This window comes from Anopheles nili, chromosome 3 (genome assembly GCF_943737925.1).
Source record: "Anopheles nili chromosome 3, idAnoNiliSN_F5_01, whole genome shotgun sequence".
NCBI lineage: Eukaryota > Metazoa > Arthropoda > Insecta > Diptera > Culicidae > Anopheles > Anopheles nili.
In genome coordinates, this window is record NC_071292.1 from 72,590,854 (window position 1) to 72,651,801 (window position 60,948).

The 60,948-nt window shown below is 49.0% G+C and overlaps 4 protein-coding genes across 4 annotated transcripts; 2 read left to right on the forward strand and 2 right to left on the reverse strand.

The window, feature by feature from the left end:
• Positions 1-20,937: 20,937 nt before the first annotated feature.
• Positions 20,938-30,534, forward strand: LOC128725394 (semaphorin-1A). Its single transcript, XM_053819135.1, has 6 exons — positions 20,938-21,115; positions 26,090-26,833; positions 26,922-27,980; positions 28,871-29,039; positions 29,106-29,355; positions 30,505-30,534. The coding sequence occupies exons 1-6, from the start codon at positions 20,995-20,997 to the stop codon at positions 30,532-30,534; spliced, it is 2,373 nt and encodes a 790-aa protein (XP_053675110.1). The 5' UTR covers positions 20,938-20,994.
• A 3,962-nt stretch (positions 30,535-34,496) lies between these two features.
• Positions 34,497-43,829, reverse strand: LOC128727260 (uncharacterized). The gene is made up of 5 exons (XM_053821153.1): positions 41,032-43,829; positions 38,407-40,774; positions 38,003-38,214; positions 37,713-37,937; positions 34,497-37,642 (listed from the first exon to the last, which is right to left on the reverse strand). Exons 1-5 carry the CDS (start codon positions 43,827-43,829, stop codon positions 35,500-35,502), a joined length of 7,746 nt encoding a protein of 2,581 aa, XP_053677128.1. The 3' UTR covers positions 34,497-35,499.
• A 2,533-nt stretch (positions 43,830-46,362) lies between these two features.
• Positions 46,363-55,037, reverse strand: LOC128725026 (titin-like). Its single transcript, XM_053818744.1, has 4 exons — positions 54,953-55,037; positions 49,112-49,905; positions 47,227-48,869; positions 46,363-46,444 (listed from the first exon to the last, which is right to left on the reverse strand). The coding sequence occupies exons 1-4, from the start codon at positions 54,984-54,986 to the stop codon at positions 46,363-46,365; spliced, it is 2,553 nt and encodes an 850-aa protein (XP_053674719.1). The 5' UTR covers positions 54,987-55,037.
• A 1,998-nt stretch (positions 55,038-57,035) lies between these two features.
• LOC128725222 (TBC1 domain family member 13) lies at positions 57,036-58,808 on the forward strand. The gene is made up of 6 exons (XM_053818947.1): positions 57,036-57,055; positions 57,136-57,209; positions 57,281-57,406; positions 57,472-57,758; positions 57,978-58,501; positions 58,577-58,808. Exons 1-6 carry the CDS (start codon positions 57,036-57,038, stop codon positions 58,689-58,691), a joined length of 1,146 nt encoding a protein of 381 aa, XP_053674922.1. The 3' UTR covers positions 58,692-58,808.
• The last annotated feature ends 2,140 nt before the right edge of the window (positions 58,809-60,948 follow it).

Below are 60,948 nucleotides of genomic sequence, written 5' to 3' on the forward strand. Positions count from 1 at the left end.
TCAATGATGCTGTCAGGCGTTGTTTTTCGAGGTTCGTCGGCGGTGTTTATCGTTTCGCAGAATGGCAAAAAAGGGGCCGTGGTGTAAACGTTTGCCGCCTAGCTCTTCCTTCATCTTTTGGTGTGTCTTTCCTTCCTGTTCCTTCACGGATTCGAAGCTGCTCCCGCGCTCCATGGGCGTTGGGTTTCGTCGCAAAAGATGTGGCATTGAATCGCGCACCCTATGAAGCCCCGGTGCAAGTGGCACTGGCGTACCCTTGCCGGGAGAGGAGAGCATATGTGCGAATGAAACACATGTGTGTTTAGCCTTTAATTTATTTAACACCGGCGTCGGCAGAATGCGCCTCGATAAAAGAAGGGGCGGCCCGATGTTTGGCTCCTTCTCCGTGCGAATGGGGTTATGAGCGGCGAAATGGGTTATTTTTAAAACATGTGGAGTGAGCGATGAGTGAATAAACGAAATATGCCTACCATCCGTGGGGCTGGCGCGATGGGACATGTTCTAGCCCACTCTCTAAAGGGCGTTTTTCGAACGTCACCTCGCGTTTTGATTGAGTCCGATCGATTCGCCCTGAGCGCGACAGGGCGCACTCGAAGGTCCTTGCAATTATGCGAGCGCAAGTGAAATAAATTGGCCTTTTGCGTAAGGTAGCGGAGTTGATGGATTTTTCGCGTGAGAAACGGCCCCTGCTTCCGGCTGGGTTGGGGAGCAATTTATTTAATGTCAATTTTGATAACCGAAGGCTACGCACACGAGCACGTGACACGTCGGGCGGGAAAATAGATTGAAAGCATTCAAAGCGCTCCGATTTGCCCATTCACGACTCCTTTCGAGCGGGTTTTCATGATCGCGTGGTGTCCTTGATCACCAGCGTATGGTTAAGCGATATTGGATTCGGCAGAGCAGCGATTAAAAAAACGAATGCCACCAACAATTGGTCTCCCGTTGCGATCGGTAGTGATCTCCGCTGCGGAAAAGGAAATAAATGAGCCAAACATAAAACCCCTCGCCGGTTCCACCCGATCGACGCTGCTCCATTCAGAGTCGATGCGACCTCGCTGTAGGCAACCCCCTTGACACTGCAGGCGACGTCTCTCTGTCTGGCAGCAACCGAACCGGCTCGCGGGACCGGAAGTGGCAGATCAACGCTCACTCGCGCGCGTTGATCGATGCGTTCACCCGCGTTCGGTTTCTGTTCAGTGCGCAAAAACAAGACCACAAAACACAAACAGACGCTGGTCGCGATCGCGATCATCGCAATGTGCGCACGGGTGAGATGTGGAAGGTAGAAAAAAAAGAATCCCAACACATACCCACACCCAGTTTGTGTGGCCCCAGCATAGACATGTCACACAAATCTAATGGCACCATCGGGGTTGGGGTGGAGAAAAGCGAGAAAAATATGCCGGAAAGAAAAATTGTCCACCATTCATCTGTGAGGCCCCGGGGCCGGCCTTAATCACCGTAACCGTCGTTATGTGCGCATACAACATCGGTCTGAGCATGGCCGCGCGATCATCGCGAGTTTGGCGAGTTTGTGGCCGAGCAGACTGAGCGGGATGCTTTTTTTTTTGCTTTCATGAATCCATCCCCATCTCAGCCCCTCGACTGGTGAGGCAAACGGAGCGCGAATGATGTTGCTTGGGCCACTCCTCGATGTTGCGCTCGTGCGAGCACGAGGCGCGCGTGCCCTCCGTAATCAATCGCACTCAATGACTTCATTCCATCGGCCAGGATGGCCAGAGGGCTGTGGAGAGAGAGAAAACGAGATTTTTGTTGTTCCCGCTGGCTCATAAATATTTATCACCAAACATTAATCGGGGTCGACATCTCATCGTCGCTTGACGAGTTTGACATGTCGCGTTTCGGAGCCATCGATTGGGGTTGGGGGTTGATTGCAAGACGACGCAAATTGCAGGATCGGCAATCCTCCAGGCATGCGATCGAAGGTATGGATCGATCACATAAATGCATAAATCTGACATATGTCAAGCTAGGTTGGAAAAGTATTCCAACTCCGGGTGGCAAATGATTTTGTGTACATTTAATAACCTCCGACACGATATGAAGTTATTGGAGGCTTTCTTAGCTACATATTCGTTTATCAATTCGACGATAATAGCAACAACGCGTTCGATGAATAATCCTGTAGCTCCTGTACCTTTTGGGTTTAAGCTCCTAGGAAGTTACCGCCTTGGGGCAATTCATCTTAATTATCGGAAATAGATCGAGGAACCTGTTCGCGGAACATCGTGTGTTGAAAGACGCCGCTCTGGTTCCGTCATAACCTGTCCGGTGTGAGGTTTCACTACCATAGAAAGTGGAGCGAACACCGGGAACCACGCGCCAAAGCGGTCAATTCTAGGCTTTTAGTCCATGCACCAAAGCCAGGGCAGTATTCCGATCAACGCCGGCAGGAGGTGACGGTATGTTTTCCGTTTTCTTTGCTTTTTTCCGCAAGCCATACGCAGCCACCCAACGTAGCTAACCTGCTCGGCATAGCACTCCCATGGATTTTGAATGTAGAAATACCGGTTCCCCTGCCAGAGAGGGTTAGTCTTGGACTGGTTCCCGTGTGAGATTCGATGGCTTAGGATTTGATTACAAGCATACAAAACGACCTGGTTGGATGTTGTATTTTTTTTATTTGGTTCGATGCCGTGACCCAGCCGAAGATAAATCGTACGTTTAAAGTACAAAACTGATTGGAGTGAGGCCAAAGTGCCCCGTGGACTTCTCGGCATGCGTGCGTAGAGAAGCATCCGTCAAGGTAAAAACATTCCGAAGCCGTCCTTCAACGATGGAATCCATCGTAGGAAGCATTGGGGCTTTTTTGCTCCATCGAAACGAGTGATTGATGTTTAATCGTAAACAATCGTGCCTGCATTTTGTGTAAACAATTAGCTCTCGCAGGCAAGCACACGCGCGGTGTTGCACCTGAGCGGGTTATTAAGAATGCGCAGATTAATGCGTTTTACTAGGACGGCAAGGTGTAGGTATTCGCCATGAATCGGGAGGGTTGCCGTACTGGTTGTTGCCTGGTAAGAGGTTCCTTCAGTTGCAGCTAATGCTAATTACTATTTAAACATCACTTCCTGTCACCCAAGCGGTGGGTTTTAGGTGAGTCAATTAGATGCAAAGCGAATTGACCTACGTGATTCCGCCTTTCCTCGCGTGGTAGGGCGCAGGGCTCGACCTAAACCTGGTCCGCTGAGAGAAGGTCGGGACGTTTACCTGAGCTATTAAAGGGCCCCAGCGGTCGGGGTGTGATTTATAGTGAGGTTGCGATGGGACGAACCCCTTTCCATGATCAAGATGTGTAACCCTGGACGTAAGGTGGCTGTCGTGACCTTCAACGGTTAAACTAGTTTCAAAAAAGAGACCCCCACAAACGGCAGGAACAAAAAAAAGTCCACACTTCCAGCAGGATGCCTGCGACAAAATGGTAATGAACGGTTTTTGTGGGGTTTATTTTTCGTTCCTACTGCCCTTTAAACCGATTGTGGGGTTCCACATTCCGAATAGCTCGCCTTGCGAAGGTCAGCCCCTTTCGGGTGGAAGCCAAGGTGTTGTAACGCGCGCCCGCAGGTCATTAAAGATCCCGATGCGAGGGTCACGTTGGCACCTTAGCGAGCATTCCGTTCTTCAAGACTCGCCATTCGCCAGACGCACCGTCGCCTGATGCAGCAAAAAAGGATGCTGCGAGCCGTGTTGCAATCGTAATCGACCGCAGTGTGCGAGATCAGCCCCTGTTCGATGTGTCAAGTGGCTGTGTGGCGAAGACCGCCCTACCGGGGAGGTAATGATATACCCTTTTGCGGGGATGGTACACCGTCTCTGCGATCACACAATGCATCCCCAGGAGGGCAACCCGTCACCTGTGCGAAGGTTAATTGCTGATTGAAATCTGGTGCCGTCGAACGGATCGAAAGACTAAGCAGGCGACGTCGGCCAGCAAGCATACAAAACGAATAATCAACAAGCTTAAAAAACACAACTATCCGAGACACACATATTTCTTCACCCTCGTGCTCGTGCTCGTGTTCAATAAAATAGTAGACCTCGGCCTATTGTTGCCACTTTGATCGAGATTCAATTCGGTCGCACGGAAAACGTCAAAACTTTTTTGACAGAATCGAGGAGAGGGAGCCAGCTAGTTTGCAGCGTGGAATTCGCGTCGTCTTGCGAGTAACAGAAGCGAAAGCAATGCCATAGTTCGTGTTTGCGTTCTCGTGATTTCGGTGCGAGTAACGAAATCATATCGTGGAAAAATCCGTAGCAATGCGGAATGGTGCGGCCACATCAATCAATCAAGCCGTACACCTTCAGGCAATATGCGAGCGGAAGACGGACACCTTAAGGCAAACACCCTTGATTTCTCGTTGAACAATATTGGCCTCGTAATACACGAGGTCTCGAAGGCGCAGGTTGACCCGAAAGAGTATCGCAGCTCTTCCGATTTCGAGGGCACGCGTTAGACTTCACCCCGGGAACTTTCCGTGGGTTTGTATCCACTTTTTTACATACCCTAAGGCACCAATTAATCCATCATAAAGTCCGAGCGGCACACTATTGTGAGTAAGATTGCGTTTTTTGCTCACTTCCGCCACCAGAGCTATCAGGATATGGTAGAGGTTCTCGCGAGCGCTTGGATCAGGTTTTTGTGAGGCGTAATTTTTTTTTCGGGGCTTGACGTACTTCAACCACTTCTCAGACTGTTTTACGGTCCCGCGAACATCGCTTAATGGCGGGGACGCCTCTTGTTGCGAACCCGTCGCTGCGCTATATTCTCTCAGGTCGCGAGGTCCAAAACCGGCCAAACCGGACCTTTGGCGGTGTTTTGGAGAGCACCACAATAAATTATTCATACAAATCCCTCTTCACGGGCTAACCCTCTCCTGAGAACACCTGCACCTAACCCACCACCTAGGCATTAGATACCGATGGATTCGGTTTGCAAATGAGGGCTCCACTGAGGTGTTGTTGGTGCGTTCGCACGATCTCGCGGGTTTGCCTTTTATTGGACGACAGGTTGATCTTTTGTCTTTCGCATTCTTGACAGTTGTGCGCAGTAAGACTGGGTCCCAGGCCAGACACGGTGTCTCCACGTCGCACTGCGGATTGTGGATGCCTGGGATCCAAGTCCGCAAGGGTCTTGAGCGTGTCGCCACGATGGCTACCGTCGTCGAGCGACTCGATCCCGGCAGGGATTTGCAAATAGCTTTTTTTTTGTCTTTCCTCCCGTCAATCCAAGTAGTTCCTCGTGGCGGGACTTAAGTGGGCAGAATTGATCTCCACGATGCGTCACTCCATGCGATTCTGATCGCGTTGGAGTTCGGTAGGAAGTGGGAAACCTACAGATCGTATGTGCCTACGAGATGCTGTCAAGCCTCTGGTTGGACATGGTCCAGAGACGAAGTCCACGGGGTTGGTGTGGGTAGGTGCCAGAGCACGATCCTCACCCAGCTCGTAGGCATATAAAGTCCGCTCGCTAATTACTGATACGAATCCGGCGGTACAGGTTAGATCAATCTGGTCAAGTTACATCACGCCATCGAAGAGCGGCCCATGTAGGCCCATCGATCATGGTGTGCTGATTAGGCCGAAAGCCACTCGAGCTCTCGAGCCGGTGGTGACAAAGTGTCTCGTAGGGAGTCAACTCCGCACACCGGCAGTTCACGCTGATCGATAGGCGCGAGTGGAACGCGTGTGTTGTGCCGGTTCCGATGGCAATTGGTGAATAATTGCGACGCTTAGTGACCGATTGTTCGGCATCAGGTTGTTGATTAAAGGCACCCCGTGCAGGACCAACTCTGTCGCAGTACAACTCTCGCGACAGATCCATAGATCGCCTGAAGCGCAAGCACACACCAGGCTTGGCAGCGTGGAATGTGGCACGTCGCAATAGCCGTGGCCATAGAATGCACCCAGAAGGCGACGTGTGACGTGTGTCAGGTGCCTCGGTTTTGCCATCCTCCGACGACTCAACCGTCCTGCGTTGGGGCCTCCTGCAGCTCAGATAATTTATTGCGGAGCACTTGACGTGGCTCAGGAGTGTGTGGTTACCGTTTTTGAGATTTAATCGCGTCGTGTGGAGTTTAGTGCAGCGTGCCCGAGTTTGTGGGGTCCTTAGTGGCCTGGTGGCTGGCGAAACCTGTTGCCCTTGTTACGCTTCGGGCGGCCCCGGTATGGGTAGTTTGCTTCTCATTTCGAGGTGAGATATAATTTGTTGACAAGCGATCTAATGCAGAGAGTTTAGCATACACGCGAATTGTGGCTGTGTGCAGTCCAGCAGTTTGAAAAGCAAAACACGTCGTCCATTTAGCTGTTGTGCGGGAAATCTGAGCTGACAGTCTTCGAGAAATGATGAAAAATGTACGAACTGATCGAGGAAACCGAAACCGGGATTGGAAACACCCTGCAGGTGGTTCCGATCGGAGACAGGCCGCCATGATGGATGACGACCTGCAGGGTGGGAGAGAATAAAAAAGCGATCGTCCCTAAAAGCTTCTATAAATCGCAAACATCGCCAACAGGGAAGAGGCTGAATCTCAGACCCCGTAGAACTGTTGAGTTGAGCCGTTTGTTTCCCACCTCATCGAACCGTGTGCTCTATTGCGGCTGAGAGAGAATTAGTTTGCATATTTTATCGGCACCGTTATTTATTGTCATAATCGGTGGTGTACGAGCCTGGGCAACGAATGGGCAGAAGAGAGATTACAATATTTTGGACATCGTTAAGCTGCTAAGCGGACCAAGATTTATGCCGTGATGCTGGATGGAGATGCGTATTTCACGGCGTTTTGTGTTCATGTCCTCGATCGCCATTGATCAAGCTGACGTGTTCATAGTGGACACTCGCGAGTAGAACGCGTTCGTTTGCGCCTTGCCGATAGAGGGCGCTATAAGCGATTCGTGTGGGTAACAATTGCGATAGAATTATATAAAAATTACCCATGAAGATAAAACCGGGCGGCTTATTGCTGGCAGAGATCAAGGTAGTATACATAAACTAATCACATAGCGCCCGATCGTCCCCACCCCCATTAGATTCGATCAGTGGAGGAGAGCCCACAGGGTGGTTGTTTCCAGCTGTTGGGCTAGCGTTGGCAGCAAATACACACAACAGCGGCAGCTGCGCTGGTCATATGCGGCGAGCCGATCGGTTTACGATGAGATAAGTGAAACGATCGAAGGCGTGTAAAGGTGCAGATTTATATTCAATCGCCTTCGGTGCCTCAACCTACACGCCATCAGCCGACGTACGAGATCTGCCGCGCCTCGTAGTCTGGAGGTAGTTCTGTGCTGGGCAGCGAGTAGTACCGCTCGTAGGCACCTTCGTTCCCGAGAAAGGGGTGCTAATGCTGCAACTAATTCTAAGAGGTGCCGTTTTTTGCTGCTATCGATTCTAAAGACGTCCACCTCCACCGCATTTGCGAGCAAGCCGTGAGTTGGTGTATCGTGTGCGTTTTACATCGTGCAATTCATCTACGCCAGTGCAACCTGAGTGTGGGTCCGAGACTCGCTCGCGGCAACCGCAGATCGTGTGTAGATGGCGCTGGCATCGTATCGCGACACTACTAGCGTGTTTACTTACTGCTTCGTCAGTTCCCGCTTGACAGTTGACAATAGAAGTGATCTTGCGCGCGTGCGCGTTCTTCCACTGGAAAAGTCCGTTGTCGTGAAACCGTAGGGTTTGACCTCTGCCGGTATCTTCCGGTCCTCGGAGCGCTATCGGGAGTGTCCAATGGTAGATACCCTGTCCGTTGACCTTCTACCCGCGAGTTCATGCTGACGAGAGAGAGAGAGAGAGAGAGAGTAGAGTGCGTGTGTTTACGAATGTCAGGTTCGTTACTCGAGGTGATTGATAAGTGCTGTGTGTATGGATAAGGACCCAACCCGCGCCTTAGTGGCCCTGCCTCTTAGCGCTCCGTGTAAGTGTTTGTTCTCGTGCGTCAATAGAATAATTTGAACGATAAACGAAAGTCGCGCGCAACTACACGATCAGGGAGTCACGCACGATCAACGAACATGTGTGTCGGCGGCGGTGCGTTAATGTGCGCTTAATCCAATTGAGCTCAACAAACGCACTCCCCAGTGTTGCGCCCCAGTTGCGTGACCTAAGCGGAGAGATCTTGAGCAGGGCTCTTCAGAGGGTCTCCCTTCGTTTTGTTTTTGTGTTGGAAGCGACCGCATGCCGATGTGACAAATTCCAGTTTCGAAATGGAACCTCATTTTCTGCACAATGAGCGAATCGAAAGATCAACGCTGCGGCCGCGGAAATGGTGAAAATTAGAACAATTGTTCCGATGGCAGCGCTCGTGATCACCACTCCCTGGCAACCCGTCCCGGTTTCTTTGAAAGGCGACCACAAATTTAAGCACCAACCATCGACGCAGCCGCTGTTTCAACCACGCAAGCTGTAATTGAATTACGGTGACGATTTAGCTTCTTTTTTTTGGTCGACTCTCTTCATTTCCGATCCGCCAATCCCACCCCCTGGCGAGGCGTGAAAACCGTTCGATCGCGCCACAGCCGAAGCGACGCGTTTTTCCGCACATTTGACATGCTCCAGTTTGCGCAATTAATTTTGAGCTTCATTCTTGTGCACTCCCCCGTTACGAGTAGGAGGAAATCATTTTTCATCCCCAGTTTCGTTGCCCGGTGGTTTCTCACGAACGGGTGCTTAGGGGAGGCGTTTTCTTTCTTTCCGGTCCGCTGCCGCTGAGCACCCCAAAGTGGCCAATTTGTAGGATGGGACGAGACGCGATCGACGATAGACTGCCAGACGGGCACTATTTGCGGTTCGTGATTGACATTAAGGGGCGAATTATGGCGTGGTGGTTTCGTGGGGATATACGCTTTTAATGAGTCAATCAATAGTTAGCTCTGCATAGCTGCACAATCCCGCAAATCAATCTGGAGTCGGATTGTCGAGCTATTTTTAGGGTTGACATTTGGCTGGGGTGGGTTTGGTGGGTTCTTCTTCGTTCCCATGGTACGCGATCGTAAAATGAAATGAAAAAAAAATACGATCGCAGTGTGATCGTCCGTTCTAATCCCTCTTCTTTTACGGTGTAGATACGCGTAAGTGTATTTTAATATTTTCCCCCCACGGTTTGGACGGGCCCACGACGATGCCTAGAAGGACGGTATTTTACGGCTGTCTGGAAGCAATCTTAATCCCTGGCCTATTCTGACGCGATCTAGTGAAAACTTTCCTGCACGCAGAGCACAATTTGTTTACGATCATATTCATAATTTTACTGCGGGCGTAAAACTCGGAACGTTACCGGTTTATTTTGTGCCTTTTCCCCGTTCGTTCTCCAAGGTTTCATTTTAAGCCGATTCTCGATCCCGGAGGTGGTTAAAATCATATTTTCCATATACTTAACGGGTTCGCAGTGAGTTTTTATACGTGCGCAAGCAAGCGAAATGTCATTTTGCGCATTGGTGCGTATAAAATGTTAATGAGGCAAATTGATGTGTTCGCTGCCGTTGGCCGGTGGATTAATTTTATTATTGAAAGATAAATCACTTCTGTTGCTGTCCTTGTCATTTAAAATGTGTATTTGATCGTTTTTCGTATTTGCTGCATACGCTTCCTATTGCAGAGTTGTTCTGAAGGCGTAGTGGCATTAATCTGCGATTGAATTTTTATCCCAATTGCCCTGTAATTCAATCCACAAATCTCCTCGCTAAATCTCCGAGCGAGATCCGTGGATGATTGATCAGCTTGCACACGAATACGAGACATGCATGCGTCTAAATAATAAAATTGAAGACTAAACGAAATGCGTCCCCCGATGGATATTTCGGTTGCCCTTCCGGCGGTCGTGTCCGGAAATGATGCGTTGCTACATTTTCCCCGAGTCGAGCGAGCGAACAAACGATGATGATGATGATGATGATGATGCAGCAGCAGCAGGAATGGTGCCGGCTTTAAGTAGACGCACGCGACAAACGTATCAAATTACGCTGGTGCACACATTTATTTATTTACGATACGACACGCCATGCGTCGTCCGTGAATGCAGAGCCGGTTTCAGATAAACCATCCATCTTGTTCCCGTACGCAAACTGCGTGTCCTCGTGATGCACGCTCGGCCCGGTGTTGCCTTTTTTCGAGGTTATGTTTTGGTTGCATCTTCTCGCCGGGTGCTGGAAATTAAGAATAGAACGAGGGAGAGTGAGCGAGTAAGGGCCAACGACTGGCTGAGCGAACGCACGCACTCGGGACGGCGTTGAAGAGGATCATAATTTTTGCGCAATCGTTCCTCCGTCAGTCGCACTCGCGTCCTTATCGCCATCCTAACCTCCCTTTTTAGTGGCGTTCGTGCCTTCGGAGTACCGCGCGCGCACAAGGCGAAAATGCAACGTATTCGTATGCAACGCAGCAGCTGTGACATAAAATAGCTCTGGCTCTGGCTCCGTCTTCTTGGTGCCTTCGGGGCACTCAAATCATATTGGCATGTGCGCCACAGCCGCATGTTGAAATGCATGGCGCGTGCGCGGTCCGCAATGGTCCCTTGAGCTCACCAGGAAAATTGAATCAACCCAACCAACGCGCACCTTTCCTCGGGAACGATGGTGGTTTTGTCCGCCTCGGAAACCCACCTGCCGTCCATGAAAGCGTATTTCGGCCGCGTGTCTCCGTTTCGAGAGCACCATGGGGCGCGTCCAGGTGGGCACTTTGAGAAAGCAATTTGCCCTGGAAGAAGTCGATTTCAACGTCGAAGTCTGTCGCGACTTCTCCTTCAACAGATGACTTTGAACCCCGCTGATCATGCTCTCGTTCACTCGTTTGTTTAGGTTTCTGAGGCCCGATCGCGCGCAGTCATAACATAGGACCCGGAAAATCGTCCCAATTGGAGGAGAAGGCACAGCGAGCATTGTGAGAGGTAAGTTACAGAGACGATGTATGCCACCAACGGGAAAGTGGACGCAACTACTGGTCGAACGAGTGCTAGTGCTAGTGTTGTTTCTCAAACATATCCAAATCGAACTGACCCAATTTGCCTGCGCGCTCGGGTTCCGGTTTTTCCGGCCGGGAAAGAGATCTAATTTTTCTTCACGCCATCGTGCGGTCCCTCTTATTGCGGCCATGCCTTGGCTTGCCATGAGTAATATGATTTAATTTTCACGTTTGCTTTGTTTTAACGGACGAACATCGCGATTTTCCTCGCTACTCGCGTTCGCGTTCGTGCTACTGCCGACGCGAGTGCCAGATATTCTGTACAATTATCGGATTATTACGGTTAATCGTAATGGAAATAGATGATCTTGATGATGATGATGATGATGGAGGTGCGTTATTGCGAAACTAGACGTGCGCTCGTGTTTGACTTGAACAGAAGACGCTGGTGCGAGGTTGAGAGGCTATGTTTCGATTGCATCCTCCGACCCGGTCCGAGAACGGCTCGATGCACAATTGCGGCACGCTAAGTGAATTGAGCAGCAAAGGCGCTCGAGAGCCGATCCATTAAGGCTGCCCGCAGAATCACTGGGTCAGCGATGAGCAGGTGTAGCTTTAATTTTGCTTGTGGTTCATGAGATGCGGAAAATTGCTTCCTTTTTTCCTCTCGAAAGAAGAGGGCGCGGATTCGTTTGTTGTGTAACCGAAATATTTATTTACCGTTCGTCTTGCAAGCGCGTCGAACAACGTAATAATGTTTGCCTTCTGTAGTGTCTGGACAAATTGCTGAGTGTGGGTGAGGATAAAAATAGCATCAAAAAGGACTTCGGAACAACTCCTCTTTGAAGACGTTGAAACAAGAAGGAAGCGCAAGAACACCCAACATGGGCTTGCGATTTGTTCGCAATTGTTTGAGCGACAGCTTTCAACGGACGTGTTGTTTGATCGTTTGGCTTCCTCTGTTATGGCCACACTTGCACTCATGCTAAACCTCCGGCGGTAATTGCCGTGTTTGCATTGAACCGTTTTGGCCACCCCCAGCTCGGATAATGCATGGGTGGGGCCATTTGTTGCGCACAAAACAAAGGACAATCGTGGGCTTTTGCGGTGGTTTTTTTTTGTTTCCACTCTCCATTATTTTCTCGGTATGTTTTTTGTGTGCACTGTACATATATGTATACGTGTGTCACTCTTATAGCGAGAAATAATTGGTGTTAGAGGCGGTTACAAAAGGCACATGTCCGCGTTTTTGGATGAACTTTTGATATATCTCTGACGTGCAGGGATTTTTAAAAATTTCCTCTAACACCTACGTTCGTTTGTTTCGCTGCTGGTGAAGGATCTTTCATTAAAAACCGCGCCAATCGATCGTCCATGATGCTAGATGTGGTGCGCGGATAGCGAAAAAAATGTTTATGTATGTTTGTTTGAATAAAACACATTTAATTCACATTCCTTCCCGTCAAGGCCAGCTGTGGCGAGAGCTCCACTGGTTTACACAATAGAGCACCAGTTGGGTGGCTGGATCGCTCGATCGTTGGGATTGAGCTTGCATAACACCGGTATATGGTCACCGAAACTTGCCCTCCGACGAGCTAAACCCGGAGTGTGTGACCTCGAAAACCCACCGTAAACCCCAATAGAAGCCACTAATTTGCACCGCTCAATCAGCGCTCGATGGCCAAGGGGTGCTTGCTCAGCTCGCTGTATGCAAATCCACCCTTCCCATGCATGCAGATGACATTGTCTCCCCGCCATTGTTCGCGCTGACGGGAGATCGTTTTGGGGGTGACTTTGAAATCGCGTGCAAAATATAATGTGCGAAGCGTCACTAAAATCAACACCGCCGTTCGTGGTGGAGATAAATAGAAACAAAAAATCACACAAAAAGAGAGAGAGACAAAACAACGCATCCCCAAAGCCCACTCAGTTGGGGTGGGTTTTGCAGATCGCGATCACTGACAACGGTTGTTTGAGTGGCTTTTGTCGCATACGGATCGCTTCTTTTTATGTCTTCGCGGCTCGCGTGGTTTCCTATTTAAATCCCTCGCGAGTGCTGGTGCAAATTAGAGCAAAATCATTCCGCTAGTGTAACGGAACGTTACGTGCCGGATTTGCGTGTTGGTCTCCTGCACCACTCCGCAGGCTGGAATTCAAGGGCCAGCTTTATTTCGCCGTCTGACGATTTCTATGCGTCGCGTTGCCTTGCCTGGCTGTGTATTATTTAATTATGGAAACAAAGTACTCGCACCCACACCCACCTGGTATGCACGGCACGCATAACGCCCCACCGAGGGTGCGCGTTTGGGTGTTTTTCCTCCTCGTTTTATGTAAATAGGGTTAGATCATAGGTGGTGGTGCTCCATTCGACGGACACCTGCACTGACTGCGCGATGATGCCGGCGATGTTCCTTATGATGGTCGATGGCGAGTCGGTGGTTCTGTTGGAAGAAAGAGACAGCAAGTGAGCAACATTCATCGATCGATCATTGATCGCTTGGGGGTTGTCGGTGGAAAGAGCGCCCTCAACCCTCAAGAGAGCCATCTCAACCCCTTCCACGTGACACGAGGGTTTATTCGATGTAAATCACCTGTCGACATTTGCCGGCGTCACTCGCAGAGGGCATCATCATTTTAATGTGCGGTCTTTCGTTGATCTCTCGCTCACTTCTGGGGGAAAATGAAACGCAATGTTTCGTGTTCGCTCTCTTTCACCTCGCACCGTGAAGGGCACCACGGACAGATGTAAATAAATAATGCATCGGTACGGTGGTTTGTTTACCTTTTAGCGTGCGGTTTCCATTTGGATTCGCCGCCACCAGCACCTTCTTGGGTCACCGAGTTGTTCGCCTCCTTTCCATATCGATCTTCATTTTGTGGTTGCGTTTTTCGGGTGTTTTTTTTTCACCTTTCCACACCCTAATGCACGAGCTACATACCAATCAGCTTGTGCAAGCCGTCTTTTCGATTGAGCAGGCCACAGATAGGTAACCCGGTACTCGCGATCGAGCTCGTAATAATTCGGGATGAGTTCAATAGAAAACCCATCCATCACACATTGTGCGATGTTAATCACCCTCTTTTGGAGACGCACCGCCACGGCGATCGATAACGAAGAAAGGCACACACACGCTTCAGTACGGTGGAAAGGGTTGATTGTGGTGATCGAGCGAGAACAATGGCTTCCGAAACAACGCGCGGGAAAAACCCCAACCTCGGGTCTCGGGGAAGCGCATACGCCGTCTAATTTGCGTATAATTATGCTCGTGGGATTGAGGTGCTTGTGCGCGCGGACACGTCAAAATGCGTTTTATTGTCGTTTACACCGGGCTGTGCCGGTGTTTATTGGCCACCGTAAACAATGGGGTACAATGGGGAAGAGGGTGAGTGCACAACCCAATAAAACATCCCACCCATTCGCATCCCCGCTTCTGGCTGCCTTTTTCCCGCCACAATGGCTGCAGTGGCCGAGATTGTACGTGTCATGGGATGTTCGCGAGTTACACCCAGCTTTAGGGAGTAGCACCGGAAAATGAATGAAAATGCAACGTACCGTTCCATTGGTTAGTTTTTCCGCACGTAACCACGTCATCACGGGGCTAATTGTACGAATTACCGGCCGGGATTTATCTCCCGTGTGGATCGGAGATGCAAATGTTTATTTGAGCCGCTGCCAACGGTGTCATTCGTTGCGCCTTCACACGCGCCATTTTGACCGTGTTTGTGTGTGTGTGTGTGTGTGTGTGTGTGTGTGTGTGGCATGATCGATCGGAAGCTGGATACATTTCCCACCAACCCATGGGTGGTCCATGATGGTTGTTTCGATTTTGCTAAAGGTTACCAGACGGTGACCATTTGCCACCGGCGCAGCTCATGGGATGTACTATTTTTGGTCCTTCGAGCAGCCGTTTGTTTTTCTTCCAACTCGCTCGTTCGCTTGCTGGTGCGATGGGGATTTTCACCCCGTAGTGATGCATCATATTATCGACCAAACGGGAGCTCCAAACGGGTGTCTGGTTGGCCCTTCTGCCCCGGGGAAAACTCCATCGCCGTCCCCGAAAATGTGGTAGTTTTTGACACATGCTTTTTTGTTTTCCCAAATACGAATGGGGCTTCCGTTGTGGTTTGCCCGTCGTTTCCGTTTGGTGATTTCCCGCTCAACCTGATTCGTCGGCGGCCTCTTTTTCGTGCGGCTGACGTTTATTCGATGGTTCCGGTTTCGTTTTGAGCCTTCTGGTACCGTCGTTCCGCTGGCTGCGGTCAGAATTTGCGGGTCCCGTAGGCCGGAATTCGGGCCATTAGGGCAGTGCGATTGTGGATGGCAAATTCAATCATCGCGACCCCGGGGCGGCTCCGTTTCAAAGCTACCCGACCCATAACGTGTACGTGCCATCACCATCATCATCATCATCATAAATCAAGGGGTTTCGATGTGATGGGCTTCGCTCACGGTTAGAATGTAGAAGCTCATCATACCGCAAGCAGCTTAACCTGGGCCGAATAGACAGGCCCTTCTTTTGGGGATGGGATTTTTCGGCAGCACCCGAAGGAGGGTCCCAATTTAAATGGATTCTCGCGCGCCCCGTCTGCAAGGGATCGTTTTGATGGAACTGCGTTACAGGTGGCACACTAAAAGAGTATTAAAGGGTCGTAAAATATAATGAGTTGTTTAACGGCGACTCTTTTTTTTCGTTCACTTGATATGGGAACGAAATATTTCCCCTCTATTTTGGGAGCATTTTTTGCTGCTATTTCTGGTCGGATGAATGAGCACCGTTTTGGTGAGAAATTGGAAGATCTATCGCGATCGTTATGAAGAAACTTTACCCGTGGTACCAATTAAAAAAATGTGTACAAACGAGTTCTTCGTTCGGCTGTAAACTCGTTTTCGAATTAATTAACTTTAAAATGCGAAAGATTTTCGATTGCATGTTACCGTGACATTGAACCCTTTTTTCTTATTCGCGCGATGGGAAATGTATATATTTACATTTCTTTGTGGCATTTTCCCCAACTGCGAAGGAGGTTCATTGCACGAGCGAAAGGGTGAAAGGAATCCTCCACCATATCGTTACGCTGCACCAACGCTAACGATGTAATACTCATCATTGGCGTTGAACAAATTATCAAAACGAAGAAAAAAAAACAATCACGATTAAACGTTGATATGTTTTGGGCTTAGCTCTAAACGGATCTAACGGTGAAAGTTATGCTAAGCGCCGGGCGCCATCACGATGCTGTTTTATTTGCGCCTCCTTACGATACGCCGTTCCACCGTTTGGTGCGTCTGCCTTTGCGCGTGTTTATGAGCTTGCGTTTTGTAAAGAAACAATAATGTTATCCGTCGAACGATGCGTGTGCTATGGCGGTGTGAAGGGGTTTCTCTTTCCCGGTTCGGGTGGCTGCTGACTTTATTTTATTATTAGAGACGCCGCGGCTCGTTAATACTCCGTTGCGAATGCACTGCAACCGTCCCCGGGGGTTGTAAAAGTGTGTGGCCATTTTAAAAAAACCCCTGCTCTCGTCTCTACATTGCAAAGCAAACCCTTTTGGGAGTAATGTGGAAGCTTGTTTAATAGATTATTTCATTCACTCCGCCGGCGCGATCGCGTGGTTTAGTGAACCGTGCAGGAAATGATAGGAAAACGAGGCAAAATACAAAAAACGACTCATTAAACGTACCTCTTAACTTTGCACTCGCATTCATGCGCATCTCGCATCGGTTTCGGTAAAATGCCGAATTCCCGACACATACATGCGCGCTTTGTAAGGGCACCGTGGAAGTCGTTCGTGTTGCATCAGTGTGTTTTTAATGCGTTTTTTCACTCGCAAGCATCTCGTCCCGCCTTCGTTTCGGTTAATAATAAAAATGATGGTGATCATTCCCGTGGTGCGAGCGTAGTACCTGTTTAAAATTCAAACGGGAAGCAACGGGATCTCCATTGGATGACGTTTACGGCCTCGGGAAGGTTTCAGTTTGCTGTAATTGGCCGGAAGAAAGTCCGCTTTCCGTGGCAGTACAAATAGGTTTCAATTATTACGATCGCAGCATGGTAGTTGAAATAAAGTTACAAGCAAAATGGAGGGTTAAACTACTTTAATTTATTAACGAAGAAATATCTTTTTAGAATAGATTGGCATTTATTGTGCCTTATGCATTTGAACGTAAATTTGAAACATGTTGGTCAAGGCTAGAAACAGGCGAAGCCACTGATGGACAACCTCTAGTTTCTCATTTGAAGACGATTAATTTACCGACGACCACACGTGCCATCTTCACTTACAAGAAACCGGCAGCAAATGTTCTAGCGATAAATTAGCCCAATGAATCTGCATGATACGGTCGCGGCTGGCAGCAAACTTGATGGGAGCTTGCAAAAACGCCACAACGAACACTCCATGTGTTGCTGTCATAACATGCATGGAACATAAATTTAAATTACGCATTTATTCCGTACTCAACCAGGGGATTCTTTTTTTTTTTGTTCACGTGTACGGTTCTTACGGAACATGGCGCAGTAGGTTGTGCCCGTTGTGCCATCTATCTTTCGCTCAGTAGTTGGGTCAATTCGTTGTCAAGTGGCAGCTAAGGATGCCAACAAAAGGGGTTCGTCCCTTCCGGACCGAATGCATCGGCGGCGTATCGAATTAACATATAGCTTAATGTCGAAGGAGAAAAAACACAGAACACATGCATCAACCCCAGGGAGACCAGCACTAACCCACTTGGTCGGGTTGGGTTTAATCATGCCCGATGGAAAACAGGGGGAATACAATTTTCCCACATGCAAACACGATCCGACCCGATGAGTCCGTTTTTCCTAGCACACTTGCACCATGGTACGAATGCTAATATCAAATTTAACATTCTAATTAAAATGCACCCCGTGCTCGGTTCCGGACGAACGTCGGCTCTCGGCAGAATCGACCTGGTGTTAGCGTGTAAATGTTGACGTTTTTTTTGCTGTGTGTATTGTTCTGAATATATTTTGTGTTTTTTTTGAAGAACTTAACCTTTTCCCGATAAAGAAGGGACTCGCAGGTCCGGTAGCATGTCGCATGTCACGAGGAAGGTGTTAGAAAGGTTCCTGTACTAGAAACAATCGGTAGTTTCCCTGTCACTTGGACGGGAATTAGTATTAGTAGAACTGCAACGCCCGAACATTTAATTACTCATTTAGCTTGGAAAGCGTTCGCCGTGATGAACGCTTTGTTCGTCTGTCACCACGGCAGCCTATCTGTCTTCAATCTCAGCCAGCTCGAACTCCGGTAGACGCAACCCCATTACGTTCACCGTTCCTTTTGAACTCCCGGCTTCGGTTTCTTTCCATTTCCTCAAGTGGATATCGAATATCATCTTTCATCACACACATTGCCACACTGTCGGCACTCTGCCTGGTTCGCGCGTGAAGTGGAAGCACTTAAGAGTTTACAGTTTCTGAGGTTAGCTGATGTCGGGCGTTATGAGCGGGCGGTGACAAAACGTGCATGTTGTGGGATTTTCCTTTCTCGCCATGCTTTTCGACCACAACCGGGATAGAGCATGATTGTTTTTATAGCCTCCCAAAAGGAGCAGAGGTCTCTCTTATGTGCCTCGGGAGGTTTGTGGGAAGTTTGCGATGCTCCGACCGCACTGGAGTAGAGCGTGTGTGCTCGTTTCACGGTCATCATGGTGTGTCAGAGGTTTACTTTGCTTTTCAAGTGCAACCGATGTCACCGCCGAGGGGCGTGCATTGGTGTTTACTTCCACGTGGTCATACGGGACGGTAAAGGGTTGTCTGGGCAAAAGACATGGACGGAGAAACCTTAGGAAAGTTCTATTGATGTCCACCCGAAACCGGTCCCTAGTGGACGTTGTCATTCCTCCCAGTGCAAATGTCGGTAAAACGTTTGGTCCGGATTTGCCGCAAGCCACGCAGAGGAGGTTCGCACAAAGGTCAAATGAAGCGTGATTTGTTATCGATTAAATGGAATACCATAACCCAAGGGCAGTCAAGTGCGCATGCAATGGGTTTGCTCGATCCGTTTAGGACCGGGAAAAGGCTTTTTAGTGTTCCTTTATTTCTACTTTAGTCGTGTGCCTGTGCCTCTCAGCACACGTGCCACGGCAGCATCGACTAACGGCCACTTTCGGGTGTCCAACTCCGGGAAACACGCTGACCTACATCGTGTCTCGGTGGCCGTGGCACACTTTGCCTAGGGAGGCACTCTTACCGGCCGGAAGAAAGCCACACTCACATCAAACTGCATATTTTATGCTGATGAGTGGCCGGCGGGATCACTCCGGTGTCCGAATGTGGGCTTCTTGCCCTCGAAATCGATGCATTTCCACCATCGCTCTCAGCTACGATCGAACAGAGATCGGTAATTAGTGCCAACATCGACGGATGTGTGTGCGCATCATCCGAGGATTAAAGTCGTAAGTACCAATTTTAGTGGCTCTTTTCGTTCCGCTGTTCCCATCGAAAAGTCCCACTTTCTTCTTCGTTCCGCTCGATGTTGGTTCTCGTGTTCGGTGTTGGAACAGAGGGTGGCTAATGATATCGTGGATAGGTTTATTGCATGATTCTGCTGTGTGTTCAAGAGGGAGTTTTTTACGGCTTCTTCCGGGGAACAAATTTAGCTCAAATCCCGGACAGATGCCTTTCAATTAGTTCGTCCCGGTATAGGCGGTCGGATTTGGTGTTTCTTTAACCAATATTTAATGATTGGTCGTTTGAGGTCTCAGATGTGGATTCAAACTCTTCAGCTTGTGAGAAAAATGAATGTTGCCTTACATGCATGTGAACATTGTCACTGGGGTGACATTCCTTTCTTTCTTCTAACTTCATCTAGCTCCCTAGATGTATTCCAATTCCTCGACGCCAGGTCGTAGAGGTTTATGGCTGATTGTTGTTTACGATCACTGATCATCAGGCCCTTCGAGACCTATTTGCTACGACATTCCATTCCGACTAATCGGCTTACCCAGTAACCAGGCACGGATGGTTGATGGATGAAGAGAAGTTCTCTGGTACACCTCGTAACCGTTGGGAGCCTCACCGTCAAACCCCCATTACGATCGTTCGGCACAAAGCACTCCTCCAGGTGACGTGCGATGCTTATACTGAGGTGTATTTGTCATGAACTCGAACTCCGTACTACGCCGATTGGTATCGCAATCAAAGCACAAACAACACACGAACCACTGTTGTTTAAAAGCACCACTGTGGCACTCGGACACGACACGGCTCCCGGCCTTAGTGGTTGAAGGAAGCCGGTGAGTTATGGAGGCTACTAAATGCGCGAATTCTTGCCAACCGACGGTAGATCAGGACATGTCTTCGGGGTCGGGGCGGTTACATGTTATTGTAGTTTCGCCCGGCAGCGATTTACCAGTAGATTGACTTCCTCGAATCACACCCATGTCTGCTCGAAGGCGACCGAAATGTGAAGTCCGACTTAAGAGTGACACCTAACAAATGGCAAATAGAGCGCACCACAGCTCTTTTACAAACTAGGTGAACTAACCGGCCAATACCAAGTGGGCTGCTAAATAATACCTGACAAGTTAACGCCACCTAATCGTCGCTTTTTTTTTGCTTTTCTGCTAATTGTTCCCGTTTCAGGTTACAGTCTAGGGGCTTGAGGCAGCAACATGGAGGAAAGCCGTCGGTAATGCTTGCGCGTTTGCGCTGGCACATAAGCTAACGATTGTACGCGTTCGAAGCAGGACTGTCAGTATCTACGGATCGTCAAAACGGAAGCCGTGAGGATAAAAAGAAACACGACGCGCAAGCCCACAGGATCAACCCAAGAAATGAGTGTAAAATCGTGTTCGAAAAGAAGCACACACTAACCGGCAGCCCGTGGGTTAGGAAACGAATCGACCCAATTGTAGGGTGTGTCGAATCGAGAAAAATTGGCTCGAAAAGGCTACGTCAGGGTTGCTTGAGGTGTGCAGGTACCTGCCCCGGAACTAGGAGAAGCGGTACAAGTGCAACCGCTTAGATGCCCAGATGCCCACAACGATAAGAAGCAGCCAGTGCAGTAAACGGGCGACACAGCAGCAGCCGGGAGACAGGAGAAACAGCAGCAGGATGGCGCTAAAAAACGAACAGTTGATGCACCTGATGAGGAGCGTTTTACTGGTCGTGTTAGTCCTCGTACGAGTTGACAGTTGGGTACCAGATGCACAGAGCAAGTTGCGCATCCCATACGGTAAGTTCCTCCGTCAGAGAGAAGACCACAGATCTGTCAAATTATTGCCTCATCGCTGGCTCCAGTAACAGTATCCGCTGCTGTAAGGCTGCTAGAGGCCAACTGCATTCATAGAGCGTAGGGCACCGTCAGCGGAAATGTTCGGGAGCCCTTGCATAAAAATCGGCCCGCACCGGCCGAGACCAGCGTTTGTTTGGTTTCCAATAATTTTAATTAATTGGCGTCAAAAAGAATTACGGAACGCGTCCCTCGGCTTCACCACAGTAATAGTATCGAATGACGGCTCAGGTCAGCGAGCGCTAAAGGAAGGGCCGTATTTTACAGTGACGTTGCGTAGGACGGTGTAGGTTTGGTTTTACGCTTTCGGCATAGATGGACAGGCGAACAGGTCTCCCCCTCGTAACGACGATTTCTCACCGAGGCTCGCTTCGGTGTTCGGTTCCCTGAAGCAGATCGAATCCCCCCCTCTTTTAAGGAAGTGCTTATTAGAATGTTTTAATTTTATGAGAATTAGGTGGTGCGTTTTTACGGCCTTATTTTTCGCTTAAGGTCTGATCCAGCGCTTCGTGTGGGAGTCACCAGCGAACCGGAACCTCTTCTCGAACGTTTTTTTTTGGTTGAAGAATCGGTTTTTGTTTTGGCTCTCCTTTAATTTTTGTCATGATGTAAACGTCGATAGCTGGTAGAACAATTTGTGTGAGTGTGGGGGCTAATTTCATTTACGTGACAACTTCAAATCACACGTCACGGCATGCACGCGACCCCGTGAAGCCTTTCCCAGTGGCCGTGTGGAACATTTTTTTCCCCCATTTCAGCTGGAAGGGTGCTTCTCTCAGCGCGATACAATCATTGCTCGCGTGTTGCCACGCTTTGAGGGTCGCTAGCTGGATCCTCTGGTATATCGGTGATCTTGTACCATGACCGCGTCCACCACAATGGCAATGGCAATCGAATTTGGTGTCCACGCGAGCCCCCATTCCGGCGGTGTTGGACATCGTAATGCAATTTTCGGTTCACCGTTATTTGTCCATGTTAATGGCCGAGCGTGTCCCCGCCACCATTTTTTGTTGCCTCTTTCCCATCCCGTTGGGTGATCCATAATTTATGTTCCCATCCAATGTCACCGTCCTGGACGGAGGACTCGGGCGTACCAGGCGTCAGAAGGGACACTTTTTTCGCGTTTGCATCGATCGCTGTGTTGTTTATGGAGCACTAACGCCTCTCCCCAGGGAGCTCGCTATGGTGTGAAAGCGATACAACAACGCCAAAATGCAAGCAGAAAGATTTGTAAATATTTGGCTCCATGTCGGGGAGGTTGATTTTTTGGTTTTGGTTTGGATTCGACCGCAGGGTTCGAGTTCACCGTTTGCCTGGTGGCTCGACCTCAGGCTTGAGGGAAACCTTTTATCGATACTCTCATACCTCATTTCCAAACACGCACACACATACAGACACCCCCCTAATGGGAGTAGTCCCCCGAGGGCGTGGTGGCCATCGCGTTTGTTCGGTCAGTGCGTTTGAATTTTAATTAGCTTCGAACAGTTTCAGTCGACGGCGTTGGGGCAGTTGATCCATTATAGAAACGAAAAGACAACAATCTGTCAAAACATCAATACAAAGTAGGCGAACGATCGCGATCGGGAGGAAGGGTTAAGATGGCAGCCGCACGCACGTGTGTGTATGTTTTTATTCTTTTTTTTATCGTTCGGTCGCTTCTCAAACAGAAATCAATCCTTTCTTTAGCGGACAGATTCGGCACTCCTCACGCAGACAACAGTTGAGAAATCGGTTTCCCAAAAAATAAAACCGTCTCACATTTTGCGTGCGTGTGTTGCCTACATCCCATCAACAGGGTGTTTTTGTGGGTCCTGGATGCAATGGATGAATGGGGTGGGAAGAAAAAAAAATAAAAGAAACTACACAAACCACACAACGCACGCGTCCAATCTGCGGTGGTCGCGGTTGGTTCATTTGTTTTTACTTGCCTGACCGAAGTGGTGAGTTGCTGTAGAGTGTGTTTTGGGTTTGCGTCTCGCGTCTCAGGCACTTATGCTGTAACAGGGTGGTTTAAAATTTCTTCAATCCGTGCCGATTCACTGCTGCGTTCCTGCGCGCGGGAGGAAACAAAACATTACACCCCGAAGAGTGGCGCGATCGTGACACGCACCAAACTCCGTCGTAAAATCGCAGCAAAGAACCGTGGCGTTGTATGTACGCACTTGACTCAATCCTTCACCGGGTGCACGCCTCTTGCCGGATTGTGTGCGCGAAGGATTGTGCAATTCTGTGGCGCGAGCACTGTTCTGTGTGCCGGCTGCCAATGACACAATGGGGCGCGATGCTGGGCGATGGACTCTTGAATGTTAGCGCCATTGGCCCCCGTGAGATCAAACAACAGGTTGTGTTTCAGGTGGTTGAGAGGAGGTGTTGTGTATGTACAGCATATGCTAGAGTGTTCGCGTTAGTGTAGCTTTCACAACGCCTGCTGAATTGGTCTCAAAGATTTGGCTAGAGCAAAAGGAATCAGCTTCACTCCAGCTTGGAGTGTTGGTCTCTTTGTTTTGTTGCTTTTTTTTAGAGTTGTTAAACGTTCTTCGCCAACTTTGCGCCATCGAAGGTAGATCAGTGCGACTCGATCGTGGCTGGTGTTTGCCTATTTGTTTAAGCTTTAGAAAGCCCTGCAATGTTGACACTCTCGTTACCGTGTTGGGTCATTGGGACAGGTGCGAAAGGTAAACAGCTCGAAACAATCAAGATGGAAACACATTTCGCACGCCATCGTACCCTTCACAGGGTGATGCACTCTTTTGTGTGATATCTCGCAACCGGGAAATCAGCACTTACCTTCGATTTCCTGCCGTACGATAGATCCACCGGATGGCGGTGTTTACATCGTGCTGTTGAAGCAATCTATCGACTAGATATCGCGTCGTTTCTACGAAGAGTGGTGAGGTAAGATTTCATTTTTATCATCTCGTTGACGAGCTTGTGCCATGTGCAGCAAAATGTCCGGAAGAACCACGCAACAGGTGGATGGAAATGACAACAAAAAATGAGATCAAGTGTTGATGATCCCCCTTGTGCTGGGCAGAATCACTCCCACGGCAATGAGACATGAATACTGCCATCCATCATCGCACTCCGAGCATGGTGATGCAACTGGTTATGGTTCCATTCTCGTTGCGGAGTCGTTCTGATTCCGGTGAGAATGCAATAAACCTGACGCCTTGTCTCGTGATGGCCTCATTAGCAACTCCGTACGGCGAGCGATTTGAATGGATGAAGATAAAAAAATAAATATCGCATCTTGTTACGTTCCCCAAGCGCCAAGTCATGAATGCCGGAGATACGGGGCAATGATAATGGAGCAAAGAAAGGGTACGGCGGGATGTGGCTTCATTTTTTTTTGGACGTCTCTCGGGAACTCCGAGGATTCAAGCCACACCGGGAGGCATGATGCTGGGAAACGGCTATCCCATCTCTAGATCTCCGTTAACGGTGGAAGTCGAGGTGGTGGCAATGTGGGTCACATGGTCGAGGCATGAAGTCACGGAGATTGTTGGAGTTCTTCATGGAGTTCCACACGTCCGCAGAGGTAGCGCTAAATCCTAGACAAGCCCCTTCGTCGAGTGGTTCTCCAAACGTAGATACGATGGAATTCTCGTGCTCCTGCTACAGCTGCCTTTCTCTACTTTCACCCGTAGCAGCTTCAACGCTAGACCCAAACGTGGGACCCCGACGACGCCGTCTCGGTTGGGGCGTAAAATTTGACAAACCCATGAACTATGAGGCGCCCTATTCTTTCACTCGTGCGAACGAATCGATTCCCTCGTCCCAGAGATAGAGAGAGAAAGAGAACATAAAAGTAAACCAACATGTTGATGAGACATACAAGACACGGCAAAGACCCTGCAAACCGCGCGCCAGATTGTCGTCATGCCGACCGGTTTCCAAATAAATTCCGCCAACCAGCGTGTATCATATCTCATCTTCCGATGAATGTTCGCGCGGGATCTGTTGGGCGGCTTCTTCTCTTCCAGCAGCCAGTCTAGCCTCGTCGGGTTTGTTTGTTAAATGTCAGCGATGGTTACGATCACCAGACAAACCGGGACCCTATCTAGTCGTCGAGGTTGGTGCTATCTGCTGCCGGGCAAGCGGGCTAGAGATCGATTCGTTCGAGCGACAAACATGCCACCAGGTTCGCGCCATAGGTTGGCCGTGGTACCTCGATTTCTTCCTCAATCTCTTCGAATTTCGGTTTCGAACAGCGTCACCGTATTCCTTTTGGCACGCAACCTGAAAACCCGATGGCCATAAGAAGTGATTTTGAATACTAATAAGACCGCGAGCCAGTCATCGGCGGTCGAGCGATGGTGACTTCTTCTTTGAGTGTCGTGTTTTGTTTTCTGTGGGCTTGCGTTTTCGACTGACCATTAAAAACCTGATTCGATGAATATTAATATTTAGTATCTATGTTTGCTTTTTTTTTCGCTTGGAAGGGGTCAGTATTTGATTTCCCTACGTTCGCGACTCCGACAGGCAGACCACGAGGTCGGCAAACGGAGTGCTTGAAATAAAACATCATAAAACTCATCTTAATGTTCCCCGATTAATCGCCACAGAAACCGTAACTTATTCTACTTTAGTGGCTTAAATTAGTGACATTTGAACTATACCGGTGTCGGTTGCAAATTTGACACCGACGACCGCATTGTGTGGTGGTAATAATTTTTCGCGCCTCTCGCGTGGACCACCTTTCGCGAGAACCTCCGTTCTCTCGTCTCCGCGGTGGAATACGATCCCGGACCGGAAATGGCGTGCTGCGTTTTCGTTTTATCGTGCCCAAAAATGGCGTCAATTTGTGTCGTATTTGTTGGCGCTTATCGAACGATTTGTTTGCAGACTTTACGTAGCGCGCGCTTCGCTAATATGTGACGTTTGTTTTGTTCTTTTTTTTGCCATGCCACCTTGCAGATGCGACCTGGCCGTGCTTTTTCGGCAACAGCAGCGATTACTTCAAGCTACTGGATCAGAACGAACACACGATTTTGATTGGTGCGAAGAATGCGGTATACAACATCACCATCGCTCAGCTTTTAGAGATACAGTCCCAAAGGATAACGTGGGCGTCGTCCGACGCCCACCGGGAGTTATGCACGCTCAAGGGCAAACACGAAGAGGACTGCCAGAACTACATCCGCGTGTACGCCCGAGAGACCCCGACCCGGATGATGATCTGTGGCACCAACTCGTTCAAACCGCTGTGTCGGTACTACAACATTCTGCCCGGTAACGGCACGATCGTGTACGACAACAACGAGCGAGAGGCGCAGGGCCGCTGTCCCTACAACCCGCAACACAACAGCACGTACGTGTACACGGATGGGCAGCTGTACGCGGCCACGGTTGCTGACTTTTCCGGTGCGGATGCACTAATCTACCGGGAACCTCAGCGGACGGAGCAGTTCGATAGCAAACAGCTGAACCAGCCCGCGTTCGTGAGCGCGATCGAGTATAATGGGTACGTGTTCTTCTTCTACCGCGAGGTCGCGATGGAGTACATGAACTGCGGCAAGAGCATCTACTCGCGCGTGAGCCGCGTGTGCAAGAACGATAAGGGTGGTCCGTACCCGTTCCAGGACAAGTGGACGTCGTTCCTGAAGGCACGTCTCAACTGCTCCATCCCCAACGAGTATCCGTTCTACTTCGACGAGCTACGTGAGTATACCTGCCGGTGTTGTGTCCTACAAGGTAGTCACCCTCATTGGTGCTTTTGTTTCTTTGCTTACTATTCCTGCAACAACAGAGGCTACAACGAACGCGATCAGTGGTACGTACGGTGGAGTGCGCAATAAGATCATCTACGGCATCATGACGACACCGGAAAATGCCATCGGAGGTTCGGCCGTGTGTGCATTCTCCGTGGAGGACATCATGGAGGTGTTTGAGGGACCGTTCAAGGCACAGCGAGACATCCACTCCAACTGGCTGCAGGTTCCACCCAGTTCGGTGCCAGAACCACGTCCGGGAAAGTGTGTCGATGACAGCCGCACTCTGCCGAAGGCGTCAGTGAACTTCGTGAAGACGAACAACCTGATGGATAACTCAGTGCGTTCGCTGCACTTGCGGCCGATATTCACGCGCGTGAGCCTCTACTACCGCTTAACGGCCATCGCAGTTGACCCGCAAGTGAAAGCCCTCGACGGTCAGCGACGTGACGTGATCTTCGTCGGTACGAACGATGGCAAAGTGATCAAATTTGTGAACATTCTGTCGGCAAACACCTCGGATGATGTGCTCACGGTGGTGATCAGCGAAACGCAGGCATTCCCGCCCGGCACCAAGATCAACGAAATGACCATCTCGAAGAAGAACTCGGCCCTGATCGTAATCAGCGGCGGTAAGATCGTATCGCTTCCCCTGCACACGTGTAACGATCACGGATTCAAGACCTGTCGCAAGTGCCTGGAACTGCAGGATCCGTACTGCGCCTGGGACGACTTGAACCGGGATTGCAAAACCATCGACAGCGTGCACGCGTCTGGCGCCTCGATCGATCAGTTCTACCAGCGGTTGGATGGAGAGCGCATTAGCGAGATCTGCCGGAAGTACGATCACCAGGAACCGACGGTGCACACGTACGAGGATAATGACGTGTACACGCGCGTTGACGGATCCGGAGCGGTGGAAAAGCCTGATAAATCATTCGACCAACGCAACGTCGTGATCGTTCACTCGAACCATGGCACGGTGTCCTCGGTCGGACCAGAGGATATTGATAACGAGATATCGATGTCGTCAGTGGAAGGTGACGAGCTAACGAACCGCATCATCAATACGCAGCAGCAGTACCATCACAAGTCAGGTGAGTCTTATTACTCTTCGCACACCCCAGCGAGAGATCGAGGGACGTTATTTTATGCTGTAGCAAGAACCGAACGTAGGTCTGTCTGTCATGGCAGTGTGCATGATTGATGACACACTTGACTCTTTTCTCCCGATCGTCGGATGATGAATGACTGCTCTACCGAGCCCTTTTCTGGGCGTGGTAATCATTCTCGCCAACGCCATGCCGACCAGCGAAAGCATTTGGACTTGTAGCGCTGATCTGCGATAATCTAACGTCGAACCACTCAACAGCTGGAAGTGGTTTTGTTTTGCGCAAATGTGTCAAATTTGTGGCACCTTTTTTTAACTGGTTAAATATTTCGTCAAAGGTGCACACCACCTACGGTGTTGCGTACTTGTGTTTTTTTAGAAAACGGTATTTCATTTTTTGTGAATGAAAAAAGCTCAAATAAAAACATTCAGCTTGGTTCCTTCCTTTTGCACCCAACAAGAGGGAGCGTGTGTTTAACTTTCCCCGCGGGTGTGTCGCCTCGCGTAGGTTTGTTTTGGCACGGCGTGTCCTACTTTTTGGGGGCCCTCTGTGGGTTCGGTTAAAGGCGTTAAAATAGCACCACACTTGTACATTTGCGACTGTGTTTATGTTCGCTCTTTTTGTCCTATGTTTAACGGCATGCTTGTAACATTGAGCTCTGGCAGGGGGAGGTTTTTTTCGGTTACAAAATTGCAAAGTAGAACAGGTGGACAATGTAGAACAAGCGCCGATTTGTTGCACTGCAATAACTATTGCGAGTGCTCCATTTAATTGATATCTCTGGCTACAATTTGATACTCCTGCGACTAAAGCAAGGCATACGCTTTATGAATGGTGTATAATTGTTTTTTTTTTGTTTTTGCTTGATTTTTTAGACATATTCGTGAAGGAAAACTTAAAGTTCGCCAGTAGCAACTGGTTGATCATGGCAGTGGTGATTGCTATTACCCTTCCGGTAGGCATATTCCTCGGATTTTTATGCTCCCGCAAGGGTACATTCAGCAACGGACTCCCAGGATGCGAACATCGCAACCAGCTCGAGTGGTGAGTGACATATGAATTAATACATTCCAAGTACGCTCGCCTAACGCATCATTGCTCTCTTTTTAGGAACAGTGGCAAAAGTCTCACCATTCTGTCACAGAACCGCACGAGCGGGAAAGACGTCAATCTGCTCATAAATAACACGAACCAGTACCAAACGCAACAGCAAGCGATCGTGCAGCAGCTACAGCAGCATCATCAAAACAACTGCAAAGATAACATCGACTTCGATTACAAGGATCGCAGCGTAGAGTGTAAGAACTCGACGGAGAACCTCGAGAAGGACATCAGCAAAGGCATGGGCACATTGCAGAAGGTGAAGAAGACGTACATATGATTACTGTACTACTAAAAACCCGAATCCCAACCTCAAAAGTCTCACGCGCGGAAACCCTCCGCGTGCCCGGGTGTGTGGTAGGGTTCGTGGCACGGCGAGGTGTTCCATCTGTACCGGATAGCATCTGTTTCTGTGCCGACATCAGCTAAAATGAGCTCTGGCACCCTTCATTTCTATCGGAGACGCCTTTTCTACAACGGCCAGGGCGCTTTTTGTTTGGTGGTTGGTTTCTATGTGGGTGTATGTATTTAACAAGTGCTCTCTTGCCTCTGTGTGCCAGTAAACCGGATGGACAAACCGAAAAACCTTGAGTATTAGACCGATAGGAACTTAACGGACAGCTATATGCGTGACGAACAAATGATCTTCAAAATTGTCAGGGAAAACGTGATTGTGAAAGTATGAGCAAAAATTCAGCTTAGCAGATAATAGTGTTAGAAATGAGAGGGTGCAAAATTTAAAAAAAGTTGCTGCTCCGCATAGTACGACTCGGTTCGACCTACTTTCTGGTCCGGTTGCTGGATACAGGCGCTGAACGGAATGGAATGTAAAGTTCTCTATCACTATATTGGGTGTTGTTTTTGCACGAAACAACGTAACCTTCCTAACTACTCCAAACGCATGCATGTTTTTGCCTCAATGTCGCTAATACTATCAGATTTTGTAATGCATTTCGATGAAACACTGTGATGCTCAGGAGATCCCGGATTAAGGATTCAGGATTCTTGATCAACAGAATGTTGCCTAACAAACAAAACTGTGATTTCAATACGGAAGCTAACGTTGCTGTAACTGACTCCATGAGAAAAGCGAAGGAAAACTTCCATCAAGTAAGCGCGAGCTCTAACAATGGTTCTATCCTTCTTGCTGGCTATCTCTACTGACTTGCTTGAATGTGCTACCCTATGCTTCGGTTCCTCCGGGAACGGTTTCTTGTCGTTCGATCCCTCTCTTATGGGGTTGTGATTGATGATCTCTTTGGTTCTTGCTTTCTTTGCGCACCTTACGACACATCATTAACCCGGTCTAGATTACATCAAAGCATGAAAGCTTCGATATCGTTGTGAAGCTTACACACAGAAAACAAAATATCACCCGTTTAATTTTCCATTCCGTTCCCACAAACAGACGCGCCACTTGAAGACGTTTAAACCGTAGAGAACCGAGGGCATCACAATGCAGGACCTGGTAGAGTGAGGGAATTGGCTCCGGTTTTTGATTCTGTTGCGTTATGTCTCGGAATGATCCGGTCTAGCTGGCATGTACATGTGTGTGTGTTTTTGTAGAGAGTGTTTATTAATGCATGCGTACCAATTTGACCCAACCACCAACCAAGAAACGAAGCGTGGCGTTTTAAATGCTCATTCCAACAAAGAACTGGCCACGGAGAGCACCAGAAAGTGTGCGAAATTTTCCACACAGAGCCCAGATCCTTAGATAAACGTGAATGCGAGACGATGGGGCAAAGCCATCCACAACGTGAGATAGATTTGCGGAACAGAATACAAACATGGGGTATAATCGTTTACGAATAGTGACACGAGAGTGAGACTGTGTGCCTAGCACAAACCTTTAATGGGTTCCCCTGTCTTTCGCGACCCGAAGATGCCTTACATAACCCGCAGGGAATGCTGGAATGCATTCCACCATCCAGGGAGTATCCTTTCCGGATGCTTTAATTATATCGCTTATACCATCCCCGAACGCGAATGCCGTACAAATGTACAATTATAACATGAACTCAACACGGATCGCTCATCGATAGAGGACAAACTCCGGTGCGCGATCCGAATAGATACGATGCTTTTACACCTTGCAGTTAGAAATGTGCCTGAGATATGAAACTGGTTTCATACGTTCCGTTCTCTCGTTTGTCGTAGAAAAACTTATGCGTTCCAATCAAAAACCGAGCCGAGCTCGTGCTGTAGAATAAGCAAGCAATTGTAGACAGAATGCGCTGTGCGTGCGCTTTTCGAGCTGTATGCGACTCCTTGCAGTACGCGGTAAACTGTCCTGGAAAAACGAGAGCGTTCACGATCAGGCCCGTGAAATCGAGCATTCGAATAATTGCCGCCTTTCTGTACTGTATGTGTGTTTATGTTTGTGTGTTTTTTTTTTCGTAAAATACCTTACGCGAGGTAAACCGTGATGCGCATCCTAGATTGATATTAAATTGTTTGCTTTCATTACATTAATGACCTCCATTGATGCGGTAACACGAACGAAAAATGTCGGGAAATAATGTTGTACAGTAGATGCGTTGATAGAAAACGAACAGGCCGAATAATTATCTGAATAGAGTAATCGTATTAGTTTAGGATTGGTTTTAGCAAAATTTTTATATTCCTTATTTTTGTGAGCTGGATTATTAGGTAGGCAGAAGTAGAGTTAGGTTTTCATAGGTAGCATTATTTCGACGGCATGTGTATTCCCTCCAACCGCATACAATAGCTGTAACGAATACCTTATCATAGGTTGAAACAGCATTGTTTTATGATTTGCTCAACTGCTCAAGAAGAATCGTTCTTCGTAAAGAATCCCGAAAATCTATCGTGGATACGCTGTTAGAATGCTAAAACACTTTCAATCAATTTATAATTTGTTATGTAATGTCTCGATTCGTTCGGAGTCGGTGGCATGATCCCACCTTATTATTTTGTAATTCATCATTTACATTTACTCTGCGACGAGCGCAAACGATGAGCTAGCGGCAATAGTAATACACACGGAGCATATTTATGGCCGAACAGAGCCGACATGTTGCAATAGGAAACTTTAAGCGAGTGCCGTTGTGTGTAAGAATCGCGTATGTCGAAACGAAAGGGTGGAAAAGGCGAAACAATGTGATAAAAATGAGTATTTTAATTATGTTTTTCATCCTCGAGCCTAGACATCCTTTTTTAGTGCATGTGTTGTCTCGGAATGCGCGAATGTTTGTTGTACTTTAGGTTGTAATTTAGGATTGTATTTTAGAGGCTAAGTAGGGACGTTTATTTTTAATACGTGACGCCAGGACTGGAATATGTCAAATTTCGTTTTGCATGCAGCTTTGCTACGGTTCTATATTATTAATTTTATTTTATTACGCGCTATTTCGGAGCGTTGCGACACACGTATATTGTTTGCCGGAGACAATTTATTTTATTATTAATATTTTTGCTGACGGGGATTCGACAGTCCTCTTTCGATTGTAAATGTTGATCCATGAACATAGGCTAGGATAACACAGATTTTTAATTTAGCTAAGGCGCCAACTCCCGAGATTCCACGATCAGAAAATTGACTTCGGACAGTGATTTGATTCCAATTAGTGCCTGACATTAGCGAAGAGTGCGTGTGAAAGCGATTGATAAAAGATAATAATCATTTGGAGAAGAATGAGTGGGTCAGGAGGCGCTAGATAATTAATGCAGCAATGCCTAGCGCAGGCCGAAGCAGTATGAAAGTGAGCAACCGTACATATTATAGACATATTGTAGACCCACAGGAATCATAAATATACAACGTAAACGCCAAGCACACCGCCAAGCTGGTCCCCGAAAACTTAGTGTATATATTCGAGGATACGAATAAAAAACAATGAATAAATAAATCAGTGTCCAGCGTTACATTTTTTTCATTATTGAGAAACATTTTTCCCCTTTTTAGCACGATTTTTGGGTTTTTGTAGCCGGTCTGCTGATGTTGGGAAACTCACAGCCCCCTTGAAAATATATTTCGGTAAAAATGCAAATCGCAACCGCGAAAGGGTGAGAAAAATTATGATCCCAACCGTAAAGCTCTCATTGCATACATACGAGCGAATATGTGCATTGTTGCAGTCTTTGAGGATCAAATTTCGGCTTCGACCAACAAAGTCAATAGCATAAAATACTCTGCAACCCCTAATCTTCAAAAAAACCCTCCCTTCAATGATATCCGTCGCCGTACGTCGTTAACTTTTCACCCACAACACACGAAAGCAGATTTGGGCAGAGCCCGAGCAATCGCGATGCGCGCGCCTCTCGGCGAGAAGATTTTTCGATATCACATTTCGCTGTCCAAAGCGACAAATTATACCAGGAGATCATGGTTCGAAGAGGATGCTACCAGCCGGTTGCCGCTTCGCTAGTATCACGCAGCTAGTGCTCTCACTTTCGCGCATTGCGTAATTCATTGCTAGCTCCCTCTAGCGAAATCAATCAATGTTGTCTCTCTTTCTGGCGTATGATTATCGCATGCTATCACTTTCGGTCGTGGTCGCTTGTTGTGCCATACGCACTATGGGTTCATTGTTATCATGCGTTATGCGATTATTGTCAGTTCTAAATTATCTTACTGCATAAATAAATACCGTTTTGAACAGAAAACAAAGAAGAAAACTGTATGCGATAAATTTTCATGGCATAGGTCAATATTCTCCATAAGATTGAATGCCGGTATTGTACGAAAACAAGCGAAATTAAAGCGAAGCATAAAAATGGTACCTACGTGTAACGTATTGCTCCATAGTGTGGCAATGATCGATTTATCCAATCATGACGCTCGCTAAGAATGAATGATAAACATCGCTTCTTTCTCTTCGTTATGGAATCAATCTTGATCTGCCTACGCCCACGTGCCATTCTTCATGTGGTATATATAAACAATCATGAACCCTAATCCATTTCAATATCACCTGAGGGGCTGAATGCGCCTTTACCGCAGACGGTTGCCGTGCATGAAGATGTTTTAAGCGAATATTCTTCGAAAAATCACCATCGCAATCGTGAACAATTTGAGACCACAGTGAACAATGATATCATCAGGAGTTCATGCATCAAGGAGGTAGCAATCGATGATGAGGCTGTCCTGCTCCCTCATGAATCAGCATCAGATGGTACCTATCTTCTACCGCACTGATAAGCCGATCGGCCATGAAACTTACTGGATGTATTACACTCCCCTTTTTTGATGTGCGAATAAAAAAATGGCACCGGACAAGAGTAATGGCTGTCGCTGTTTCTATGGAGGCCTCGAAATTATCATTGATGAAATCACAAAATACTCTGAAAATAGCAATGCCATTGAATGATCGAAAAAGTAATTCTCTAAAACAACATTGTTCCGAAATAAATCAGCTGTAAAGCGGCTAGTTATCAATAATGCAACTATATATTTTCTTCTTCATAAAATTACACTTCCACCTTCATTCGAATTGTTCAGCGTTTCTTTCGTACGGCTAACAGATAAATGTCCTGAACAGGGTAGTTCAATAAACGAAAAAGAAAAACGACAACGAAATGTTCAACTAGTTCTGCTAGAAGCGGAAACGGGCTAGAGAATTCGCGGATTTGCTGAGGATCGCACAATGTGAAACGGGGATCGATATTCGTTTTGATGTTCGCGTCGGAGCGAGAAAGAGACTTGCTCCTCTATGGGAGATAGGACCTCCTCCACGACATTTTAAAACTAAATGATGGTTGATTATCTATGACTAGACACAAACTCTCGCCTGCTCGCAAGAAGCGTTGGTTCGCCCGTGGTCTACACCACGTGGAACGCGCATCCATACAAACGTAAAAAACGAACTAAAACAGACAATAGTAGTAACCTTAAAACAACGTAAACTAAAAGAAGAAACTAAAACCGAACGATTACGGGGATTTCGAAGTCCTTTCGAACGCCATGATCTCCCGATATCCTTGCCTCGTACGCTTAACGAGCGTAATAAGTTGTTGTTTCAGAAAAAAACATACCTCTCAAACAGACACGTATTTGGTTTCGATAGCTGTAGCAGACGGCACTTCGCTCGTGGAAGCACCTTCCGTAAAGAAAAGAGATAATAACACCAAGCAGCAAAGACAGAAATAAGCAACAAATGTGCTTTCAAAGTGGTGCAAGGACACGAAATAAGTAGCTCTCTTGCGGATTATCCAAATAGGACGGCCAAACAGTCGTCCTCTATCAGGAGCGCAAGGATGCTGGTGATAGTGCGCTTGTGCGTCGGATGTGTCGGAGTGTCAAATGCAGCATTCCTTATTCGAGTAGAATGACATCGAGTGGCTCGATCGTCAAGATGACGATCGTAGTTCAAAGTTCCACACTCCAAGTGTGCGTGTAAGGATAGGGTGCTCAAGTGCCGTGTCTAAAGGACCTGCTCATTTACGCACTGCTCCCGTGGCCTGGTGGGCTGAAGTAGTCCCAGTGATGGTGATGAACCGCTTTTTCACCGCTCATGCCAAGCGCCATCAGCCCAGCTACGATCACGATCAGGATGATGATGGCGATGTGAAGGTCGCGCTTATTCTCGTCCTTGCTGCTAGCACGCAACATTGCCATCAGATCATCACCGGTCTGGCGTAGAGAAGAGCCACATGCTCGCACTAGCTGGCCACCGAGCGAAGGAATCGATGGTGGTTCAGGCGAGCGAGTTCCGTGTCGATGGCGACGCTGTTCTCGCTGGAAGTCCTCCTCGGATGTAGACTCGCGCTTCGATCGGTGATGACGTCGCCGACGGTGTGGGGCCAACGGTGTACCTCCAAGATCCTCCTCCGAGGGGTTCGACCGCATGAGGTAGGAAGCTGCGGCGGCGGCAGCTGCGGCCGATGGTGGAACACCATGGAACGGGAGATAGTCCGGATGGTAGGCGAACGGTGGCAGTGGTGGTCTGGCCGGGAGCTGTTCCGAAGAAGCAGCCGTTGTAGCAGGAAGCGCTGCAGCAGCGCCATCTACAACATCAATCGCACTGGCGCCATTTTCGAGCACGAGTTCACTAGCAACGGTCGTGTCCTGCTGCGACCCATCAGCGAGGCTCATTGCGGGTTCTTTAGGTTCATTAGATGCTGTCACTGCTGTCATTGGTGTCACTGTGACAGCTGCTGCTGCTGCAGCTGCAGCAGCCGCTGCTCTTTGGTGTTGTTGCATCTCGATTTCTCGTTGACGAGCTTGCTCAGCTTCGATCGCACGTTGGATCTCCAGTTCGCGCAATCGTTGGTGTTCGAGTTCACGCGCACGCTGCATTTCCATCTCGCGTAGTCGCTGTTGTTCGAGATCACGCGATCTTTGTTGCTCGATTTCACGTGCCCGTTGTAATTCTAGCTCGCGTGCTAGATGCAGTTCTCGTTCACGCTCCCGAGCACGCTCCAACTCCAGCTCACGCTCCTTCAACAACTCGCGCTCCTTTTCGCGCTGCAACTCGCGCTCCTTCTCCTGCTGCTCCATCAGCAACTGTTGCTGCTGTTGTGCAACCAGCAATTGCTGCTGCTGGTTCTGCTGTTGGGTAAGCAGCACCTTTTGGTGCTCTTGTTGTGCTTGAATCTGCTCCTTCAGTTGCTGCGTCTCGAGCAGTTGTTGGCTCTGTTGCACCAGCAGTTGGCGTTGTTGCTCTTCGAGCTTCTGCTCCTGCAGGCGTTTCTGTTCGTCATGTTGGCGGCGCAGATCCTCCAGCTGCTGTTGGTGCAGCTTGTGCAGTTCGTCAATGTGCTGTTGCTCGGTGGTACGCAGTCGCTCCACGATTTCCTCGATCACATCGGGTGCTATTTCGACGCTGCGCAATGGCTCTGGCGTAGCTGCAGCTGAGGTGCGTGACGAACGCAGGGTCGGAGTACGCAGAGAGGTAGAGCCACTCACTTCCACCGGCCTGATCTCGTCCTCACGCGTCAGACTGTTCGTGCTCTTGCGCAAACGCCGTTCGAACGCGTCAGCCTTTCGCGTCGGTTCTGGTTTGCGTTCCTCCGAGACATACTTCTTCACCAATTCCGCGATGTACTGGTCATCGTCGAACTCCTCCAACGGTTGTACCGTCAACGACGCCTCGACGACGGATTCGTGTGCCAGAGAAGGCGTCGACACCTTGCGTTCGATCAGAATTGAAGCAGGTGTTTCAGGTCGACTGCCAGATCTCGAAGACTTCGGTCGCTCTGAAAGGGCCTTTGCGTTTCCTTCGCGGAATCGGTTGAGGGCACCCTCGAGCTGTTCACTGTCATTTGCGCGAGCTGCTCGCTCCGTTACGGCCGCTATCTCCGCATCCAACCCGAAGTCCTCCGACACCGGGTCCGTTTGGGTGGCCATCTCGGTCTCTTCTATTAAGGTGATGCGTTCACCTCCACCATCCAGGTCGTGATGATCACTGCCATCTGGACGGCGAGGTTTACGCGTAGGACGTGGTGGAGGTGGCAATGGCCGATCCTTCATCTTGCTGGCGACGGAACCCGAGTTCAGTGGAGGCTTCGGACCCAGTGGAGGCGCCGGAGTGATAACGTCCTCGTATTGCGCCACGTCGTCCTTACTGAGACTGGACGATTTTCTGCAGAAGAAGATCGGTTAGAAGCATGCGACAAAGGACCTAGACCAGGTCTTCGACCTCCGACACTTACAGTTGCTGGTCACCGGTCAGGCTGGTGACGGACTTCCTGCGCGGTGGACGATTCGGGTTGATGGTGCTGTAGTTGCGAGTAGGTCGCACAGGCGACACCGAGTGATGATAGTTTGGCATGGTGCTGAACTGCCGTGGAGGTGGTGCATCGAGTGATCGCGTCGACTTCCGGCGTCGGATTGGTGCCGGTGGACGTGGTGGAGCTTCCTTGCGGACGGTAGCGTAACTGTTTATGCGGATCGTAGAGTTAGAATAGGCCTGAATGCATCGCAAACAACACCTACTGCTTACCCATTGCTCTCGGAGATCTCGTACGGATACGAGCCCCGATCGATGATACCTCCGATAAGTGACTCAGCACCTCGGGAAACACGATCGTCATCATCCAGGACCTTCGAAATCTGCGAGCGAGATCGCGATCGTCTCGGTGTTGGTTCCGGAATCGTGCCGAAGCTTTCCTCCCGGGCCAGTGGAACCTCGGCGCGGTAAGCCAGCGTAGTGGACTGTGTGCGGAAGTGAGGGAAAAACAACAAGAAGAAAAAAACACCCACCCCATCCCAGCGTTAGAAGGTGTTCGCCCACAGGCGGCCGGAAGATGAAAGAAAGAGACAGAAACGTGATCTCGATTAGTGACGCGTGAGCAACGAGGGATGGATGAAGGGCGAAAGCGAGCTGAGAGGAAGCGAGCTGGTTACCGTCGGAGGTGGTCCGGAAATGAAGGAGTTCGAGATGGATTTGCCCGCCGCGAACCCGTTCGCGAATGAAGATTGCGTCCCAAGGTCCGACGGTGTCACGTCCCGGAAGTGCTTCTTGCGGCGGCGTGTCGGTGGTGTTGGAGGAACGGCACTTCCGGTTAGCAATCCGGCGTTTCGACGCAGTGAGTCCTCGTCTTCGTCGTCCATGTAGCGTGCGGCGGCCGAAGTCAACAGCTGCGGTTGTTCACTACCATACTTGACGCGCTGTCTGTCGTAGAATGCCAGGTCGTCTTCGTCTTCGGGTCCGAAGTCCTCGTCATCCTGCGGCGCAATCTGATCGTCAGGCTTCTTCGACTTCCGGTTCGGACGATCCGGTGGGAAGGTCCTGTAGAAGTCGGACGACTTGCCGCGGTACTCGTCCGTGAACGAACTCTGCTGATTGGACACCTCATCTGACTCGAAGCTCGGTTGATAGTACTTGTGTAGGCCGGTTCGGTCACGGTCGAGTTCGTCGTCGTAGTAGTCGTAACGGTCCATGTCCGCGAGCGCGTTCTTCGGCTGGCTCAAACCCTCCTTGATGGCTGAGCTGATGTATTCGCCCATCTGGATGTTGTCCTTCGAGATGCCCTTCTGCCTCAGGAAGAACTCGTCGTCGTCGATCTCCTCCAGCACGCCCTTACGACGACGTGCACTTGAGCTACCTGACGACTGACACTCTTGGTTGGTGTAAGGTGTCGATGATCGCCGCTCAAACTCTTTCTCCGAGCGTTGCTTGCTCAGCTCGAGCAGGAAGCGAGCCTGTTCGCGGGCCTCCTGATCACCGGCGTCATCCTCTTTCGCGACCAGCAGACGTTCCTCCTCGTCCAGGAAATCTAGGTCGTTGCTGTTCATGTCGATGTTCTGGCGAATCTTCTGCCCCAGCGAGCTCGCCCAGAACTGTTTCTCCTCTTCTGAAGCTAGGTCCGATTCTTGTCGCTCCATTGGTGGCTTGCGTTTCAGGAAATCATCGTGCCGAGCCGCCGACAGCTGGTGGATCGCACGGTTCTCCTTGTCGTACTCCTCCAGCTGCTTCTGCTCAGCCGTCACGGCCAGCTCGGGACCCTCGAACTCCGCACGCTCCAGCTCTTGACGCATGCGCCGTTCGACGGACGTCTCACGTTCGTCCAGCTCACTGCCGGTGTACTGCATGAACCGGTTACTCTCGGTATCTTCCGACTTGTCGGAGGTCCAACGTGAGACCAGATTAGGCCGCGTGGTCTGCGCCGTCTTGGTGAACTCTAGAGGTGGTGGAGTTCCAGCCCTCACACTGGCCTGGCCACTGACACCTGTGCCAGAGGACTTCTGACGCTTGAACTTGTCGAAAATGCGCGGGTACGTGCTGAAGTCGGTGTAGTTCACTTTCGCGGATGTCGCGGTAACATCTCCCATAGTGGAAACGTCTGAGGGTGAGGCCGCACTCGTAGCACCCGATGGAGACGCCTCCTTCATCGACTTGCTGCGTGCCAGCTTGATCTTGCCAAAGTCTGGCTTCATCTTGCTGAAGTCCGGCTTCTCCGTGAGGAACTTGGGCATCTCAGGGCGCTTGAACTTCGACATATCAGGCGCCTTCAACTTCGGCATCTTTGGTTTGGCGATCTTTGTGAACTCGGGTCGCTTAAAGTCCGGCTTCTGCAATTTTGGCATGTGCATGCTCTTGAGCTTACCGAATTTGCTTTTGCCCGATGTTGTCGCTTCCTCACCCGGAGCAACCTCAGCCACCTGTTGCTGCTCCGCCTCCACAGGTTCTTCGTCATCCTTCGGCACGGCGAGAGTGAAGTCGAACTTCTCCAATTCTGGCGTAGTGACGACCTCAGGACTCGCCAATGGAGCCGCTTCCTTCTTCAGCTTGATGTTGGACATCTTCGTCTTGAAGCGGTCCGTCTGCTGAAGCAGCTTCTTCTGCAGCGTTTTGCCGCCTTCCTGTGCACGAGCCATCGCCTGTTTACCGCTCTCTTGCGCCTTTGCCATCGCTTGCTTGCCGCTGTTCTGCGCTTTCGCCATGGCCGCCTTCATCTTGTTCGTCTTCTCACCCTGAGGCTCGGATGCAGTTGAGGCCGCGGCAGTTGCTGCTGCGTCTGTGGCTCCTTCCTGGGCGCCGGATGCCGTATCTGCTGGTAGGTTAAAGTACCGATCCTCGATCGACTTCTGCAACTCCTCCATGCTGATCGTGTCGCCTTCATCGCCAGCGGGCACGCGCAAGAACGATGCATTCGAGAGCTTGCGTTCTTGACCGTCCTGTTGCTGTTGCGAAACGGCCAGCAGGCCATCCTTGGTGGGTGCCTTGGTGCTGGCATCGGTCGGGTCTCCAATGGGCTCGTACTCGTGATCACTGCAATGGAACGATCGAACGATTTAAGTGCAACGAGTGCAGCTGACGCAGAATATCCCCAAGCACAAGACACAAACGCCCTCGGGCAAATGCAAAGCTAGCGGAAGGTGCATGCAACAAACGAGTGACCTCAAGTGTGACCTTGAGCTTAAGCAACAGTTCCTCTCGAAAGGCATCCCAAAATTCCCACCCAAATAAGCCGCCATATTTATTTCCTATCTATTAACCGTTACGTCATGGATTCCCAATCCTCTTACCGATGATCGTATCGATCGTATCCTGCAACGGGAGTCCTTGCCGCATCGGCCTTGGGTTTATAACGTTGCAGCAACGAGGACCCTTCCATTCGACCACCGGCTTCCAGGCTGCGCTGACTAAAGGACCTCGTCCTGGTTACGGGATCCGCGATTGATGGCGCGGTAGAAGCACTCAAAGGACGTGGCGTGTACTTGTCCAACAACGAAGGACGCATCGGTCGACGGTAGTCCAGGCTTCCCTGGCTGCGGTGCAGCTCTCGGGCTGCGTCAGGACCTCCGCTACCGATCACTTCCTGCGAACCAGATTTTGGTCCGTACCGCTGAAGGAGTAGCTTTGACTGGCGCTGTACCGAGGAGGTTGACCCGTTCCGTTCCAGGTTCTGGAAGCTGTTCGAGAGTCCACGACCCAGCGCACCTTGGCTTCCGTAAGGCGTTCCTCCCGATCGAGGACGCCCCAACGAGAGACTGCGCTGTTGTGGCGCCATCTGCTGGCTTGCCGCCACACTGTAGTGATCGAGATGGCTCGCCAAGTCGATCGTCTCCTCTTCCGGTGCTGGAGGTTCCTCGGCGGAAGGACTTCCACTCGCAACACCTGCTGCTTGAGCTTTCAGTGCGGCGGCCATTTTCTTTTTCTCGTCTCTCAGCCGCTTCTTCTCTTCCTTTTCTTTGCGTTTTTCCTCCTCCAGATGGCGTTTTTCTTCCTCTCGGGCACGTCGTTCCTCCTCTTTGTGCCGTCGGTCGTCCTCCTTCCGGCGCCGATCGTCCTCTTCCCGTGCGTGTCGTTCGTCTTCACGCCGACGCTTTTCCGCTTCATCATGAGCACGCTTTTCCGCCTCCTTATGGCGCTTTTCTTCCTCACGCTGGCGGCGTTCCTCTTCGCGCTTGCGCTTCTCCTCGGCCGCCTTCTGACGCTTTTCTTCCGCCTCAAGCTGCTTCGATGCCTTGCTGCTGGCACTTCCGGTGCTACGTCGCGAATCGAGACTCGGCACTGAAAGAGCCGCTCCTCCGGTCGCAGCCGATTGCTTTGGCACGAACGACGGGTGGTACGTGAAGTCACGTTTCTTCAACTTCCGGTCTGGAGGCATCGCCTCAATGCGTTCGTCCTCCTCCAGCTCGGCTTCCGTTTTCATCGCTTGCGGAATCGTTAGGGCTGCCAGGTGTTCGAAAGCGCTCGCCAACGTGTGTTTGACAGCGTGTTGACGCTGAGCAGCGACTCGTCTCATCTCAGAGCGATCCGCAAACTCCGACATCTCGAGGTCCCCGGATAGGTTGCTTCCGGAACCACGCCCGTCCATTCGCCGCAAATCGGTCATGCTACGTCGACTACTCATGTCACTGATGCCGGGAAGTTGTAGGGTCGTTGTCGAGGGCACCGCCCTAGCCGTCGTCTTCGTCGTGAAACGTCCGTGGTCGGGTGTTGGGGGATCGGGATTCGAGGCACTCCCATAATGGTCCATGCGGTCACGAGTGCTGAACAATGGCGGTGATGGTTCTTTCGGTGGTGATACGGATTTCTGGACGGATGGTGCGGCGAGTGTCGTGGTGATGGAGGGAATGGCTATACTCACGATGTTGGCAGGTGGCAGCACTGCGGCCGCTCCCGCCAACTGCTGCTGTTGCTGCTGCAGATCCTTGCGGATCGGCTTCACAGGTGGAGTCGGTGTTGTGCTCTCTGTCATCGAGCCTGGAGCAGTTGGTAGAGCATGTTCTGGTTCGAGCTTACGTACAAGTTGCGCAGATGGTCCTGCAAAGGATGGCTGCTTGCCAGTGTCCACGACTGCAGGTGTTGGTGGGATCACACTACCCAACATGGGCATTGGAAGGGCTGAGGCGATGTTGCCCACCACCGGCTCCGGAACTGCGGCCACTACCGGTAACATGTCGGGTGTGATCGGATCTGGTTCCGATTCCGTCGAGAGCATTCGCTGAGATCCACGGAGACCCGCTCTACGAGGACCTCCTCGTGATAAGCTCGAAGAGCGACTGCGGATGTTCTGGTACTGATCGAAGTGGTCCGTGCCGTAGTCAGCGAACTCACTCTGGGAAGCGGCCAGACTTTGAGACATAGCCGGGGTCGCAACGGATCCCGTTGGTCCTGGATGACTCTGCAGGTTCTGCTGACTACTGTAACCTCCGTAGCCACGAGCAGCCTCCAGTGTCTGGTGACGATCGAGCGACTTTCCAAACCGAGGTGTATACTTCGCGAGCAAGGACGATCTCTGGACGCGTTCTGGCTCTAGACTACCACCTCGGGAAAATCTCGCCACTGGCGTGCTCTCACGACCCGATAACCCCGTAAACTCCTGCGAGTTGTTAACAGGGTTGTATCGCTGCAGCAGTTTAGACCCTTCCAGGCTCTTCTGACTGCTGTAGCGGTGTTGCGATGGTTCACCACCTTGAAGACCAGAGTTTACCTGAGTCTGAGATGCGAACTCCGCTTCCAGCTGGGCGTCCTCCAACGAGTTCGGTTGGTGGTAATAACGCCGCAACAGCTTCGATTGGTCGAGGCTACGCTGACTGGAGGACTTTTTCGGGGGTTCGTAAAACACAGCCGACTGAGGCCGTACTTGTGGAGCTCCTGCACCCACGGCTCCACTGCTCCCGAGTGGCTTCGGTTGGTAGCGCTGCAACAAGGACGAGTTCTGCAGGCTCCGTTGGCTCGTCGACTTCACGATAGTCGGTGGAGTGTCGGTGGTGGGCTGATGCAAAGGGTCTTGCGAGCCACCCTTTGGTTGGTACCGCTGTAATAAAGACGACCGCCGTTGAGGCGGCTGCCCGTTCAGGGCTTGCATGGACATGACGAGGCCGCACTAGCTCGATTGCACGCGTTTACACTGGTTTTACTATTCTCACGCCGAGATCAGGGAATAGGAACAGTTTCGTTTGCGCTGCAAAGTGCGAAGTGATGTGAATGTACGCCTCGGAATGTCTCTAGTATCGCTCGAATGATCTCTCAGGTCATCCAAACGCCTGCAAGATCATTCGAGCGATCACCCGATCCCTAACCCGGTGCCGGTGAACTTAATATCGTTGACGTTGTGGATCTCCACGTCGGTGGAAACAGAGGAGCAGATGTGTTGTCTTTTTGATATACCTCTCATTAATTCATCACCGAACTACCGGGGCACTTGTTCGCAGGACACGGGATTGTCCGCTATTTTCGTTCCCAGGTTGAAAATCACTGCTTCTCCCTTCACGCACGCACGCTCACTCTCTCTCTCTCTCTCTCTCTCTTCACTCCCACAAATGAGACTTGTCAACCGGACAGGGGTACGTCGGGACTTATTTTTGGACCGCTACGGGCAGCTCTAGGTGGCGATCTACCCAACGCACACATACACACACACACATGTACTCCTTTGTGTCACTTTCACGTTCCGCTCATGGTTGACCGCTAGCTGCGTTTCTTTTTCACGCAAATATAGCTTGTATTTTTGTTGCTTTGTGCAAGATATTTTATCTTTTAACATCCTTTAAGAGAACTTCGATCCGAGCACTACGGTTTGGGGTTGGTGATCATTAACCGAACCTCCAAAATCCTCGAATACCTTCGAGATGAGAGGTAATAAATAAAATCGGGTTGGCAGAAACACCGCTCACTTCCCGGATGAAGGTAAAAAAGGTCTTGACACATCCTGCAAGGCGACACGAAACACAAAAATAGCGACATATTCGACGGGTCTCGCAGCTGGATACGAATAGTGTTAACCACTTGTGCATCTGATGATGCACTTTGAACGTTCCGACATCCTGGGGAATCGGGACTTCTTTCTTACACTCTGTAACTCTATTCGATACTAATTGTGTGATCGTGTAAAGGACACCAAGAACTTCACTTTGCGGGAATGAGATGCACGCGAAACCGTTTCATCTCTTTGGTCGAACACGCGATCACTTATGAAACTATTTTTCCCCACATCAGCTATAGCTGGGAAGTTGGCAGGAAGCAATAAACGTACTATTTGGAGTCGACAGGTGGAAACGTCGTATGTTGTGGATGGTGTGAGGGAGGAAATCAAAGTAAGCCGAGAAAAGAAAAATCGCGATAAAAAATAATAACACAAAACTAAAACCCCGAAACGAAAGATCGTTCGAAAAAGGATGATCTTCAGCAGCAGCGTAGTAGCGGCCCCGTCGTTGTTGTGAACGCCAACATTTTCCGTTCGACACTGGCGCAGGACGGTCGCTTGGCGTAGCGCAAATTTTACTTGACCGAGGGTGAGTTTTCCCGCCACCCCCTTGGCGTCAGCCCATGGGGCGAACGAACGGAGCGAGTAAAGAGAGAAACAACCAAGAAACAGAAGAAGAAGACCACACATAAAAACCGATCCGATCTCTGCGAGATTTTCGTCCTCTTGAAGAGCCCCGTCCGACGGTTCCATTGCGTTCGCGTTTGCTCGAGACCGCGAGTCGATGTTTGCAGATCGTGCCGCTTAACGAACGTGCAGCTATATTTAAGATGTCCTCTGCAGCCGATCGTGTGGTCGGGCACAATCTCTCGCATGCGGCGGTAGGTGTTTGAAGGTGCGAAATGGGTGCCCAAGCAAGATAAATGCTCCCGCGGATCAAGAGTTCAAGTGGGAGGCGGTAAGTGAAGCTCGGTTTTTTTTTCTATCGAAATTTGTCGAGCAAATATTCGAAAAAAAACGCCGACTTCTTTGGATCTTTGCAAGGTGATTCGGTAGGAGTCGATTTCTCGAGCGTTCATAATCAAACGCAGAATGATATTCCTTTCGAAAACTATTCCATCACGACGAAATATTTACTCAGAGTATTTACTCCCACAAATAACCAAAGAGTTGGTTACTTAAACTCTTGTCTCTCTGCCGATGGGCGCTCTCGTGGCGGGAATCATTATGAAGATTTATGCTTCTTCTACGACACGCTTTCTGACGAGTAGTAGCAAATGGTTGCAATGCTTGCGAAGTACCTGGCTTGGTTGTTCAGCGCATCAGTAATAATTGCGGCCTTTGTTGAGTTACTAGACACACAGTCTAGTCGAAGAGACAATCTTTCGGAGTACGATCCGGAAAATCCTTTCAGAAAAGTCCCATTTCAATTGACAATGAGCTGTTTCACAAGGTGTATTGACATATTTACAAACAAGGGACTAGCCAGCCTTTACCTTTTTCCTACTCTACGGTAATCGATCTCCTACCGAATGGATATAATTTCAACTAAACACAGGTACTCTTCTTCGCGTCGCCATTTATCAACGCATGCATAATGCTACATCCTTCCGGGCATACAACTATTGCCTGAACCAGATGATCACAACATGCTCTCTCGTATGGTAGTACACGTGTCCTCCCGGCAACAGTGGCGGATTTATCACAGCGTGTTTGAGAAATGTTTGGCTTCAATTTGACCACTATTAATCTTGCCCTGTCGAGACCGGGTGCTCGTTATGTCTCTGCGATGAGGAAAAAAAGCTCACTCGCCATTACATCGGCTCAAACGGAGCTAATGTGTTAGTTGGCACCGTTTCGTTAAGCTGACTCACCGACGGTGCGTTTACGGAGGCTGCCAAGCCTTGGTCTGCCGGGAGTGTCAACGGTTCGTCAAAGTGGTTCACTCTCGAATTTCCACCGATCAGCGCAGGCCTGTATGAAGGGCGCCCGGGAAGCCAACCCATTCATAACCGCGCGTAGTACTGACCAGCCGAGAAATTCCCTAGTTCAGCCCAGGCTGAACCCTTTGTACAGTTTGCATGGGCAAAATTCACGGCACAACAAGACAAGAGTGGCCACTTGTGTAGTTGTGCAGCTGCTTGCTTTTCGCTCAACCACGAAAATAGATCATCGGGCTTTTACTTGAATGTAGAATGCCTTTGCCTATTATTAGCGAGCATTTCAGATGGTCTTGGATCTTGAGCGTGCTCGGATCTAATCTGTCCCGGTCCGTTAACTAGACACATCGAGCAGGGAGGTAAAAGCACGCTGACGCAATCCACGTTTGCAATAGCTCAAAATCTGCCCTGTTTTGTGCCATTAGCTGTCATCTGTGAGTGTCTAGTTCGAAAAGGCATGGCTGACTGGTAACGCTAGGACTGGTTTTGTTTATACTCGGGATAGTGTTACGTAGTCTACGTTTGATCGTTAACGTTCACAAAGGAGCACTAGGTACATCACAAAGCGCTAGGTTCTACTGGCAAGCTAAGGGCGGAAGCGCAAGCGAAAGCATCTCTCTACGTACCTCATTTTTGACCAACGAGTGTCAACCTTTGATTGCTCCGTTTCGACCACTGACACCGGTTCCGATTGCGCTTTCGCTGCAGTCGACGGTTCTTCTGCTTTGGGTGTTTCCGATGGCGTTGACGTTTGTCCCGCCTCCATTAGCAGTCGTTCCTCAGCGGGTGTTAGCTCCAGCTCTTTAGTACACTCCTGTACCGGTGGCAACTCGGAGTCCTTCAGTGAGTCCTGTTTCTTGCATGGTGTGCCTCCATCGACGCTGCCAGTATCGCTCTCCTCTGCCAGGGTGGCCAAGTGCGTCCGACGAGCCTCCTCATCTGAAGATGTTGAATCGATGGACGAGATTGGCGCCAGCAAGCCCTTGTTTGCGGTCTTTACTGCCGGTTCCTTCTCACGTTCGTCTTCCGATGACTGTTGCAGAATCTCATCGAGGTGCTTCCGCCGACCAAACATGTCGTCCACAAACTTCTCGTCCTGCAGCTGAAGCGAGATCTTGATCTTCTCGTTGCCCAGCATCTCTCCGAGAATGGGATCTATGCTCTCGCTAACATGATCCTGCCGCTGGAGCTTAGCGTCTAGCGGTGTTGCTTCTGCTGTCACCTCCACAACGGCATCCTTCGAGTCTTGTGGTGGCAGGTCTTCAATGTCCTCGTAATGGTGTTCCTTCTTTTCGCGAGGTGCTTTCAGAGGTGGCTTGGCTTTCACAGGAACTATAGGTGGCTCGGCAACTGCGGCACTCTGCTGGACGGTATCAGCTACCGTCGATTTTGGTGGTTCGATAATCTCGTACCGATCTTCCTCTGCAACGGATGGGCCAGTTGTGGCTGGTGCGGACACTTCCACGACCATTACAGGTTCCTCCGTTGGTTCTGGAAGCAGATTCTCATCCTTTGGCAGCTCAATAATCTCGTCCGGCTCGACAACCGTGCGCTTGGAGGCATCCGTGTCCACCGTCACCTTGACGATCTTTTCCTCATCAACGGTCTCGATCACCTCATCACTCGGCTGTCTCACGACGTAGGCCGGAATTTCGCGATTGTTCAGTCGCGGTGACTCCCGCAGGTTCAGGATCTTCTGCTCCGGGAAACCTCGTGGTTCCGATGCGGCCTTCTTACGACGTAGTGTGTTCATCTGCACGCGGGCTCGATCGATCTGCCGGTCGGCCATTGATTTCGCCCGTTCCAGTGATCGGCTCACGAAGGTACGCGTCTTCTTGCCCTTACGTGTGAGGCTGTTGCTGAAGCTGCGGATCGCCGGATGCTCGTCCAGGAAGTGCTGTATCTCTTCCTTCACTGAATGTCGCCCGGTCGATTCCGGCTCATGCGAAGCCGCACGCTTTCTGCTTCGTCGCGGTGACTGAGGCTTTGATTCACTCGGTCCGGCCGCTTCTTCCTGTGGTTCTACACAGTGTCCATTCGAGCCGGTTGCTTCATCGACTTCCATAGCATCGTTATCGGTCGTCCCGTTCCGGTGTTCGCCATTAAGGACCTTAACTTTCTTCACATCTGCTTCGACTTCTGCCGCTTCTGCGGATTGCTCTTCGACCTTTCGTCGACGGTTCGACGAGGGTGAACCAGCGTCCGGTAGTTCGCCTTGCGCTCCTTCCTCAAGGTCACCCTTGTAAAGGTGAGTCCAGGGATAGCCACCCTGTGGGAAGGGAAGAAAACCGAACACCAAAACGGCACACATTCAAGGAAAAGAGAATTTTAATGCGTTGTCCGCTAATGCGGCGCTTCTCAGCGCATTTTTGGAAGCATCATGGTCTGAAGTGAATGTCTGTTAGTGCAAGCAGCAGCAGTAGTTGGATTCGAAGCGCATCGCGACGATAAAAAGCAATTTCGATGGTCTCTGCTCACTAAGCCTGACACTCAAATTGGCCGATACCTTACATCGCTTACCTGTTCCTTGGACTTCTTGACCTCCTCCCAGAGGTACGTCTGGGGTGGCACCATCGGTTTATCACCATGCTCAGCCGTCAGCTCGCCGCTCGTGGATTCCTGGTGACTCTGCGACTTCGAAACCTCAGTGAATGTCTTTTCAACCGTTATCGTTTCCTTTCCTTCGCTGGCCACAGTTTCATGTCCCTCCTCGCTGACCTGTGACTGAGGTGTAGGTTCTATGTCGTTGGAGGTAGACTCCGATGTTGCCGAGCTTACGTTCTGCTCGACTTCAAGCTGCTTGCCTACCTCTTTTGTGGGAGAAATTTCGAGTTCCTTCTTTGTCTCAACCTCCGTGGTCTCCTTTTCTACTGGTTCTTCCTTGCCAGGAGTCGGTGCAGGATCTTTCGCAGTCTTTCCTTCACCCAGCCTACTTACCGGCTGCGGTGGCTCGACTGTTTGCTGCTTCACCTCGACAGACTTTACGGGTACCTCTTCTTCCTGCTCTTCTTCAACTTCCTCTTCTTCTTCTACCTCTTCTTCCTCAACAACTTCCTCTTCTTCGCACACCTCCTCCTCCTCATCGCCGACATCCTCTTCCTCCTGCGAGAGGTTCTTCCGTACGGGGATGTTCTTCTCCTTGAGCGCCTCCTCTAGATTGTCCGCAAACGAGCTTCGGTCAGTGTGGGACTTATCGGAGGCAGCCACAGCCACGGCGACCGAAACGGCCGTCAGTTCGCTTACGATGCCCGTTCGCTGTTCCTCCAGCACGGTCGGCGTGGGTTCGCCGGGGCTTCGCAGGGATACTTCGGTGCGATGGGGAAGAAACAACAGTAGCGGTCATTAGTATCTAGCGTTGATTCGATCGTTGTTGCTAAGTGGCGTGCAGATGAGAAGGTGTTGAAACGTGTTTAACACGTTTCCCTCGTTGCTCGTCAAAAATGTGATAGGAATGGGAGACAGAAGTGGGAAAAGAGGCACTACAATTGGCTCACAAGTAAAGAGGTTGCGAAAGCGAAAATTGAATTGCTGTATGCGGTGTATTTTTACGACCCGTCGCTAAACGTCCATCAACGCGTGGAAGCAATTGATGAATGGCAAATTATTTCATCTTTTCGCTTCATCATACTCCCATCACTTTCCGTCATAGTTTATTTTTTTATTCAAGCAAGATGAAACGTGCCAGGAATGCTACCCGTAAGCACTGTGTTTCTCTCACGATCCAATCGCCCACAACGGGCGGGCTATTGCTCAACGCCTAAAATAGGTGCTAATTCCTTTAGCAGCGAATCATCCCCACTTCAAGGTACGTGCCGTTGGAATTGGCAATAAGCAACGTTTAGGTAACGATTCTCACGACAGCCGGTGGGGAATGTATGATGGAAATGAGAACGTTGAAACCCCACGTCACAAGAGGCACCCCTCACAAGAGTTTGCAATAGTTTTCACTCGTCACCGCGCCGCCATTGCTGGCTATTGAGCTACCCCAAGCACGCTAATTATGGCTGTGTATGTACGTTTCCGAAAGGCGTGAAATATCCGCAACTTTATCGTGTTTGGGCTCATTTTCCTCGGTTCACAAATCGGCGAAAAAACAAATGCCAACGAAATATGCAGCCACTAAAGGACGCCGTGTCCTGATGCACCAATGCAGCAGCTCGCGCTCCGGGAACTGAAACTGCAGTTGGAGTCTGAGTCGGTTGGCCGGCTTTTGAGAGCAATTCCGAAGTTCGGGAGTCCAGACGTAAACAGAGAAAACCGCAGGCGTCCTGGAACCACTCTCCGGAACCATCCGGAGCGAGAGTACGTTTGGATGCAGAATCGAGCAAATTGAAGGGGAATCAGCATTGCGCATGTTTTACCGTAGCTTGCCATCACGCCGAAAAACAGAACGATCATCTCATCTCAGCTCGGGTGTCCGGTATGCCGTCTATTCGACGAACAGTCTCCCTGTTGCTCCACTATCCTGTCGGTCCAGATAAAGGGGTTTCCCAGGATGGCTCGCTGTTGCAATGCGTTTCACTTTCTTCCTATCTCACTCTTCCCTTGTACCACGCGTGTAGTTCTCTTTCCAATCACAACAGCTGGCTTTGCAGTGCAATCTGTACCAGATTCGTGTGACCGGCAATCATGTACTGATAAAAAAACGTTCCTCATACGACACGAGGATTAATAAAAAACAATTCCGCTCTGTTACAACACAGTTCGCTTCACACGCGCGTGCTCGCTCGTTTGGTTTCCGCTAGTCTACGACTTTTTGAATCAACGTGCACACTGAACGGCAACAATTTTGGCACCCCCAGAGGGTGGCCACCGAAAGAGCGGGTGGCCAAATATTTACATAATGATATAAATTTTGCCCGTATGCGTGCACCGGCCGGGCGGTTAGATTTTCCGATCCGCGCTGCCACTGTGGTTGTGGGAGTTTTTGTGGCATACGAAAAGCAAGAGAAAAAACGCCGTCAAAAAGCAATCATCACAACAGTACCGCGAGAACAACGTTCCACACACAACGTCCGTTTTGCCGTCGATGATGCCGTGCTTGTCGTTGGTATTTTTGGACAGGTAGACGAGTGTTGAACTAGAAATTAGTTGCTGCTGGGGGTGTTGGGTGTAACTCGCGGTTGTCAGAATCACGCGTTAATTACGGCTCCCGGCTTTACAAGTGACGCACAAATCCAACCGGAGGGCTTTCGGCGTCAATGGCGCCCGTCGGAAAAGAGCGAAATTGTTTGCCAAAAACGCTGGCAAAAACGTTACCGGAACGGCATCTACCGATCGACTGATCCGACGGTGGCGCTGTTCGATAGGTTCGCCAAAAACCACTCGTCTTCCATGCCGGAAGGAGCAAACCGTACCGATCGGGTAGCATGACGTGTTCGGCATTACGCAACGGCGCCGGGATGGAGGAGGTCATGGATGAGCACCAAACATAAAAAAACACATACACATTCACACACAATCCCAAGCGATCGTGCGTTGATGCCGCAGTATGCCAAATTTGTTGGACTATTTTATTCTTGGCGCGGCCATTTTTATTTCTTCACCAGAGTTTCCGTGATCGAACGCCGGTGCCGGGCGAGATTTACTTACTGTCCTTGACGCATCGGCTGCACTTTCTTGTGGGAGCGAGAAGGCCCCGAAGGACGCACGGCAACCACCGGATGGTGCTGTTTTATGCTCACCACCACCACCGGTTATTTTTAACAAGGAACACAGAAACCCCCGGCTCGTTCTGGTGTGTGGAGTTTGCGTGCGAATCGCTACAGAGCCGTGGTGATCTTGAGCCGGTAGTAGATGGTGACGATCGTTATTCGAACGGTTCGCATTGTCAGCGTGAAAGTGATTGTTTCAACGGTGGCCACTCTGTCACTGCCGTTTGGCGAAAGTTTGCGCCGCAGAATGAACAATTTCTTGAAGGTGTACCATCTTGGCTGGGTAGGGAAGGCGTATTACTTGCGCATGTCATGCAGAACGAAGCGATTGATTGAACCGCGAGCTACCCAACTGTGACGTGCCTATGCTAGGAATCGATAATCTCCAAACCAACCCCACGGGCTTGGCGTTCAACGAACATCGTAGGGAGCAGTTCTAAATGCAGTTCCTCGATTGTTCCACGTGGCGGATGTTTTGGGGTGATACGAGATCGTTCATGGGCCAGTCTGAGGCTGTGAACCGAGAATAATGGATTGGGATGTATTTTGAAACACACGACGCTGATCCGCTCGACATGTTGTTTATTAAACGATCCATTCCGGACCGGATTAGTCTGGCAAGCTTGTATCGGTTGGATGTGCTCAAATTAGTAGGGCGTATCCGTGCGGCATAGGTTCCAATTGGGATGTTTAGGTAATATTTTCCAGAGGGTTTTCAAATAAATGTTCATCTGCTGTTGAAATCAATGTTTCCTATCAAAACTATATTCTGATTGGAGAGTGTTCATCATTGGAATCGAAATCTCTATGGTGAATGATTTGAACAAAAATTCATTTAACAATAATTAAAGGACAGCCTGCAGACCAAGTCCAAGCTTTTAAGGGATCCCGCATGTTAAAATTTGAGCGCCAAAACGCATGTCTTGAGGAATGCATTTATAAATGAGATATCTCCGCCGAATGCAAGGTCACTGCAGGATGTTTCTCAAACACTGCAACAACATGAATCCAATCCGACCCACTCGTATTTTGCGCTACTCATCGAGTCGTCCGCGTATAAATCACCTCGATCTGTAGTGACATCCTCGGTCACAAGACGTCCCGGTCCCGACCGAGACACCATTCGGCGCAGATTGCCACGCTTCGATGCCGAGGCTAAAACTTCTGTTTTAAATCTATACATTTCACGGTCCTTGGGCCATCGGTTCGATTCGACCAGATGTTGGCTTTGGTTTATTTTCAAGCACTTCAACGCGTTCTGGCGTGACCAAGGCGTTGCGATTTTGTTTTGTTTTGCCTCATAACCGACTGTCTATGCAGCCTAAATAGAGGTTGATAGCTTGAGCAAAAACAATTATATCGTCTGCTTAAAACGTAGTACAGCATTTGTTTGAAATATGTTAAGAACGATTTAAAGTGGCTTGTCGTATAATATGTAAGATTTGCAGCATTATTGTAAGATTTGTTGCACCTAGATGCATTTGTTTGCGTTCTTGATGCATCAAGAACCTATCGGTGAAATATTTCACAGGAATTATTTCAACGTGTCGTCAGAATGCCAACTATTCGCACTTCTTTTGGGAAGATTCGATCGTACTCGATAAATTCTTGTAAGCCAAAGCGCTGTATGTAAATTCTACCGTGAAGTTTCCAAAGTCTTTAATTGTCGCTATCGTTTCAAGCGGCGCGGATCGGATAGAAGCTATAATTAGAAAGAATGTCCCTGATCGCAGTGTCGACAAACTGGGACTCGAGGCCGAGTTGGCCTCTTTTTTATTTCTCATCTAGCTTCTTCTCTACCCTTGAGGTGCCCATCGCACACTGAAATGCAGTGATTTGTGTACCACACGCACCAGCAAATCTTGCTCTAACCATTCAGCTGCAGCATCCGTGCTGGATCGCATTCCTGCCCTGCATTTTCAGCTTCTGCTCAGCGTACAAACGACATTCTTTGGACGATTCGGTCAACTTAGCGGAGGCCGCCTTTTCGGACCGTATGATATCCGTCGCTGGTGTCGCTGGCCGGCTGCCCGCTCGATTTAACCTCACTTTCCTGCACCAGTCGGACCGGGATAAATATAGCCTTCGGTGAGTTGTGTAACGTACGGCGAGATGACACCGGCTCTCGATCTTGAGTGGCCGCAACAAGCTCAGCGACGGCCCGCCTGTTGGACGCTCTTCAACTCCCGATCCTTGGTCCATCTGCCTGTGTGTATGTATATTTGTAGGGGGTGTATTTTCATCGACACACGTATGCACGTGTCCAAGATGATTCTGAACGGTGGAGTATTAATAATGTGCCACGGAGGATGCACACGATATGGAACGAGTGGTTAGAGGCATACACCAAATGAGGACGTTCAGGTCGACCCATTATGGGTGGAACCATATTTACCCACGACAACAGGTGCCACGTAAAACAGCAATTGGGCCAACGAACGCTTCTCGCGCACAGGAGCCATGGAAAGGATGTTGGAAGGTGCTCTGCTTTGGATGGGGAAGGACGATGTTTGACGTGTCCATAAGGTTACTAGGAAATCGAGGAAAGGCTCTTTATGGTGGACTAAGAGGGCTGACGTTTGAAGGTTCAAGCTTCATTTCAAAGGGATGTAACGGGAGAGATCATATCAAGACAACACTCAACCAAGGATTTCTGTTGAAGGGAATACGGGTTCTTCTTGTTCTTCAAAGCACCTACCTTCGGCAGAGCTCGAGGATTTGTTGGTCTCCATGTTTATTTAGTTTGCACAAGTTTCACGGTTACACTCTGGCTTGTGGATACCAGTCCCATCGGTGCAAGATCTGCTTGTCTCAATTTAACCTCACCGAGTATGTTTGACGTGTGTATGTGTGCAGATAATTTTCCTCCCGCCGAATCACTGATGTCATTGGGCAATATTGCCTTCACAGAAGGGATGTTCGGATGGTGGCCTCTTCGCCTTCGCACAACTTCCGATTTGCTTGCTCTGGCAATTTATTAAATTCGCTTCTGCAGCTACGGCACTTTTTGCACTCACTGTCGTATTCTTTGGCTTATTTATAGCGTTAACTCACAGACTGACGCATCAGTACAGCTCGTATATTTTTTGTGCTCCTTTCCGCGAGTTGTTTTCCCCTAGTGGACCGGTCACTGAGCTTTGGGACTTTATTTCCCCACTGATTGTTGCCGGTGACCCAACGGAGCCAGAAAATTCTTGACGACGAAGAATTCCTCCGTGGGCACGCTCACCCGCGGTAATCGTGGTAAAAATCGAGTGCAGTCGACGATGCCGTTCCTTCAACGCGCGGCATATCCTATACGATCCGGGACGTCATCTTACGGCACGGTGGCGATAACCGTTAAAAAAACCCCACCGAACGAGCTGCCAGGCATCGCAAACTCAACTGACTGGTTTGATATGCGCCTGCGATCCTCGCAGCCGCATGCGTGCATGCGTGGGCACGTCCTGCTCACAGCCGGGCCACAAGACAAGACACCCTGAGCGAACGGAAGCAAGCCACCGAGAGCGAACGATCTGGCGATCGGAAGATAAATGAAGCAGAAACACACCGCCAGAAGCACTGCGATCGAAATGTTCTTGATGACGAATGAATAAAAAAAATGATCACAAAACAAACGCAAAAAGGAAACTTGTGAACAAGGAAAATAAAAGGAAAATCTTTCGGTTTGATCGCGCTGCGTTCGATCGTCAAATGCGCTCGAGAGGTGTAAAACTGTACAGCGGAAGAAACTGAGTAAGTCTCTCAGGAAAGATCGTCGGAACCGATTCGCTGAGAACGGATTTTCCGCTCTGAACGCATACCCACCTAAATCCAATGGAAAACCTTTACCGTGCTTTTCATTCGCATGTTTTTTTCACCTCGACATTCGGTAAAGATCGGTATCATGATCGCGAGATGATTTGCGCATTGCTCACAGTCTCAATCATTTTCTCTCTGGCTTACAACTTTCTCATGAAATTCGATGCTTATTCGTTCAAAAAATAACTCTTGGTTTAAGGAGAGGCAAATGGGTATACCTGTAGTATGGATTATTCTAGGATATACTGTTTAAATATTCTATAACCTTAAAAAAACTTGATTAATAAGAGATTGAAAAATGAAAGATTTCAAATAATTAAATATGATCGGACCTTTATTCGGAATTACTTTTTTATTTTGATTGCCATACCTATTTAAGCTCTTTTGATCATTTTTATTATTTTAATCTTCGGTTTCCATAACACAAAGTCAGCAATATAATGATGAAATTCTATCAGCTTTGGAAAAATTGGTAACATTTATGATAGATCAGATTTAAATTTAAAAATTTCACAATAAATAAGAGCCACCCTGTGGGATAAGATGCATAATTTTCCGAAATGGAATGGTTTACATTCATGATAACTGACATGTTTTTGAAATAATTTAAAAAGTGCTAGTCTAAAATAACATATGATCATGTGAAATTAAAACCAAACAAAAAAAATCGCTATTTTCTATTGAATTAATCGTTTATTTCACCCAACTGAGACCACGGTCTGCCAAAGTCATCGTTTTCCAAGTGCTTCGAACTGTCAAAACAAGCTAGATTGCCGCATCTCTTTAGGTATAGACAAACGTATAGTCAAAACATTTTGTAAACAATCATCGCAATCTTGCAAGCAATGCAATATTTTTGTGATAAATAACGCCAGGAGCGAACATATTCGCCTGCATTTTTAAACTTGGTTTTATAGGCTGGGGTGGGAACAGTTTGAATCATTGTAAGATAGGAGTGTAGGGTGTGAGATAGTGATAAGATGTCTCTCTACAAAATACGGCAAGTTCTGAGCGGTTCTGCGGGGCGGTTGTGCATGAGTGCTACAATTAAGTTTAAATTGGCCATTGTCTTCTTTGCAGTGTTGCCGACTTGGAGAACATCATGGAACAGGATGAGATTGACCTAAAAACACTTCAAAGTTTCTGCTTCAACGGTAAACGCCCTCCAAGTAGTTCGTCCGTTGGCGTTGATCGCACCGTTCCTAACTGTTATCCATCACCGTAGGCATTCCGGATTGTAACGGGTTTCGAGCGCTATGCTGGAAGTTGCTGCTAGGGTATTTGAGCCCAAGGAAGTCGTCGTGGTCAGCTAAACTGACAAAACAGCGCGAGTTATACAAACAGTTTGTCAGTAAGTATACGTTCAACAACTAGCACCCCCTTATGCTTATACTCATTCGTTTGGATGCTCTTCAGATGAAATGGTGATATCTCCAGGGGAACAGGACGGGCCTGAATGCATTGATCACCCACTGAGCGACGGACCCGAAAGTAACTGGAGCACATTTTTCAGGGATAACGAAGTGCTGCTGCAGATTGATAAGGACGTCCGACGATTGTGTCCAGATATATCATTCTTCCAACAAGCGACTGAATTTCCATGCGAATTCGTGAAAGAGCGTGAACGAAAACTCCACGTACGAGTCGCTCCGACAACGCTTAGCTCAGCAAATGTCGAACGAAAAGGAATCGGCATGACGAAGGTAAGGAAGGTAGACAGGAACATTAGTTGTCACCGATTAGCATGGCATGGATTAGTTCAATTAACATCTCTAGCAAGTGATCTAGCTAACTAACTACGTTTGTTTGTATTTCCTCAATCCGCACCACTCCAACAGCAAGTAGGTTAAACTAACGAAATCGATTCTTTTGTGGCACGGAACGGGTTATGCATGTATCTGATAGTTTGATTCTGATCGTAGATTAATCTCATCACGAAACGCGCCACGGAAAGTTACGAAGCGATGGATGCCGGTCAGGAGGCGCATTGGGAGGTGGTCGAGCGGATATTATTCCTGTACGCCAAACTCAATCCGGGCCAGGGTTATGTTCAAGGCATGAATGAGATCATCGGGCCAATCTATTACGTGTTCGCATCGGATCCTCATCTCGAGTACCGGCAGTACGCCGAAGCGGATTGCTTTTTCTGCTTCACCGCTCTGATGGGCGAAATACGAGACTTTTTTATCAAAACGCTCGACGAGTCGGAGGGTGGCATTAAGGGCATGATGACAAAACTGTCGAACCTGTTGCACGAGCAGGACGCCGAAGTGTGGGAGCGATTGCGGGAGCAGGAACTCTATCCGCAGTATTACAGCTTTCGATGGTTAACGTTGCTATTGTCGCAGGAATTCCCACTGCCAGATGTGTTGCGCATATGGGATTCCGTGTTCGCGGATCACAAGCGGTATGACTTCCTCATTAAAATTTGCTGTGCTATGATACTGTAAGTAATCAATGCCTTATCTTCAGCTGCATTCGAGAATGATCTATAATATGCTTCTTATATGTTGTTTTGCAGTTTACTACGGGATCAAATCTTGGAGAATGACTTCGCAAACAACGTGAAATTGCTGCAAAATTTTCCACTCATGGACATTAACGTCGTGTTACGAAGGGCGACCTGTCTAGACTAGCGGTTTCAGCGAGTATGCATGTCACTTTTTGATAAGTTCGTATTTCTCAATTTTTTACAACACTTACACTCAACGCGTTCCAATAAAGTGGACCACTTCCACGTACCCGCAGAATTTCGACCGAAACGAGCTAGTTTCGAGCGCGATCGTTAAAGGTTTTCGGATCGTGAATGAAAGAAATTCTCTCTGGTTTAGCTTTATTTGCAACAAGGCGCTCCAGCTGGCCTTTTGGTACCATTTGCGCGCGCGGTTTGACTGCATTTATCTCAATTTCTCGGCCTGTCTTTTATTATATAGACGATTTATGATTTTTTATGATTCTTTTTTCATATGCTCTTTGCACAGATAGGTACATAATGCTCTGCCTGCTAGTGTTAGCGTTCATATTTCTTTTTGAAAGATTCAATGATCATTTAGTATATATAATTGTTTTAATAATATTGCCACTCTATACTAATAAGTATTAAGTCTTTTAATTTGTTGTTATCTTGCGTAGTAATCCATTTTGTTTGTTTGCTATGCTTCCACTCCTTCCTTTTGATGCGAATCCATACCTTTATGCTGCTATGCAATCGTTACGAATTTAACAAACTGCCGCATTTCTGCGCATCGTACTAGGTAGTTAAACTCTATTTTTTCTTAATTAAGTAGTTTCTGTCATTCCGGTCAAGCTGTAGCCTTCGCTGCGTTAGTTTGAGCTACGTGCTAGTTTGTCAATTTGCTCCAGCTAAAAATATATCGCCATTTATTCCCTTGTTTTGTATATATGCTCTCGCTTAGAATCTAAAACTGGTTCATCTTGATTTTGTGTTAGCATTTGCCTACGAGTTTGCGTTTAATATCCTTGAAGTTCTCTTAGTTTGTTAGTGTTGGTTTTGTATTCACGAATAGACTTCGCTCCAAGTAACACATTATATTTCTAATTTTAGCCATTTCTTTTGCTGTTGATGTGTAAAACTGTTTGTTTTTGTTTTTTGTTTGCTTGACTCCATGTCTGGAACATGCATTCATGTTTAACAAGTTTTCTTTCATCCCTTATCGTAATGCTACTCCATCATCAGCTTCCAATCGAACGTCACATTCATCATTGGTCTATCTCTTCACTTTGTCAATATGGTGCTTGAACATTTGATTATCGTTTCGATACATCTTTTTGCGATCTTCAATTTCCGTCTCTCCACCTTCTCCGTCCGTTCTCTTTTCCTATCTACGTTGTCCTCAACAGAAACCGGGCTGGTTAGCTTACTTGCGCAACACTCCGGAGTTAAAGTTTTCGGTAAACTTGGTTAACTTGTTTTTTTTGTGTTTGCGAATGTTGTTTTGATCCGTTTTCTGAGTTCGCTAAATGCTGCTGCGCTTGAACCGTCGAAACCTAATAATCCGGTTCCGGTTCCGTGCCGCCATTGTCAAGTGATAAATCGTTTGTCACTTCCGTAGCCTAATGGGTGGGATGTTTGTGCTATCGTGGTTGAATGCCGAGAGTGTGTACGGTATATTCCTATATGTGTATATAGTTGGATGTATATAGGTGTGTATATAATTTTTGCTCTAGGTTTTTCCTCTCAAATCGTGTCTATTTCTCTCTGTATGCAACAAGAAGGATAAAAATTGACGTTTTCGTATTGATGGCCAGCAGTGGTTCCTACAAGAGGGTGTGTCGGTAGTTCTAATTTGTTACCTTCGTTTCCTAACAAATTTCGTGCTATCGTTAGAAGATGAACCAAAATGAACATGTGGATCGTCAACGAGAGGACCGAAAATTTTGAGCAAAAAGGTTAAGAGTCCAACAGGTGGTAAAAGTTTACATGCTGTTCGTTTCGAACTGCACGCGCTAAGAGAGTACGAGAGTGCAGTGTAGAAAAGAGCATGAAACGATTATATATCACTACCTGTCTGTTTCGCTAGTCTTTGGAGACATCTCACTACGAGTTTTTTGTTTGTTTGTATTATCTATGTTTTGTTTTGCTTAATTTTGTTATGCTTGTTTGCTGAACACCGCCAAATTCGATAGGAGTTTACATTGAAAGGGGTTTTCTTTAATTTTCATTTTGTTTTCGCTTCTTTGGTTATTGGTCTCTGCAAACGTTAGCCGGCGTCCGCTGTGCTTATGTTTTAACGATCTCTTTAACCGTCAAGTTCACGCAAAATGGCGATGACACTCTGTCTCTCTCCGTCGGCGCAATGATATCAGTTCTACATGTGTACGGTTGGATAGGTCAAGTGTTCGACGGGAGGTGGAAACAGGGTATAGATAAAA

Bases quoted from the DNA above. Each gene is read 5' to 3' on its own strand.
- LOC128725394 (XM_053819135.1), top strand. From the start codon at position 20,995: ATGGCGCTAAAAAACGAACAGTTGATGCACCTGATGAGGAGCGTTTTA. The intron at 21,116-26,089 runs GTAAGTTCCTCC...GCCACCTTGCAG, and splicing joins CAAGTTGCGCATCCCATACG to ATGCGACCTGGCCGTGCTTT. The intron at 26,834-26,921 runs GTGAGTATACCT...CTGCAACAACAG, and splicing joins GTTCTACTTCGACGAGCTAC to AGGCTACAACGAACGCGATC.
- LOC128725026 (XM_053818744.1), bottom strand. From the start codon at position 54,986: ATGGAGACCAACAAATCCTCGAGCTCTGCCGAAG. The intron at 48,870-49,111 runs GTAAGGTATCGG...CCCTTCCCACAG, and splicing joins CCAAGGAACAGGTAAGCGAT to GGTGGCTATCCCTGGACTCA. The intron at 46,445-47,226 runs GTACGTAGAGAG...TCCTCATCGCAG, and splicing joins ACTCGTTGGTCAAAAATGAG to AGACATAACGAGCACCCGGT.
- LOC128725222 (XM_053818947.1), top strand. From the start codon at position 57,036: ATGTCTCTCTACAAAATACG. The intron at 57,056-57,135 runs GCAAGTTCTGAG...TCTTCTTTGCAG, and splicing joins ATGTCTCTCTACAAAATACG to TGTTGCCGACTTGGAGAACA. The intron at 58,502-58,576 runs GTAAGTAATCAA...GTTGTTTTGCAG, and splicing joins ATTTGCTGTGCTATGATACT to TTTACTACGGGATCAAATCT.
- LOC128727260 (XM_053821153.1), bottom strand. From the start codon at position 43,829: ATGTCCATGCAAGCCCTGAACGGGCAGCCGCCTCAACGGCGGTCGTCT. The intron at 37,938-38,002 runs GTAAGCAGTAGG...CCGCATAAACAG, and splicing joins GAGATCTCCGAGAGCAATGG to TTACGCTACCGTCCGCAAGG. The intron at 37,643-37,712 runs GTAAGTGTCGGA...CTTCTTCTGCAG, and splicing joins CTGACCGGTGACCAGCAACT to AAAATCGTCCAGTCTCAGTA.